The 70200-nt window shown below is 35.9% G+C and overlaps 7 protein-coding genes and 1 pseudogene across 17 annotated transcripts; 4 read left to right on the top strand and 4 right to left on the bottom strand.

Moving 5' to 3' along the window:
- Positions 1-515: 515 nt before the first annotated feature.
- LOC147568581 (phenylalanine N-monooxygenase-like) lies at positions 516-5011 on the bottom strand. 2 transcript variants are annotated; one of them, XM_086654988.1, is made up of 3 exons: positions 4853-5011; positions 2293-3673; positions 516-1360 (listed from the first exon to the last, which is right to left on the bottom strand). In XM_086654988.1, exons 2-3 carry the CDS (start codon positions 3319-3321, stop codon positions 728-730), a joined length of 1662 nt encoding a protein of 553 aa, XP_086511114.1. In that variant the 5' UTR covers positions 3322-3673; positions 4853-5011; the 3' UTR covers positions 516-727. The 2 variants fall into 2 exon arrangements, with proteins under 2 accessions (XP_086511114.1, XP_086511113.1); XM_086654987.1 differs by having other exon boundaries at positions 2293-5011.
- Positions 5012-18037: 13026 nt separating this feature from the next.
- LOC147568582 (WEB family protein At2g38370-like) lies at positions 18038-21627 on the top strand. The gene is made up of 2 exons (XM_086654989.1): positions 18038-19080; positions 19883-21627. Exons 1-2 carry the CDS (start codon positions 18505-18507, stop codon positions 21395-21397), a joined length of 2091 nt encoding a protein of 696 aa, XP_086511115.1. The 5' UTR covers positions 18038-18504; the 3' UTR covers positions 21398-21627.
- A 2849-nt stretch (positions 21628-24476) lies between these two features.
- LOC147568583 (uncharacterized) lies at positions 24477-37641 on the top strand. Of its 7 annotated transcripts, none has more exons than XM_086654991.1 (7): positions 24477-24654; positions 25038-25091; positions 25183-25281; positions 25630-25772; positions 25960-26136; positions 36628-36687; positions 37187-37641. In XM_086654991.1, the coding sequence occupies exons 3-7, from the start codon at positions 25188-25190 to the stop codon at positions 37376-37378; spliced, it is 666 nt and encodes a 221-aa protein (XP_086511117.1). In that variant the 5' UTR covers positions 24477-24654; positions 25038-25091; positions 25183-25187; the 3' UTR covers positions 37379-37641. The 7 variants fall into 7 exon arrangements, with proteins under 7 accessions (XP_086511117.1, XP_086511121.1, XP_086511120.1 ...); XM_086654994.1 differs by having other exon boundaries at positions 24557-24654; positions 25038-25095; XM_086654992.1 differs by lacking the exon at positions 24477-24654 and adding an exon at positions 24705-24877.
- A 2774-nt stretch (positions 37642-40415) lies between these two features.
- On the top strand, positions 40416-43432 carry LOC147568584 (uroporphyrinogen decarboxylase, chloroplastic-like; annotated as a pseudogene).
- Positions 43433-46134: 2702 nt separating this feature from the next.
- On the bottom strand, positions 46135-52983 carry LOC147568585 (uncharacterized). 2 transcript variants are annotated; one of them, XM_086655001.1, is made up of 10 exons: positions 52387-52983; positions 51888-51984; positions 50226-50407; positions 49316-49400; positions 48161-48222; positions 47400-48063; positions 47212-47331; positions 46759-46832; positions 46549-46604; positions 46135-46464 (listed from the first exon to the last, which is right to left on the bottom strand). In XM_086655001.1, exons 1-3 carry the CDS (start codon positions 52605-52607, stop codon positions 50258-50260), a joined length of 468 nt encoding a protein of 155 aa, XP_086511127.1. In that variant the 5' UTR covers positions 52608-52983; the 3' UTR covers positions 46135-46464; positions 46549-46604; positions 46759-46832; positions 47212-47331; positions 47400-48063; positions 48161-48222; positions 49316-49400; positions 50226-50257. The 2 variants fall into 2 exon arrangements, with proteins under 2 accessions (XP_086511127.1, XP_086511128.1); XM_086655002.1 differs by lacking the exon at positions 46135-46464 and having other exon boundaries at positions 46490-46832; positions 47212-47271; positions 47400-48330.
- A 2858-nt stretch (positions 52984-55841) lies between these two features.
- Positions 55842-59088, top strand: LOC147568586 (CBL-interacting protein kinase 2-like). 3 transcript variants are annotated; one of them, XM_086654997.1, is made up of 2 exons: positions 55842-56148; positions 57157-59088. In XM_086654997.1, the coding sequence occupies exon 2, from the start codon at positions 57500-57502 to the stop codon at positions 58901-58903; it is 1404 nt and encodes a 467-aa protein (XP_086511123.1). In that variant the 5' UTR covers positions 55842-56148; positions 57157-57499; the 3' UTR covers positions 58904-59088. The 3 variants fall into 3 exon arrangements, with proteins under 3 accessions (XP_086511123.1, XP_086511126.1, XP_086511124.1); XM_086655000.1 differs by having other exon boundaries at positions 56028-56906; positions 56993-59088; XM_086654998.1 differs by lacking the exon at positions 55842-56148 and adding an exon at positions 56195-56449.
- A 3134-nt stretch (positions 59089-62222) lies between these two features.
- Positions 62223-62948, bottom strand: LOC147568587 (Methyltransferase-related protein). The gene is made up of 2 exons (XM_086655003.1): positions 62653-62948; positions 62223-62533 (listed from the first exon to the last, which is right to left on the bottom strand). The coding sequence occupies exons 1-2, from the start codon at positions 62803-62805 to the stop codon at positions 62432-62434; spliced, it is 255 nt and encodes an 84-aa protein (XP_086511129.1). The 5' UTR covers positions 62806-62948; the 3' UTR covers positions 62223-62431.
- Positions 62949-63988: 1040 nt separating this feature from the next.
- On the bottom strand, positions 63989-69685 carry LOC147568588 (P-loop containing nucleoside triphosphate hydrolases superfamily protein). The gene is made up of 10 exons (XM_086655004.1): positions 68080-69685; positions 67577-67689; positions 67365-67484; positions 66599-66686; positions 65662-65753; positions 65471-65575; positions 65247-65356; positions 64708-64795; positions 64584-64619; positions 63989-64472 (listed from the first exon to the last, which is right to left on the bottom strand). The coding sequence occupies exons 1-10, from the start codon at positions 69311-69313 to the stop codon at positions 64389-64391; spliced, it is 2070 nt and encodes a 689-aa protein (XP_086511130.1). The 5' UTR covers positions 69314-69685; the 3' UTR covers positions 63989-64388.
- Between the last annotated feature and the right edge of the window lie 515 nt (positions 69686-70200).

Genomic DNA, 70200 nt, shown 5'->3' on the forward strand with positions numbered 1-70200 from the left:
TTCAAGATTTTTGGGTTTTGGTTTAGAGAGAGTTTGAAGAGATAGATTTTTCAGATTTTAGGGTTTGGTTTGGAGAGAGGTTGAAAAGATAAATTTTTTTATCTAATGTTTGTTTTGGGTTTGGGTTTAATATTGAATAAGTTATATAGGAGAAGAGAGAGAGAGAGAGAGGGAGGGAGGGAGGGAGGGAGGGAGGGAGGGAGGGAGGGAGAGAGAGAGAGAGAGAGAGAGAGAGAGAGAGAGAGAGAGAGAGAGAGGGTGTCCAGACAATTTTATTTAGTCCATTATATAGATAAGGGTATAAATGTCAAAATTTTATTTCAAACTAAATATTTCAGATTGAAGAACTAACATAATACTTTGTAGAAACTATTCAACCAATTTAGGTTCAACTAATTCAATTCAACAAATTGAGATTCAGTCAATTCAAATTCAGACAAAAAACAAACAAACAAAACCTTAGTAATTTAGGCTCAATAAGCTCTACCACATGCAAACCTCGTTTCTAGAGGGAATTAAATGAAACTGATATTTGTTAAAATCACAAACTTTACTCTATCAATAGTTCTAAATTAAATGACAAACACTTATTTGCATGAACTAGATAAGAACACCACTCGAGCATTAATGAGAATGTGAATACTGAAAAAAGTTCCCGGCAGATACTAATATTAATACGAGGAACCATAATTATTTGAAGCATTGTTGAACTTGATCGAGAGAAAATTCAACAGGGAGGGTAGAGATGAGGAGCTAGTCGTGGCTCAGCGTGTGCATGTAGTGGCTTAGCCAAAGAGAGATCATTAGATGATTCAGAGAGGTCAATAGAATTTTCTCCACGAGGGACACGCCAAGTGAACCCTTGAAGAAGCCTCGCCAACAACATGACAGTAATGGCCGATCCAAGTTGGACACCGATGCAACCACGTCGTCCTGTACCAAAAGATATGAACCGTAAATCTGGCTCAGTAAGTTCAACTCGAGTGGATCCAATATCATTCACCAAATGGCGCTCGGGAATGTATTTGAGTGGGTCATCCCAAACTTTAGGGTTAAGGCCTCCTCGAGTCAACAATATATGGCTGCCTTTAGGGATAAAATAACCAGCCACTGTGGTATCAGACATGGACATATGTGGAACCGTAAAGGGAACTACTGGATGAAGTCTAAATGCTTCTCTAATACAAGCTTTTACATAATTTAGCTTTGGAAAATCAGATTCTTGTACCAAACGATCTTTCCCGACTACCATATCGATTTCTTCGACCGCTTTTAGAAGGATATTAGGTTGATTTATCATCTCTGCCATTGCCCATTCCACTCCATTCGCAGGATTATCTATGGTTGCATAGAACAACTCCTACATATTATCATATTAATCATCATTATATATAATTGTAAAACAATATTTCAGACTAATAAAGTGGCATTTTATTTTGGGGAAATGATAGAGTGACTTAGAATATGGTATTTAGAGGGTGACATGTTTCCTCATTTGGAAACAAAAGCGGTCCCCACCGTAGTCAAACTTTGAAAAAACCTTGTCTTTTAGTGAATTCCACGTCATTATGTCATCCTCCAAGTCATCCTCTAAGTAACTCTAACATCTCCCTTTTTTTTTATCGTCTGAACTGATTCCGTTGTGTGGATCTAAATCGTTGAGTCAAATAAATGGGCCAATTAGTTTGAGTCAGTTATTCACATAAGTTAGAGATGAAAAATCAAATAAAAACAACATGGGTTATTTCATTTTTGACCCCGTGGTTTCTTACTAGCTTTATCTTTCGTCATCTAATTTTCATAAATTAGGAAATGATCCTCTCTTTTAAATCGTCAGTTTAATTTAACAGTGATTTTTTTTGTTTCTTTAATTACTTTTCCTTTAAAAAAAATTAATTTTCATATGTCTTTTCTCTCTTCTCTGACGTTTGAAGTGATTATTGGCGGTTGGTCGGTCATTTTTAGAGGAAGGATGATTAGGGAAGCAAAAAAAAAGGTCAATCTTTAAAGTTAACTAATAGTTTTAAAACACAGGGGGGTCATTTTTTTAATTTATAAAGATTAGGGGGCGCAAAGGAAGTAATCACAAGCTAGTGGGCCGAAAAGAAAATAACCAAACAACATTATGGAATCTAAATCAAGTCCGTTTAGAGCTGGAAACAAATTTGACTCGGAAAAAAATACATACGGAGTTTGATATGACATTCTAAAATCTTACTCGAGTCAATTTAGACCCCGAATCATATTTGACTTAGAAAAAATATTGACACCAAGAGTTGATACCAATCTTACCGCGGTTTGAGCTTTGATCTCTTCTATTGATAGCAACGGCTTCCCATCTTTGTCCTCCAGCGTGATCATTACATCAAGAAGATCCTGGGGTAGTTCATCGTTGCATCGATCTCTTGATCTCCATTCTCCAATTCTTTCCTCGATTATAGGATCGTGATACTTGTTCACAATATTAGTTGCTTCCTTGATAATCTTTTCATGGCCATCCAAGTCTAACCATCTCAACCAAGGCAAATAATCTGATACACAAAATGCATAGACATATGATAAAACCCTAAAGAGTGCATCGACATGCTCTTCTTCTTGAAAACTAGATCCTCCATCTTTTCTTCCTTCCCCAAAGTACCTCTTATTGAACATTATCTTTCTTGTAACATTTCCAGTATACTGTCTCGAAGCAAGTCTAATGTCGATTACTGCACCAACACCACCACCACCTTCATAAGATAACCCTAATATGTTGCTTTGGTTATTTATGTAGAAAAGTAGGTTATTAGCTTCCTCACTTATCTTCTCAAGTAACCACTTTACCCTTGACGGATTAATCACTTCAGAAGCTATGCATTTTCTCATCTTCTTCCATTGATCTCCCACTGGTGAAAACACAGTGGTGACATACCCACGACTGGCTATTTCACTAGCCATTGTTACAGGCCTTGAAGCAAATGTAGCGTCTTGTTTCTTCAAGAATTCTTTGGCAATATCGGGTGAGTTTACCGTAATTACATGGATGTTGCCAAGACGAATACATGCAATATCAGTGTTCAACTCCTTCATAACTTTAAATATCCATCGAAATGCTGGTTTGTTTCGACGTAATTCAAGAAGACTTCCGATATTCGGCCATGGCGTAGGACCCGGAGGGAGTGGAGCCCTCGACGGGTTGGACGAAGCTGGACTTTTACTTATGAAAATTCTTGCAAATATGATTAGTGAAGTGGTGATTATTAAGGCAATTATTGCGAGTTTAGCTCTAGATTCCGGCATGAGCGGAAGGAGTGAGAAGAATGTAGAGGTGTTGTAGGCCATGTGGTAGGTGTGTAATATTAGATTAGGGTTTATGCACAGACTTTGAATGAGAGTTGATGGATGGTCAAAATTTGCTAGAGAAATGCTCAACTTAAAAGAGTGTGTCGGGATTTAGGAATTTAGGATTTAGAGTGAGTGTACATTCTATGTTTGTCATATTTTGCTATGAAATAGGAATTGACATTTGACATGACAACAGTACGAACGTCTGGTAGAAAACATATTTTGCTATGACATTTCTTGTGAAAGAAATAATAATGTAAAAATGAGTGTAAAAGTAGATTTTATGTGTAGCATAATTTAAATCTGGGTCCTGACATGTGCGAATGGTTAATTTGACACAGAGTAATTCCTGCAAAGTAAAACTGTACTTCAGTAAATTATAGAAATATTTGAATAAAGACTTGTTTCTTGATTATCTTCGTTAGGCCCCCCAATAACTAATTTTATGTTTGTGAACATTCCCTTTTTTGGTTTAAGGCAAAAATAAATAAATAAATTAAGGTTCGACTAGATATAGATCATTCTTTTAGCTGGGTAAGCCATCATGTTGCAAATTAAGTCAAGAACTTTTGTATACTTATCATTTCCGGAAGGAGAATCAAGGTAGCTCCTAACCCATTTGTTTTTTCGTATTGCACCTGGTTCTCCATATCACCTTTTTTTTGGAGGTTGAGTACGATAGTCATTACAGGTTTAAAGTTCATCTAACTACTTTATTTGTACCCAAATCCAACAATCATGGATTTGCACTTTTATGAGATCGAACCGAAGGCCTTCATATTGCGAAGTAGATGCACCACCAATTGGAATATCAGTTGTTGGCCATTTCACCACTTTTATTCTCATAGAAATCTTTCCATTTTTGTTAATGGCGTAATAAACAAATATATAGTTACTTAAAAGTTGAATAGACAGATATACATATTACTACTCCATCAAAGTGAGTTTAATATATTGATTTTTTCATCGTTTAACCTAAATGGTGGTAGAAGAAGAAATCATGTAGAATATGTAACTGACCTGAAAATGTGTTTCAAGCCATCACAATGATCGAAGTTATAATGCTCAATAGTTTATGACCAGTTTTAGAAATATTGGAAGGGAGATGCTAGAGTGCCCAGCTCGGTGCCCAAAAGGGTGACCAGCTGACGTGGAATTCACTAAAAGACAAAGTTTGGCTACGGTGGCGACCGCTTTTGTTTCTAAATGAGGAAATTTTGACATTTTACTTGGCATTCTAACTTGACACTCTATCATTTCCCATATTAGAATTCTCCCGCCCAAAAAAAATACTAAGATTAGCTAGTGTATCCATGCTAGCTAGTAATAGAATTGGCTACTGTAATTTTTTGTTGCAAATTTGCTACCTTATTGTAGTTTTTTTTTTTTTGATGAAAGGGCTACCTTATTGTAGTTGTTGCCAAAAATTCTAGGGTTGATATTAACGTTATAATAAATTTATAGCATCTTAATATTGTTCGTAACAAATGAAAGAATGCAATTATCATTACAAAAAAGATTATTATACCTTAATTTCTTCCTTGTTTTTGAGGAATTCAGGTCTGTATTGGCTGATTTAAAGATCTAGAGTTGATTGCTTGCTTGAGGTTCTTCAACAAAAAAAAAAAAAAAAAAAAAAAAAAAAGATTGCTTGCTTGAGGTAAAGATCACCTATGGGAATTTGTCCAAATTTGGATAGAACGGAAGGCCTTTTAATAGTGGATGATGCAATAATTATCATAATAAAAATGGTAGTACGTCCAAGTTATGTGGTTTAGGTTTTCATACGTGTTCGTTTGCGGGCAAGACATGCATATTACATGTGTAAATTGCAATTAGTGTAGATAGTGAGAAAAAAGAGGTGTACAAGCAGATAGATCACGTTTTTTTGTAAAATAACATGAGTACATTACTTTCACCCAGGCGGAGCCCAATATTAATGGGTTATTATTCAAATGACCTCCTAATTTATGACGAGTTTTTTGTCTAACCTCCTGACTTATCAAATATCTAGATGGTCTCTTTTTCGCCGTTAACGTCAAAAGACCTTCAACTTTAAATTTTCTCATTCAAATTTATCCTTCCTTTAAATTCTTTCACATCAATTCTTTTTCTCTCTCTAAAAGCTTTCTTTCTCATCGCATCTTTTTCAGGTATCATAGAATTCCTTCATCAGGTATTTAAGACCAGATGAGCGGCTCATTAGGAGCTCAAAGAAATTACATAATTGACTAAAAGAAGAAAATATCCAAAAAGGAGCAGAAGCAGTATTACTAAGGATGCTGAAATGGATCGAAGTCTTCTTTTAGACACTGATCTAGCTTAGAACTTAATAGTAATTATTATGTTCTCCTAGAAAAATCGTATATTTTAAACCAGTGGCAAATTAACAGAAGGTTCTTGAAGAACCGAAATTGTTAACATCGATAATGGCTAAAATAAAAAGATTCAAACTCGTTAACTTCAGCATTCTTAAGGACCAAATTGACAAAGTCACCCTTTTCAGAAAGGCATAGAGACTAGTAAACTATTGAGACTCATACTTGGTTATGCAGACTTATAAGTTTACTTGCAGAAGCTAACGAAAGCTACTTCAACACACACCCTGACAACTTCATGAAGTACGGAAACGTACAAGTGATAAAGTATAAAATCGGGATGTTTGAAAGGTTCAAACAAAGTACAAATCGAAGTAAAGAATCACCTCGGCAAGAAAGTCAAGCACTTGATAACCATAAAAGGAGTTGAGAAATGGCTTCCTAACTCGCTCCATGGAACACATTCGCGGGATGGTGAATCCAGTGGGAAAAATCGAACACTACTAGGCATGATTCGATCAATGATCGATTTAAGTCAGTCTTCTGAATGTTGGGATATATTCTAGAAATGGTTGTTTTATCACTTAACCGAAATCCGTCTAAAAGCTAAAAGGGTTATGTAACAGGATTACAAGGCATAAATTAGCAAAATCTGACGCAATTTCTTTAGAAGAAATTTGGGCTTAACACAACCGATCAAGAGAACAAAGTGTTTGTTGCTCATGATGTTATCCTCCTAATAATTAGTTCCGGAAGGATAAATGGGAGAAAGAGTCGAATGCTTCTTCGACCAAGAGCAACAAAACTGTTAAAGAAACAGTGGGAGGAAAAGGTCTAAATACCTACCTCACTAAGCGAATGAGATTCGCGGGAGAACTCTCAAGTAGTTGAAAGTTGCTCAAAACGTCAATGTCTGAAGTAGTTGGGAGTATTCCAAATTGTTGTTCTTAAGCCCTAAAGGCCTTCAAAGTTTATCTAAAGGTCAGAAGATTGAAATCTTACTGATAAAGAATGTAGACATGCTCAGAGACGGAAACCAACTCGATAATTGGATAGGAGTCAATGAATTATGAAATCCTTTCTTGTCAAGATCGGAAACTTGATAATTGGTCAATGGAGGAAAACCATTGGACGGAAATTAGTTTTTCAAGAAAGAAAATTGAGAAGGATGGAAGCATTGGTGTTTCCCAAAACTAGACAAAGAAGATTAAAATCGTGGATCCATACCAAGAGACTATGAATGAGATCCTATATCAGTCTATGTTTAGGTCCATAACTAAACACGAGGAAGTCAAAAACCGTAGCAGTCGCCGACTTTAGTGATTAGTAAACAAGCATGCCTCAGGAGATCTATCAAGGGATGAAGCAAGCTAGAGTTGGAATCTTCGATTTAAAAGAGGAAATCAAAGGCGTTTGATTCCTAAGGAATGAAGAAAACCTTGAATCTCAGTATTTCAAGAAGGTTAGTGGGAGAAACGTTTTTTAGGCAGGTGGCAGTGTACACACCAGAATTGTGAACAACATAGGGATGTTGGAATCAATTAAGAAAGGACCACAATGGATCAAATAATTTGGGCACCAATGGTCTATACGTATAGATCAAAAAATGATCTGACTAAAATAAGAAAACTTGGGATTCTTATAAGTCTAAAGACGAAAACTCTAAAAGAGATATTCGACCCAAATCTCATGACGCATAGCTACGCAAGACTCATAGTCGGGGGACTCTGATCAGTAAGCACGTATGAGAAAGATAATTATTTTATAGGCATAAAATCGGTCATGTAAGACATGATTTAGCATTTGCCCAAGACATCGTGAATACTTAGAATTTTAAGAGATGTTAACATCCGAACTCGGATAAGACAATCTGAAACCACGACTAACATCCTAAATAGCTTGTAAAATTGCTAGGATAAGTTAGAGTGGAGAATGTTGAACATGTCAATGCAAACTTCCAGACATGGAAGGAAAGTAGGCAGAAAGTGTTTCTAGTCGGGAACTGTTGCAGACTCTACAAAATAAAGAATAGGAAGCCTTAACACTAGTAAAGGGTTACTAGAAACTATCAATAGAAAATCAAAGGAATCAACCTTCGATTAGTTGATAATAAGCAAGGTTTAAATGGGCAACATCTGTAGTCAACTAAACTGTCACCTAAGACAAAAGTATGACAATCATATTAAATGTCAAAGGCATAAGGTAATTTCGGAAATAACCTTGACTAGTAAAATTGCGCATGTAAAAGGTGTTTTACGAAATAGGCTCAAATTACAAACTCTCGTAATCGAAAATAAGTTAGTTATTTCACAGTCGTCTAAATTTTGTTTAGTATTTAAATGACAATCCGCAGATAATAAAACATTCTAAATAGGTTTGTCAGATACGCGATCTGATGAATGAAACCATATTAAGTGAACTTGGAATATTTAATTATCATCTCCCTAGTCCAGGTCATTGCATGAACAACAATGACTTAGGAAGACTAGCACGTGAGCCGGAGAGATAGCAATGTTTCATGGGCTATAGGAATAGGAGTATCCAAATCGACTACGTGAGTGTACTATTAGAATATACACGGGATAACCCTCAAAATGAGAAGTACATCAATCGTGATGAACGTCAAAATGCTTCTAATTGACAAGATTGGAGAGATTCCTCAACACATGAAGCGGATACTGGGAAAGACAAGATATATAGACATGAAGCTGAGTGGGAGCACAAGAATGGATTGTGTCATCCTAATTACATTAAGAAAACGTGTCTCAAGGCCGCTTGATGATAGCAACTGAAAATGCGCGAACGCGCTCAAATGGATTAAAAGTTAATCATTTGTCTTTGACAGTTGTACTCAGGATCAAGAAAGTCTGAATGACGTGACGTATCAGATGAGATACAAATTGACACAGGAATCGAGCATTGCACTTGTTCAAAGTACAAGTGGGAGTCTGAATGACATGTCCTTTGACCAAAGATGCAATGCGAGCAATTTGTCGGCTAGGACAATTGCTGAAGAAGATCATCAAGTCCGGACGATTTAGGGGTCGTAGTGTTTAGCTAGAAACCAACTACGATCGTTAAATTACGAAGTAATTCGCGGCTAACTTCGACCGGATCCTACATCGGGTTACACATAAGAATGTCTATTAATGGGCCTAAAAAGTTTCCTAAATAGGTCTACACCCGCAAATGTACGGGTGTCAAGTTGTAATAAATTCCAGTAAGACCGATCGTTCCTCAGAGACTTAGTCAAACTCAAATTTTAACCTTAATTCTAACTTGGATTCTAACTTGGTTTTGATGATATAATTCAGATAAAGATAACAAATAAACTTAAATGATATAAAATTCAAGAGATGGAAGAACTTAGGGTTTTCGAATCCGTCCTCCTAACAATTCTAACGACGATTTATTATGATTTAATTAGCAAATTTCTCATATAACTCAGATTCCAGTCAATGAATGGTCTAAAAATCCGAAAGATTTGATCATGAAAAACAATAAAAATTATTAACAAATCATATCGATAAAATTAATTATGAAGAACTTCATCTAAAACCCTAGATAAAAGATTAGTTAATCATGCTGGAAGAGATAAACATTTAAATTTATATAAGTAAAAGAGTAAGAAAACTTAACTTTTTCGCTATTTCCAAACCAAACAGGGCCTTAGGGAAATGATTTTCTTCTGTTTTCCCAAAATTCTGCCAAACGCACCCTTAGAGAAAATGATTTTTTCGTCTTCCCGGAAATGGATTCCCTGTGGGAAAATTATTTTCTCACCTTCTCCAATTCTCTCTCTCTCTAACTTTCTGTTTTTATCTTTCTCTTCTCACTCTTTCTATTTTCTCTTAATAGCAACAGTAAATAAGAACAATGAACATGACCAAGTCGATACGAATTAAAGAAGAAGAAGAAGATTGAAACTTTAATTCTTTTAATCTTTTCAATCTCTATACAATCTCTCTCTCTACTGTAATCTCTCTCTCTCTCACAAAGAAGGAGATAACAAAAATAGAAAAATAAAAATGCAAAAGAAAACGAATGAGATGATGATGGCTCTTGGTTTCGGTTTTTGTTTCTCTCTCTCTTTAAACCGTGATCTTCCTCTCTCTCTCTAAACCGTGCTTTCTGTCTTTCTAGCCGTGGGAAGATAATCCCATTCTATAGCTCTCTGAATTTCTTTTATATGTAGAGAGAAACCGACTTGCAAGATTTCTTTCCTTATCTCTTTCGGCTCAACTTTCTTTCCATCTCTGTTATTTTATGCACTGTCTCTCTATAAAAATTAATCACCATTCAAGCAGCTTCCTTTTTCAGCTCTCGGTCAAATCTTTCAATCAAATGACTCTCTCTCTCTCTAATATTTCTTACCAATAACATCTTTAATCTCTTTCCTTCTTCAGCTCTCGGTCTATCTCAAATCTCTTTCCTTCTTCAGCTCTCGGTTCCTCTCTAAAGAAATAACTGAAGAATAATTCCTAATATATGGGCAGCAAATCACAGAGCCGTTAGTGATGGTGGAACTTTGCTGTTGAGCTGGGTGTTTCGAGAATAGATGAGATACACTTTCATCCGTCGAATTTCCGGAACTTATTTGAAGTTGTTAGATCATTTCATCGTACATTAATAACTTAGTTTGTGTTGCACCAAATCAGATTTCAAAAATAATATCCAGAGCGCCGTCCTGAGTATCCCGATGGTGTACCACACGCACATCTTTACCGTTCATCTTCTGTTCCGTGAACCACGTATCTCTGACCGTTGTATGTTGACATTTGGTCAACTGGGTTTGACCCAACTTTGACCTTCTTTATTTTGCTAATCTGGACTCCTATTCCACTTCCGCTTTCGCCGATAGATTCGTATTGGATTCTATTTTCACATGAGCACTAATATTCACCAGAACACCCTTGTCATTAAAACGACCAAAATGCCCCTCAAGTATGTCTTTATCACGATGTTTTCGCATCGAACTCCGTAAATGAGATCTGAGAAAGAAAATCAAACAAATCATCAGAGTAACCGCTCGAACTGGACTAACTAACCCGAGTTAAGAGATTCAGATGGGACATTTTCATGTCTCATCATCTATTTGATCGAATGATATGACTAGTGGAATGAGACATATAATCATTGGAGAGTCCCATGAATATGTCTCATAGGCTTAAAAGAAGTTTAGGCAAAGATAGCACAAAAGGCCCGAAAAGAGAGATTTTGGTTCGGGGCGAAAGGAGACCTTTTGGGCCCAATAGGTGGGCAGACGACCATGCTCATTAGGTAGCCCATAAGGGGACGGCTAGATTTGGAAAAGATCATATACATGGGGCGGCCACAACTTACGGAAATAGGAAAATAGAAACTAGTTTCTATTTTCGACTATTTCCTTAATCTTATTCAAAAGGGACTTTTAGGATACTCCTAATTAGGGTGGGACTCTAATTAGGGTTCTATATAAGGTCTCTTAGGGACTTGAATAAGGTGTGGAATTTTTCAATAAGCTTTCTTACTTTAACACATCAAGTAGAGAAGAGAAAGTGAGCTAATTCCCAAGCTATCTAATTAGTCAATAAAGAAGAAGGTGCTCTTCATATCAACCCACCATTGGAGTTATAGCTAGCTACAAGGTGGGAGATCAATTATATCATTCGGTGTCTTGAGTAGAGGAGCAACACGTGGAGCTCTTGGTCTTGGCATTCGATTGGAATGGTTCGAGGGAAATCTAGCGATTAAGGTAATCTCTAACTCTTAGTTAATTATTAGTTTATGCATGATGATCCTGGGAATGCTAGTGTTAGACATGAGATGTGTAAGATTCCGCTTACAACATTAGTATATATCATAACCCAACACCGGCGAAGGAAAGTGTTCCCTTCGCCAAAACCGAACCTCGAGGAGGGTTTTTGTCGAAATCCTTCGAGGATTTTATGGCCAATAAACATTTCGTGCTCACAAAGCATTTTGTGGCCCTGACCATTTCGTGATAACAAAACGTTTCGTGGCGTTTCGTGGCCACAAAATTCTTCGTCGACACGAACTTTGTGATCTCCACAACGAGGTCTATACACACCGCAAGAGAGAGAAAGCGAGATATAGAGTGCAAGAAAGAGATATAAGGACTGCGAGAGAAAAAAAGAAAAAGAGAAACTAATCTACAGAGATATATGTCTACAACGAGAGTGATGGGAGTGATTTATAATGAAAGGGAAGGAGATCTAGAATGAGAACGATAAAAAATAGTCAGTGACAACGAAAGAGATAGTGAGGGAGAGAGAGATAGAGATAAAGGGAGGGAGGGAGAGAGGGAGAGAGAGAGAGAGGGAGAAGATGGAGATTAGGGGACAATGTTCGATCAAGTCAATTTTTGGATTAAAAGAAGAATATACCCTCTAAATCAATTTTTAATCAACTACTTTTTATTCTCCGGAGATTTTTCTTTATTCCCCAAAGCCGCGGTACGTTATTTGTTTTGAGAAGAAAAAGAATATCTTAATAGGATACGTGATATAAGACGGATCGAGGTAAAGGGATCTGATGATCAACAAAAATGATACGGGTGTAACACGTGCGTGTACGTGACGGATCAAGAAGATGAGATCTGATGATCAAGAACAATTCAAGATATGAGAAGATATTTCAAGATATATATGAAGATCCATAATATTTACTTTCTTATATTCAGAATTACTCTTGTACCTATTTAATGGTAATATTAGATAGATTTTATATTAATTCCTAGTTTAGTTAAGAAAAACCAGGAAACCCTAAGTTATCTATAAATAAGAGGGGGTTCTAGAGATTAAATCATCGAGTTATGTCTGACTAATGTAAACGATCAAACCCGCGAGTCGTGGTGATTATTAATGAAACAGTTATTTCTCCGTGGATGTAGGTCGCGAGTATCCGACCGAACTACGTTATATTATCGTGTCACTATTTAAATTTATATCTCCGATTATTACATAATCGCGAATTTAACATACCTATTCAGGTTTCTTAATATGCATCTGAATCTAATTGAACATGGTTAGTAATTGGTTTACAAAAGATTTTGGATTGATTGGTTTGATTTATTTTTGCACACCCCTATTAGCTAGAAGCATCTGTACAATGTCATTGTTGTTTTTGTTGAATTTAAACTATCCATTCTACTGAATGAGAAAGTATGTAGACATCTTTTCAACTATTTGAGTACTAAATCCTGCCTTCTATCACTTGTCAAACATTTGAATGAGTCAGAGAATTTTTACTTACATTCTACATAAAAAAAAGTAGAGATATAATATAAATACTCAAGAAGCATATTTTGTTCAATATTTAAATTATCCAACTCGTTCAGATAAGATAATTTTGAAGTTATGGAAGAGAAGACATAATGCTTAAGAATTGGGATAAGAACGTAAAAAACTAGAAATTAGAATACACTCAAAGAGAAGATAAGAGAATTTAAAGTTGTTATAATGGTAGACTTAAGTGAAGGGAATGAGTAGTAATTATAAGAAAAACTACTCGTAATGTTTTCCCTGGTTTTCAAATTATTAGATAATTGTTAATATTTATGACCGTGACTTTGGGGAATAAAGAAAAACCTCTTGGCAATAATAATTTCTACAAAATTAGTCAACGAAGATTGACCTTTTTATTTCTATTTGTTGCTATAGGGCTTCCAATTTTGGGAGTTAAAAAAAAAAAAATTTAGAAGATCCCATAAAAGAATTTAGAAGGAACTTTTATAAACTTAAATAAAATCTTTCTAGGATCTAAACCCTAAACTCCTTCCAAGTCTTTCTTCTTTGCTTCATCTTCTTCTCCAAAGCTTTATTTTTTTTTCTAATCACTAAACTCAAAAACACGTAAAACAAACTTAATATGTTTAGAAGTGATGAAAATATGTTTGGGGTTCAAATTAACTGATTTCTAGGGTTTAGAACGCGTTTACCTCTCTTGGGGATGATTAATGGATGAATAAACTTGCTTTGGACGTTCCATGAAAAATGTATTAAGAGCTTTACAAGATTTTGTTTAATGATTTCTAAGGTTTAAAATTTTTTTTTCTTCTTCATCTCTCTAACTTTGTTTCTAATTTTAGAAAAGTAAGAGTAGTAGGGGGTTGGAGGTTTAGGGACGATAAGTAAGAGAAGTGATGGTAAAGGAAGAATAAAATGTTTGGCTAGAAATTATGGAGGAGATGAAATGGATGAGTTTTTCTCCAGAGAAAAAGAAATAGGAGAGGGAAAAAGAAAGAGGGTGAAAGAAATTAAAATAAAATTAAAAAAAAAAATTCTAAAAGTTATTTTTGTTAAATTGTGATTTTTTTTCTTGTGTTCTCCGTAGGAAAATATGCCCCGGAGATTTCACAAAGAACACATGGATTTCCAAAAAAAATTATTCTCCAGAGATTTTTTTTTTATTCCCCAAAACCACTGCATATTTATTTGAAGTATTTCGACCAAAAATCTCTAACAACCATAAAAGGGCTAGTTACCGTGGTAATTTGGTCGAAGTCACCCGACTACTACCAATGGCAATGAACAATTAACTCGCAGTTCAATTAGGTGATGCCCTATGTAAATCACAGGTCATGTCATGTCGACCAACACACAATGAGTCTAAGCTACATCCGTCTGGGACTCTGAAATCTCAAGCATAATTCATGTTTTGTTAAATTAAACAAAACTTTTACCGAGCAGTTCGGAACTGTGTTTTGTGTGACACGAATGACGACCACCTATGAAGTATGAACATCTACGAATTTCATGGACTTTGTGTGTTATTTGATCTAGTCATGTTTTCCTAATTTTGGGATCTTTTGTTGCAGTTGGACCAACTTACATACTTTTTATTTTTATTTTTGGAGATTGGATGTCATTACATTTCAATGGCATTGATATATCATGAATACAATTAAGGGTGGGAAAAGGGTCGGACTCTGGCGTCCATGGACACCAAAGTTCCGAGCTCCGGCATTTCGGGCTACTCTACTCTATGCCCACTTGACTAAACAGGTGGGTTCGGGTCGGGCAAAAACCTAACTCTCTTGCATAAAGCCCGCGCGTGTGCACTAGCCCGTAGCGGGTAGTTCGAGCTACTGGTCGATCGAAGTTTGGGTGCATGATGCGACACGAAAATGTCACATTTGGAGGGTCTAACTTAGACTAATTAGTTCTTTTCGAGTATTATAAATAATATTTTATGTGTTTTTCAGGTTAGGTACCTATTTTGGAGTTAAGCGTGTAAATCAGAATAAAGGGAACGAATTGTCACTATCATTTCATGTACCCAAAATGAGAGAAAAAGATTTCAAGCAAATCAAATTACAAGTGGAGGCAATGGCGAGTCCAACGGTGAAGACGGAAGTCAGTTCCGAGTTTGGACGAGGAAGTTGTGAAAGATAGAAGCCAAGGTCTTTTCTTGACCCCTTTGGTTCTAATTGTAGAGGCTAGATTAAGACACCTCCTTTGTCTTTAATTCAAAGCCCAACATCTAAGCCCAAGTTCAAGAATACCCAAAGAAGAAGGAAGGTGTAGAGATTTTATGAGCACCCACTTTTAGGCCCAAGTCAAAGTAGTCTAAAGACTTAGTCAAGTTGACTAAGTCTAGGGTTTGAATCAAGTGAGGTTACTATTCATCTTCTTCTTCATTCATTCATCAACCAAGTAACTTGGGAGAGAGGAAAGGAGGGTGTTCTTGGAGGCTAGGGTTGATTGTCCTTGAAAGCTTGAGAGAGAGTAAAAGAGACAAGGAAGGAGGAGGCCGACCAAGCTAGGCCGGCCAGCACTAAGGTCGGCCTAGTCTTGGCCGGCAGCAGCTCGGGATTTAGCAAGGAGCAGCTCGGGCTGAACCATCTTCACGGGAGGAGCAGCAGCAAGCACGGGATGCTCGGACAGTGCTCGACACAGCAGCAGCTGCAGACCGGCAGCAAGGCCGGAACACAGGATGCTCCAGCAGCACCAGCTTGCAGCAGCAAACAGCACGGGATGCTTGGACAGTGCTCGGACGTGCACGACTGCAGCTCGAACGTGCATGGGACGCGGGCACGGAGCTCGGAGCATGTGCATTTGGCCGGATCAAGGGTTAGCCGGAATCCTCACTTCTTTGGCCGGATTTTGCTAGGTGTTCCAGCCACTTTCTTGGCCGGAAATCTTAGGGCTTTTACTCCCCATCATCTTGGCTAGCTTCCCACATGGTTTGATTTGATTTTGGGTTACAAATTTCTAGAGAGAGAAAGCTAGGGTTAGCTTTAATATATGGAGGTTGTGTTGTAAATGGAGAAGATGATGGTGGTCGCTATGGGAAACCCAGAAGTTGCTAAGGGGAGATCGGCTGAACCTTACAGAGTCATATTTTCCGACGATCTTAGCCTCGAACCACATCGAAAAAGGGGGATTCTCTCATCATTTTCTTTCCATTTCTTATTCAATCACCATGTTAGCTAACTTTAGTGTGTCGATTATATGAGATGAATTCGTGATTATGTTTAATATGATTTGATGTTTTGATTACAAATTGATGTTCATTTATTTCGATTATCGTTTCGATCATATTTTCATGTGTCTTGTCAAGCACTTCGCATAGTTAATAGACGAAACAAAGTATTCGATTTCGATCATAGTCTAAGTCATAATTTCATGTGTCTTGTCATGCACTTCACATATTTAGGCGACTAGACAACACCCTCGATGACTCGGGTTTAACCGATTATGATGTTTGTTTGACTAAGTATGATCTCCGGATATACGTAGTACTTAGAGACATCTACTTTAGGAGTCGAACATCGATTATACTTCGACACATTAGATTGGATCATACGTAGTCGTGGGTTTATCATTATGGATTCCCGGACTTCGACACTTTGCTCACTTATTTGTCGCCCGAATCTTGTTCCTTCGACTCTTCTCTCGAATCTCTCTCGCCCGTTTTACTTATTTTGTTTAGTTAGTTTATTTGCTTTCTTTATTGCTTATTCAATCAAACCCCCTATTTATCTTCGTTTCCTTTTCTTTTTAGTCTAAGTTAGCATTTAGTATCTGGACGGAAGGATGAGACCCCTCGATATCCAAACTACCTTCCTATCCTTCGATCGATCCCGGCTTTGCCGGATTACTACTTGATACCTCCGCTTGGGTGTGCAACCTTTTCGGGTGCATCAAGTTTTTGGCGCCGCTGTCGGGGATAGATTTTGTAGTTAGGATATAGTTTGTTGTTTTGTTCATTAGTTTAGTGTTATTTGCTTCTTAGACGTCTTTATTTTATTTTGTATTTTCTTAATTTCATTTTTTTTTCAGGTACCCGTTTCAAGAAAAGAGCCAAAAGTGACATAAAGGCGAAAAAAATGAAGGAATCGAGAAACTAAAGAAGAAAGGCGAACGAAACGAGAGGAACACTCGATAGTATCGCATTCTATCTCATCCTTTTTACTTGTGTTATTGTTTAGTTTATAAGTGTTAGTTCCCATTTTGTGATTGTGTGTTAGTATCTTTGAACGTTGTGAGATCACGGCAAGTTGGTCATTTGATGAGAATGACCTTATGCGAACCCTTTCCAACACTAGTAGACCATCTGCAAGTCATCAGGACTACTCAAATTTATATAGGAATGTTCCGACTAGTGATAGGAATAGGCGAGTTGAGCCGGACCGACCTAGGATGGCCATGGGTGAATATCGAAAGATGTACTGTCAGACTCGTGATGAATATGGTCTTAGGGATTATGAGCAATGCAGAGGTCCCAGGTTCGATCTCAGGTTTGATCCACTGGAAATGTAAATTTGGGAAACATTAAACTTGGGTTATTAGTATAAATAATGTAATAAATTTGTCGAGTTTTAGGCCTCTTCCATCTTGTTGGAGTTTAGGCCTCTTTCATGGTTTAACTTATACGGTTACCGTACTTATTGCATCTTCGTGATATATCAATGCTTGTAACGACTGACGTAGAACGTAGTTGGATTTCTCAAAAAAAAACTCAAGGTCAAGGTCAATAATTATTTTTAAGAACGAGTTTTTTATGGTATCCAAATTTATGTCGGAGAAATATTACCTTTATTGAAAAATTCTGAAATTATGAACAAAAACAATATGTCTATGTATCAGTGCACGTGCACTGTGCACCTAGTTCAACAAAAAAAAATGTATCAGTGCACCTTTGTCGGTTGCTTGTTATACTTTTTGTAAAGGATTAAACATTTTTCTAACCGTTATTTAACCCAACGGATATAAAATCATCACGAATTAAAAAAGCTGATTAAAATCTAACGGTCATCCACCTCAGCATCGCATTGACCAACAACAATAAGAAATCTACGCCCATTACTACCGTTGTATTCGTCGATAATCCGTACTTGTTACCGTTGCATCACATCCCGTTTTATTAGCCGTTGATGGGCACTCGTTAATATCATAATCAGACCTAAACTTCTTATTTCGCTTCAATCTATGATTACCAACGTCTTTGATCACTGTAAGTAATTTAATAAGATATGACCGCGAGTACCAGAAAAAAAATGAAGTACTACAAATCCGCTGCTGATATATAATCCAATTCCCGAAAATGGAGTCAAAAGTAAAATATTTCCCGCAACTATTCACTTAAATTTTCTGTAATTACTTTCATTTATGAGGGGTTTTTGGGAACATCATCACTTTTATGTAATCAAAAAATCAGAACGTTTTTTTTCTACTTTCTCTCTCTAAAAGTTTCATACTGTATTTCTCACTCTCAAGTCTTCCTTTCATTTTCACGGTTTCACCACCAATATCATCATTCACGCTTGATCTCTATAAAAGTTCTAGGGTTCTGTTTTATAAACCCTAACTGGAACTTCATCTTTCATACTCTTTCTTTTTTTGAGCTTTTACTATCAATGGCTGATGAAACCCTTGAGAAACCAGTACTTCTTGATACAAATGCTAAAATGTGTGAAAGTGAAACCCTTGTTGACGACAGCAACACTGGTTTTGAAATGGATGAAACTGAAACCCTAGTTTCAGAAATTGCTGGAGAAGAAGAGAAGAAGAAAGAGAACAGCTTTAAAGTGGAGATTGATAGAATGTGTGAAACCCTTGTTGATGAAACTAAAACTGATTGTGAAATGGATGAAACTGAAACCCTATTTTCAGAAATTGCTGGAGAAGAAGAGAAGAAGAAAGAGAACAGCGTTAAAGTTGAGATTGATAGAATGTGTGAAACCCTTGTTGATGAAACTGAAACTGATTGTGAAATGGATGAAACTGAAACTGGTTGTGAAATGGATGAAACTGAAACCCTAGTTTCAGATATTGCTGAAGTGGAAGAAGAGAAGAAGAAGAAGAAGAAAGAGAATAGGTTTAGAGCAGAAATTGATACTTCATTACCTTTTGAATCAGTGAAAGAAGCAGTAACCCTTTTTGGGGGTAGTGGTGTTTGGAAACCCCAACCTTATAAGAACTTAGAAACTGAGGTAATTCAAATTTTTCAGTTTCTTATTTGAAATTTGTGTTTTTGTTCTCTTCTTTCATTGATTTTTGCAGTTCAATTACTTCACCTTGATTACTGGAATTGGGACTTCAGCCCTTCCCTTTAGCAGTTTTTGTTGTTATAGAAAGCTCTTTAGCTATAGAACATTAGGGTTTTGAAATGGTTAATGAACTTATAAAATAAGACTAGAAATCCTTACAGTATTTATGCCCCAATTTGCATTTTAATACAATGTGCTAGACTTGAAATTTTGTAGCCTATTCAGGATTAGATCTGATTGGTTTTGAGTTAGACCAACCCGTGACAGGTCCAACCGCCACACATGCTCCACATCGCCCATTAGAAAACACTTGTTAGGCGAAAAAACGGCCACACATACTCCACATCACCCATTGCAAACACTTGTTAGGCGAAAAAACGCCATAGCCTATGAGATAGTCCCACGTGGACAAAACGTCGAAACGTACTCTGATAACCAGGAATATGATATCTAGGTTCTCCCCTCTCGGCAATTGAATTGAGTTAGGTGACAACAAGCTTAACAGTCCCCAATTGGCAGACGATTTTTAGATTGACATATTTTGGCAGTGGAGCTATTTGAGTTACTATTTGATACCAAGTTACTTATACTTACCACTGACTTGAGAAGCTCGAACTATTAGACAGAGGTGCTACAATATATATTAGTAAACCAAATTCATATAAGAATGAGTACTTCGAAATTTCTCTTTCTTTAATTATGCTGTTCTAGTCGGGTTCTTACAGGATTTGTTTATTGCAAACAGAATGCAGTTGAGGAATTTGACATGTCCAATGTGGAAGAAGAAGCTGCAAAGTTGGAGAAGGATTTGATTATGAAAGAGAGGGAAACTCTCGAGGTTTTAAAAGAACTCGAAACTACAAAGAGGATTGTTCATGAGTTGAATCTGAAGCTACAGAGTGAGGTATCTGTAAACACAGCCATCCCAGATTCAGATATAGAAAGCACGAAAATAAATCATGTTACAGAAAAGGAAAACCAAAATCCTGAAGTTCTCGTAGAGATTCAACGAAATTTCAATGGAGGTTTGAGCCTTGTTCCGAGTTCTTCTCCAGGTCTCATTTTAATGGAATTGAAGCAGGCAAAGGTGAATCTTAGCAGAACAACCAGTGATCTTGCTGGAATTCGAGCTTCTGTTGATTCCCTAAACAAGAAACTAGAGAAGGAGAGAATTTCATTGAAGAAAACTCAAGAGAGGCTAAGTTTGAATTCTGCAAAGGTTTCTTCCTTGGAAGAGGAGCTGAATCAAACTAGAATGAAGATAAAATCGGCTAAAGATGGAGAGATCAAGGATACTTCTGAGAATCCTACAGATATTTCGAAGGAGCTCCAAAAATTAAGTGCTGAATCTGAGAAGTTTAAACAGATAGCGGAAACTGCAAAATCCGAGGTTCTGAGAGCAATGTCAGAAATCGAACAAACCAAGATAAGTACGAGAACAGCTGAAATTCGGTTGGTTGCAGCCATGAAAATGGTGGAAGCAGCTAGAGCAACAGAAGCTGCTGCTCTTGCAGAAATCAAAGCTTTATCAAATACCCAAAGTTTGTCAGAACATCTTGTGGAAAACCCAGATGGAGTAACTCTTTCTCTTGAGGAATACTCTTCTCTAACTCGGAAAGCTGAAGAATCGAAAGAGATCTCGAAGAAAAGAGTACTAGATGCAATGCTTCATATCGATGAAGCAAGTGAGTCTAAAATGGAGATTCTAAAGAAAGTAGAAGAAGCGGCTGAAGAAGTTAAAACCAGTAAAAAGCTCTTAAATGAGGCTTTAACAAGAGTAGATGCTGCAAACAAAGGAAAGCTTGCTGTTGAAGAAGCACTACGAAAATGGCGATCAGATCATGGTCAAAAGAGACGTTCCTTTCAGAACTCGAAAAAGTTCAAAAATTCTTACCCGTCTCATCATAGGAGAGGATCTCGACAGTTTGACTTGAACGAATCGAATCTGCTCAATAATGAGTCAAAACCTGGTTTGAACCAAACATTATCAATTGGAGAAATATTATGTAGAAAGTTGCTCTCGCCAGAAGAGATTCAAATGAGAATGGAAAAAGAGAATGTTATGGGGAAACCAAAAGTTTCGTTGGCTCAAATGCTCGGCAAACAAAGTGGGCCATTATCTCCTCCTCCGGAACTTGAGGAGGAAAAGGAAAGTACTCAAAAACAAGTTTCCTCGAAGAGAAAGAAGTTTGGGTTTGCCCGATTTTCACTTCTATTGACAAAAGAAAGCAAGAAGCATAAGAAGCATGCCCCAAGGTAACATAGCTCGTAAGGAAAGCTGCATTCTCTCCCCTGACCCTTTTCACTGTTTTTCTTCCACATTTAGATTATTTCTGATTCACTTACTATTTATTGTTATTTTCCAGTATCGACGACTTTGAAATCATGTTTATTATGATGTCCTGTTTGTATAGAACCTATATATGTGTTTGGTATTGCTACTGTATTCTGTTGTTTCGACGATCAGCTTAATCTTACTTAGCTTTATTATATCTTAACATTCTGAACCTATGGCACGAGTATTTGATTATCTTCAGTTACAAAATTAGAACTGCCACGTCGGACTTTTTACTAGTTCCCGGATAGGACTGTATAACCGAAGACATATGCATAATAAGGTACCAGAACACTAACTCATCAGCTGGAACTTTGGACATCTTATGTCGTTAACTGAGAGAATAATCTTATGTGGCAGAAAAATTTCCACAAGCAAATAAGTAATATTTGGGATATTATAACTTTTCAATTAGTTTTGAGTTAGAATGTTTACAAATTTATGCAAAAAATGTCGCTGCTAACATTTGGGACTTCTGCGCTCTTGATTTGTCAATCATGTTCTCCAACTTTCATATGAAAAATTGATTTTACCCATTCTATGCTTCGAACGGGCTACAATCCCCCCTTTCAAGTTTAACTTAGGCGTTTATCGTGCTTATCACATCTTCATGATGTATCAATGTCTTAACGACTAACGTGAATCGTAGTCGATTTCTCAAAAAAAAAAAAAACTATGGATTCCACCTCGAAATTGAACATGAGACCTCTAGAATTTTGGAGTTCATGTCAATACTATCAACTGCTTGATTTTTTCTTAAAAAGCATTAACCTAATTCCGTTGATTTTCTAAAATTTAAAATTTCTTTTTTGTCCTAAACCCTAACCATCCCAAATTTACACATCTTGCAAAAGTGAATATAAGGTTGCGTATTTGTCTGATTTATGACAAAAAGTGATCGATGCCCACAAAAAATGTTTTGGGACCTTAGCTGTAACTTCAATATATGGTTGGATAATAGATCGAAACAACCAACTGAGCTACTCTAACGTTGTTGTTAAAGGAACTGCAAGAAAACATCCCGAAAGAGAAAAGGCTTATGAGCAACAAATAATGTTAAACGGGCTCTTTAACCCGTCTACCATTGCAAAAGAAGAAATAAATTTCTCTTCCTTCTAAAAAATACCAATAGGAAATAATTTCTCTTCCTTCTAAGAATACCAGAGGTTTATCAGACTGGATATATAGAAACTCACAAAACCACACCCACATTCTTCAGCGGACATTGCACATTACTCGAAGAAGTATGCGTAACCTGAACTGGGTGGTTTGCATGCAATTATGATTTAACCCTCCTTTTGCCTTCACCTACAAAACACGCTACCCCCTGCATGACACTTATTGGAAGAATTTGTAGCCATCATTTCATCCCCTTGTACAAGGTTCAAAACCAGCTTCAACGTAAGTGGGAAGTTTCTTTTCTTTATTCAGTCGAACCTATTTCTAACCGGCTAAACTATTTTATTTTCACTTTCCAAGTTGAGGAAAATAAAGATAGAGTTCTCATTAACAAACCATACATCATCCTAGAGTACTTGTTGGTTCTCCACAATATGAATCGACATTAATCCGAAAACCATCTCTTTAAACTATGATATCTTCATAGTGGTAATGTCCTTCATCCTTCCTTGCCTTCAACTCGAGTCTGATCTCAAAATCGTAGCCAGTCGTCATCTTGGTCGTGTACTCCGTTTCAACCCATCTCAGTAGACATCTCTACCTCAAAACAAGATCAAAGTTGATATTGTTTGAATGTTACTAAACCATGTCTCACTAGTACCACAGTACAGCTGGAAGGAGATGCCTTCCGGATCGAATAAAGATTCTTCCCCTTCCCAAAATCCACCTGCTTGTACTGACGTATAACAAATCATTCCACTCACCCATGTCAAATTCCAACTGAGGATCCTTCAACTTTCACCCTTGCTCCCTCTCATTTAACCCAAAAAACAACGGATACCCACTCAATTAGCACTATCGGCACCCCCACTCCCATAACTGCCCATAGTCCATACTCTTCCCTCCTTGACCCAAACCTCCCAATCTCAATCGGGTCTTTCCTCTTGGACTAAAAGATTTTTGAAGCCTGCACCTCCACTTCTAGCACAAAGGAAACCAACATGTGAATCAGGAATCCACATACAGGAACCCCTACGCCCCATCACACTAAGGAACCCACCAATGCTTGATCAAATGGGTAAAGGAAAAGCCATCCTAGAAGAAGGCAAAAGAAATACTAAGGACGACAACAGTGATACTCATCCTCCCCGTCAAGGCCCGTCATTTCTGACACAAGTACCAATGATTCCCTTCAAAACGAGCATTCTGGGATTCATGACAAGAGAAAACATATCAGAGATGAAGGAATGGTAAGAGCGACAAACTTTGATGACACAGACTCATTCATTGAAGGTTTAGAACACTTCTGGAAGAAGTATAAGCAGGATAAACACATCAAAGGAGCAGAGGAAACATAAGAATCACAGACTACTAACCCACTTGCATCCACCACCCACGAACCCAAATCGCAAGGGAATTATTCGTCCTCCGATCCAGATCAGTAGATGAAGACGAAGGTCAGGCAACCCTTCAGTGTATTTTGTGGGCTCATCGCCATGGCTTTCGGTTCTTAATTTTGAAAGGTGACTCCTTGAACATGTGCAACTTTTTTAATGGCACCAAGAACTCGGTCCACTCGACAACAAAGCACGTACTATAGGAAATCAAGAACCTAACATCAACTTTCAGCTCTCTCCCTTGCTTTTGTTAATAGATAGAAAGTTCAATAGCAATACATATAATCTTGCTATTAATTCTAGGAAATCAGGTTTATGTTTTATATCATGTTTTCCAAACTGTAATTCTCCTCACCCTAACACTACTGTACCTCAAACTGATTCTACCTAATAGATGTAATGGTTTTTTTTTTTTTTTTTTTGAAAAATAGATGTTGTGGTTGCATTAAAAAAATTTAGCAATTTGTATTATTTTGATAATTTTAAATGGGGCAAATTGCTTTTTACTCCTACGTGGCGATGACCCGGAAGAGTTTTCTTTGGCTTAAAGATATTGAAATATTGTGGTATTTGGTTTTCATAAGAAACTTTGTAAAAAAAAACATACCTAGTTATTTATATCGACCTTCTCTCAATCGAACAAAATCATAACCCTAACTTTTGCTGGTAAGTTATCTCTTCTTGTCAATTTTAAGCTTTTCTTCTTGTTCAATCTCGATTTTAATTTACATGAAAGGATATTTCAATTTCAATTTTAGGTTTTTGTGTAGCCTACTTATGATCATTCAATCTTGACAAAACTGAAACTTCGTGAGCTGGAATTTGGTTAGGTTAAAATCATGTGAATGTTTCTAGCAAACTGAATTAGGGTTTCTTTTACTTGTTTCAAGTACGATCCTTTTTTTGGAGTAATTGCTTTAACAATAATATGCGTCTTAATCTTTTTATGGTTTTTAGATTTTGAGGGTTTTTATTTTCAGATTTGAGTTATGTGAATTTGAGGAAGAATAAAGCTTCAAAATTGAAATTAGGTTTTTCTTGTCTTTCAGTTTGTGTGTGAAATAAGAGGAATAGAAGCAATACATCTTTGAAAATCAGGCAGAGTGGGTGATTATCTCAGTATTTTTTTTCCTTGACATAATCATATGTTTAGAACATGAAATTACCTGATTTTCGACCTTTTTCTGATATCAGGAAATATGGGTGTGAGAAGAGGGATCCTGTTTCTTCTTGTGTTGGGAATTAGTTGGATCTTTGTGGATTCCAGGAACTTGTCCACTCTTAATGTTCCAAGTAAGTTCTTGTGTTTGCTTTCTTTGTTTCCTATCTTTCTCAGTGGTTTCGATTTTGTAATATCTAACTTCGGTCGTTCACGTTGAGTGCCTTAATATATACTGTTTAGTGTTTACTATAACTCCACTAATTATCCAGTTTGAAACGTTCATATAAATATAAAGTTTTCCCACTCCTAGTTTCCATTATCATGCTCGGAATGTCAAAACTTATCCTGCATATGAAGTTCTTTGTGTATGTGAACTCTATGATGGCAAAACTTCAAAAGACAATTATGAAATTATGTCATACTTTTAGTTGTGCCGATATAACTAGGTGAAAGCCAATTGCTTGATTCGTTTGTTACAGACGTGAAAAGTGAGAAGGTTTGCACGATGTGTGAGAAGTTTGCTACCAGAGCAATAAGTCACCTCCGAGAAAACAAGACCCAGACAGAGATGATTAACACACTCCATCAAACTTGTTCTAGGATGCTCTCTTCCAAACAGGAGGTAATTCGCTAATCATATTCGCTCACAATATACTATCAGAAATATTCTTTCTCTCACTTCCGCCCACGTGGGTCACGTGCTTACATACCCGACTTTACATGCATAGATGTGTGATTTCCAGTGTTTTCTGGGAGACACTTATACACACCTTATATTTGTTTCTGATCTTTCCTTGACCTCTTGACAGTGCTTGGTATTGGTGGATCATTATGCATCTCTAATCTTCTTAGAGATTGAGACAACACAACCTAGGGACTTCTGTCAGAAGATTGATCTCTGTGACGATGAACTTCTAAATGGATGCAAGGTCTGTCACAGGGCCATAGAAAAAGTCATGGATAAATTGGATGATCCTGATGCACAGGTTTCTTTATCTGCATTATCAAGTTCCTTTAACTCTTCAAACATATTTTCTTTGTTTGAAAAAAGTTTCTTACATTTTCTATCCTTCCATGTTTAAAGTTTCAGGTTGTAATGATTCTTAGGACTTTTTCCATTTTAATTCAAATTATGTACATAATTACTTATTTTCTTTTTGAAACCATTGAAACCTTTTTTCATTCACAAGTGATTAAATCACAAGTTACATGGATGATCATAATTATTTCTCTCATCTGAAAACTTCACGAGAGTTACATACCTTTAAATGCAAAGTGTCTCATGAAGTGAAATAAATGGGACTAGACACCGACTCGATAAAATGAAAGAATCCTAAAGATCACGGATGAAAGGACCCTAAAGGTCAACAGAATAAGAAGAAAAAACTAAAATAACCACTGTTGATGTCACCGGAAAACCGTTGTCGTCACCAGAAAACTGTCACCGGAAAACTACCGCCATTGAATCTCAGAGCCCACCATCACCATGATCACAACCATTTGCTAATTAATTCGACGCCATCGCACCACCACTGAATCCCAGAGCCAGAGCCCACCGTCACCACCACCTCACGACCACCATCGCCACTAACCCTCCACCAGATCCGATCTCCAACATTTTCTTGTACCCTTGCAAGATCCGAACACCCCAATCCACCACTACTCACACCACTGCAACCAGATTCAATCATAAAATCAAATCTTTCCATACCAGATTTGTACTCTTCCACCACGACTAAAACCACCACCATGAGCAAATCAGTCACCACCGTACATCATAACTCACTATTGACGATATAATTATTATTTTTTTGGTCTACTTGAAAATTTCTGAATTACCAAAATATATGTCGATAATTTGACGTAAAATATTTATAGAAAACTTCGTGCCCTACAGGCACGGGCTATACACTAGTTGTACTATAATTTTGCAGATCTACGTGATTTTTGAAAAAAAGTGATCCGATAGCTACAAAAACATGTTTTGCAAATGAAGGTTAACAATTTATCTTTCATTTCTACCACTTTTTATTAACCAAATTTCATTTTATTAACTTTTATCTCACTCATTGTGACGCCCCGTGTTCCGAATCACGGTTTGCCAGGCAGTTCATAAAAGAAACTCGGTCTCAGACTCACTAAAACCAGTTTCAAATATAAACCCAAGCCAAAACTCTCATCACGGGTTACAAATCAAGAACAAACACAGCGGAAAATCAAATATAGTTTAAACCTTTTGAAAATATGTTCGGAAAATATATGTAACCCCAAAAATAGTTTTTCATACAGATAAAAACAATTTGAATTCATTTATATGAAAAGTTCACAGAATAGACTGAATTTGGACAGAGTCTCCTCTATAAATTGAACATATCAAACCTGAAAAACCTGTCAAACATTCATACATATCTCACAAACTTCTAAATAACATTAACATCAAATAAAGAGTAATAATGTGCATACTATTTACATGTGTACAATCGCAAACGAGTGAGAGAACGATCCTAACTATTCTAGATGATACATATATAATATTAACGTTGTGATTATGTTGAAAATATAATAGAAATTATAATCTTACATAATGTGAGCCGTCGAAGTAAACTATGTCACTCCGGGTCACCAATACCTGCAACTGAACAACAACAAATAGGAATGAGATAACCCGAAGGTCAGCTCAGTAGGATACCTAGACATCCTACCCGCACCACACACATCAACATTTTAATACATTAATAGTTATAAGTGTTACATATATACAGATATATATACAGAGATATCAATTTGCACACGAAGCAAAGCAATATAGCAAGATAATTCTTCTAGCTTACCAAGATCACGACTGAATACGCCCTCAGTCGGGGTCACCTACTATTCGGCTAGGAAGAACCGTTCGGCCTTTGTTAGTATGTAGGCAGGCGGCGCCTTATCGAACGTTTGACTACTGCAGTGTACACATGGATCCACGTAATACCCCGGTAAAAGCTTCCGTAACTCTCCCTTTGTCATCATCGCCCATCGGGCTGGCTTGTGATCTCAATACGCATCGAATAGTAAATCTCACCCAAACAATGATACGCTTAGAATATGTCATGACTTACCCAGACGACTATAAGAGCATCGTCGTGTAGCAGAGTCATATACCCACGGCGATACAATTATCTCATCTTGAGGCGCGTCCTATCTCCGGCCAGATCTGACGCTTCCTCGCAAGGTAACTCATTGACCATTCGAAGAATACCCAAACATATGCATGAACCTATAATAGTATTAAATGATCTGATAGGCTCCCAAAGCTACAAGAACAGAGCCCTCCTAAAGGTCCCATCAACCCAAAGGAGAAGAGCGTTCTCATGTCTCAAGGTAGGGTAAACCCTGTTTAAAGCCAAACTTTTACTAGTGTCCACTTTCAGGGAATTAGTATTTTCTTATTAAGAAAACTTGGGTAAACACACTATCTTATTTCGGTGAAAACATTGTAAGTATCAATCACAACAGAATTCAAACCACACACACCAGTGGTTTAGCAGAATAAATAAACAAGCATGACATTGGGTCAGTCCCCTAATCACTCCAAGGGTCGGAATACCCCAACTCCCATCCTCTCCGGACCCCATTCTGGGTAAACTAGAATGGTCGTTACCAAACGGCTGGCCACGAACCGAGTGTAACCCTTGACATAATTCATGGCTAATCCATAACATAAAATAAACAAGGGGACCAACCAATGCCCGTGGTAAAACAACCATTACACGTAACACAGATCAAGCGATTCCGCCTCCATGTTATACACGCAGCTCAAGCGATTCCGCCGCCACGTGTTTACAATTCACACAAAACGATCACATAGATCAAGCGATTCCGGCTCCATGTGATTATTTTTCAGAAAAACCAATTTGTTTTGAAAAGAGAAACATCCATAAAATAGAGCACACCACATACATACATATCATACCTTATCGTATCATAAATTGAACTAGAGAACTATAAAAAGAAGAAAATGACTATATATATAATGGTGAAACGGGGAATACCCGTGCTCCAAGTAAGATTCATAGGATCCTACCTCTTCTTCGCTTCCAATGATGCTCCTGACTAAGCTCCACTTCTCCTCAAGCTCCCTATTGCAGTTTATTAGTCCTACTGAAATATGAAAGGGCAAAAAGGTCATTTGACAGTTACATAACTGTCAAGAGTCCTCTTGCAGAACAAGAATGCATAAAATGAATGAAACTATACTAGAAATGTCCTATCGGCAGTAATGAGATCATTGAGACGTCTCATCGAATAACTGAAATACAAACAAATCAACCAACCAACTTCCCACAAACTCTATTTTACATTTCCGATATCCCATAAGCTGGCAAATTATATAATGAACCAAATACTATGAATCTTGAACTATCAAATCATGAAATGAACCTAGTGTTACGAATCCATAACTCAACCTATCCATTTATGTTAAATACGGCAAGGTTCGGGTAACCATCTCTATTCCAATTCATTATAAAACTGATCCAAATATCAAATTTGAGCCATAAAATAATTCGGCAGCAACCCGTCTATATATGAACACCCCCAAAACAGTCTATAATATCCTAAACATCATCCTGAACATAAATCATTCGAAGAAATTGAATAAGAATCGTATAAATAGCTCCAAATTCTGATCCCAATTGAAATTAGTATAACTATATAGTTATCAATATAACCATCATAAATCCACCAAATACTGACGAAATTGAAAATTCTGAATGGATAGATATGTAGAACAAGTCGAATACAATTACCTGGAAGAAGTTTCATCGAATTCCGACCACCGAACGCGAAAAAACCGACGAAGGAAATCAAACCACCAACCCACGGACAAAAACCCTTTTTATTTCTCACGGCTAACACTTGCTGTCTGTTTAGAAATCACTTTGGTAAAGGATGGAGATGGATATACAAGGATGGAGATGGATATACAAGGATGGGGATGACATGGGACCATTTAAAACGCCCCCTTACATGCAAGAAAACATAAATTGGTTTTCTTTTAAACCAACAAAAATGGGACGTTATTGGGACAGAACTGGTCAACTATATCCAACAGATTTTCGTGACAGGGAATTTTGATCCCACCATCAATCAAACCACTATAGCTTTGATCCCTAAAATCAGAACTCCGAGTATGGCCTCAGATTTCCGTCCGATTGCTCTGTGTAACTCTGTTTATAAATTCATCTCGAAGATCATAGCCAACCGAATTAGACCGTATCTCGAGGAATGCATCTCTTGGAACCAGAGCGCATTTGTTCCGGAACGACAAATTTTGGATAATATAATTATTACTCAAGAATTGCTTCATTCCATGAATAAATCGCGAGCGCGCAAGGGAGGTTTTGTCCTTAAAATGGACATGGCAAAAGCATATGATCGGGTTAACTGGACTTTTCTCAAAGAAGTCCTATCGGCTACGGGTATTAAGGGTCATTTGCTTCACCTCATCATGCAGTGTGTAACTACAACTAAGTTCAATATTCTCATCAACGGGAGTCTTTCTGGGGAATTTACTACTTCCCGTGGTCTTAGGCAAGGGTGTCCTTTGTCACCCTACCTATTTATCCTCATGGCTCAGTCACTATCTTTTTTAATATCGAGTTTTGAGTTACAAGGAAAATATAAAGGCTACAAAGCAAACACAAATTGCCCTCCTGTTTCTCACTTGCTATTTGCGGACGACCTGGTTCTCTTTGGCTATTCAACATCGGAAGCTCTTTCTTCAATCAAAAATATACTGGCAACATACTCATCCTTCTCAGGTCAGGCTATCAATTTCAATAAATCTGCTATCTATTTTGGTCCTTATGTTTCCCAATAAATGAAGGACTACTTCACTACAGAGCTCCAAACACCTATCATGTCAGATCAATCAAAGTATTTAGGAGCACTCATATTGAAACCAGGTAACAGAATCAATACTTACGATTGGCTTATAGAAAAATTTAATAAAACTCTAGCAGGATGGAAACAGAAGTTAGTTTCCCAATCAGGTCGAACTGTACTAATCAAATCGGTCTTAAACTCTTACTGTATTTATCCCTTTCACATTCAGAAGATCCCTAAACTTGTTCTTAATCAGTTAGAAAAACTGGAAAGAAATTTCTGGTGGGGTCATATTTCTAATGAGCATAAAATCCACTTTCTTAACTGGCACATTATAAGTAGTTCTAAAGATTCTGGTGGGCTGGGAATTAGAAGCCTAGAACATGTCAATGATTCTCTCCTAGCCAAAACAGTATGGAGACTACTGAATCATCCTGAGGCCACTTGGGTCAAAATAATCAAAGGTAAGTATTACTTTAATAGTGATTTCTGGTCTACTAATACAACCACTTCTTGTACTCCTTTTTGGAAGTCGATTTCATATGTTAAACAGATAATTCATCAGAACAGTTTATGGCTAGTTGGCAATGGATCGAAGATCAATATACTATCAGACCCATGGATTCCAAACACAACAAATCAGACTCCAACAACAATCAGGGATCTTCCTAACAATATACACAAAGTCTGCCATCTGATAAATCAAGATTCAAAAGCATGGGAGGTGAACATTCTTAATCAATACTTTGATCAGAACTCGGTCCAAGATATTATCAACATCAAAATACCTGATTCCAGGGATCAAGATAAACTAATCTGGAAGCCAACTCCGACAGGAAAGTTCACTACTAAGTCTTACTACACAACAGTGAGACCCTTAGTCTCCATAAGTGATAACTTAAGCAACTTTCCTTGGACCAAACTATGGAAGAAAACAACAATGGAACCAAAAATACAACTATTTATTTGGAATCTAGTGCATAATAGTTTGGCTGTTCTCAGTAATATAAAAAAGAGGGTTCACTCAATAGATCAAACATGCAAATTATGCTTAAGAGATACTGAAACCACAAATCATTTGTTTGGAGAATGCCAAAGATTCAAAGATTTAATCAACCAATCAAACTCAGAGATCAGGATACATGCTACTGATAACCCTATCGACACAATAACGAATATTTTGAATCTAGGGGATAAGAAAAACGATCTTTGGGTTGAATATACTTATCTGATTTGGTATTGGTGGAAGGCAAGGAACGAGAATCATTTTAAGAACAAAGTGGTTGATAGCCGATCGGTACTTCATCAAACATCCATTGCAGTAAGGTTAGTAACTCTTAACACATCTAATAATACTGGTTTAGCTGATATTATGCAGGTCCAATCATGGATTCCTCCACCTCCAGGAAGAATAAAAGTTAATGTTGATGGTTCTTATACCCAAACAAGAGCAACAGCAGGAGTGGTTGTTAAAAATTTTAAGGGTGAAGAGATTGAACAAAGAACATCATGTTTCGCCCCTCTCTCTCCCATCCAGAGCGAAATTGCAGCCTTCAAATTAGGGCTGGAGACAGCTGAGAACTTAGGGTTTACAAATTATATATTGGAAGGAGATTCGTTACTTACCGTCAGATATCTCACTAACGGCGTGGATCAGATCCCATGGCGACTGTTGGATGATATACTAGAGCTACGTGCTATAATCTCCCGAAGCCACGTACAAGTTGCCTTTTGCCAAAGATGTTGCAATTCACGTGCTCATGAGCTGGCGACAGCCTTTAATCCAGATAACTAGCAAGAAGCAGTTATAGCCTTTGGTTAATGTATTTACTTTTGGATCCGTATTTTTTGGAATATGGAACTGTATTGTATACGATTATTTTTATAAAGGTTTTACTTCAAAAAAAAAAATGATTTTGGGTGCCACATGTCCCGGTTTGAAGTGCCCATGCCATTTAATTTTCTTTTGAGTCCTTAATTTCTATATACCTCTTAAACCCGTCCCTCCAATCTTATAGCCAACTAATTCGACTCCTATCAATTACTTAATAACCCTTGCATTAACTTTTTCTTCCCTTTTTCACCCCACAACTAACCATGAAGAAACTATATGGTCCCGTTAATTTCGATACCAAAGAAAATTATCGAACACGAAACGATAGTCAAACCATGTTCGGTCTTTACATGTGACTAGTCAAAATCTATTATTTCTCGAGATATATCAAATAAGCTGTCTGAATCAACTGAAATAAATACTCGAAACCAACTATTGAAAATTGCTAGCTTTGTTCGACGATCCAATTCGTCCGATTCTCCGACTCGAAGGTCAGGGCGCTACACTCATGGTGTGTTTGGTTGCAGGATTCCTATCTAAAGAGGGATTTAGTAGGAATCATGAATCCTTGGCCTATTTGGCTACCAAAAAACCTAGGACTCTTGAATCCTAAGGATTACTAATTCCAAAATTTGTATTGGACAAAAATCCCACCCTACCCTCTAGGATTTGGTAGGATTTTGGATTAAAATCAACAAAAAGAATATTTCCTTCTACAAAATAATTATTTTAAAAATATTTTTTCAAAAATCATTATTTTTTTAAAAAATCATTTTTTTCCCAAAAATCATTTTTTCCTTAAAATCATTTTTTTTTCTTCAAAAAATCATTTTTTCTTCAAAATCCTAATTTTTCGACAACTGTTTTTTCTAAAGAAGTGTTTAAAATTACTCAAATAATAATAAATCATAAGATTCTTATGAGTTGTCAAACAAACCAAAAAATATTACTTGAATTTATGAATCTGTGGACTCATGAATCTCCATATTTATGATTCCGTCATCCAAGCACACCATCAATGAAGTCCTCCGTGGCCATGACTAGAAAGTATTTTCTTTTTGGGGCTTAAAGATTTAAATATGAGTTAATTCCTATTTGGCCCCCTACTTTGTGACCAGCTTCAAATATGACCCTCAAATTTCTGTAAATTCGAATATGGCCCCCTATTTTCACACAAATGGCATAAGTACCCCTCCTATTAATGTATTTTCAAAATAAAATAAAAAAAGAAAACCTAAATTCCACCTCACTTCCCTCTCCACCACTCATCTCTCTCCACGTCACCTCTCTCTTCCAAGTCACCACTCTTTTCTCTGATGAAGGTCGCCGGCCAGAAAATTTTCTGGCGACCTTCAAACTTAAAAAAAAAAAAAAAATTCACTCTTCTCTCTCTCTCTCTAAAAATTCTGGTGAAAGGGGTTTCCCTTCGCCGGAATCTGGTCTGTTGAAGAACAGACCAGATCTGGTTTGTTCTTCAACAGACCAGATTCCGGCGAAGGAAAACCCCCTTCGCCGGAATTTTTAGAGAGAGAGAGAGAGATGAGTGGAAAAAAAAATTAAGTTTGAAAGTCGCCGGCCGAAAATTTTTTCGGCCGGCGACCTTCATCGGAGAAGAGAGTGGTGACATAGAGGGAGAGAGAGAGAGAGGTGAGTTGGAGAGAGGTGACGTGGAAAGAGATGAGTGGTGAAGAGGGAAGTGAGGTGGAATTTAGGTTTTTTATTTTATTTTGAAAATACATTAAGAGGAGGGGTAGTTATGACATTTGTCTAAAAATAAAGAGCCATATTTGAATTTACAGAAATTTAAGAGCCATATTTTAATTTGGTCACAAAATAGGAGGTCAAATACAAATTAACTCTGTAAATATTGTGGTAGTTGGTTTTCATAAGAAACTTCGTAAAAAAAAATACAAATATCTCTTCCCGTGATTGTAAGGTGCACCGATTGTAATTGAAAGAGTGGGTCAATACTTTCAACAACAAAAAAAAAATTGAGAGGGCGAATAAATATAGTCCACCTTTCATCCAATATACTCCACCTCGTTCAATCTCTCTCAATTGAACAAAAATCACAACCCTAATTTTTGCTGGTAAGTTATCCCTTCTTTAACAATTTTAAGTTTTTCTTCTTGTTCAATCTCGATTTATTTGACATAAAAGGATATCTCGATTTTAGGTTTTTGTGTAGCCCACTTATGATCATTCAATCTTGACAAAACTGAAACCCATGAGCTGGAATTGCGTTGGGTAATTCATGTGAATGTTTCTAGCAAACTGAATTAGGGTTTCTTTTACTTGTTTCAAATACGATCCTTTTGTTAGGGTAATTGCTTCAATAATAATTTGTGTCTTAAATTTTTTTTATGATTTTTTAGATTTTGAGGGGGTTTTTAAATTTTGGATTTGAGTTATGTGAATTTGGGGAAGAATAAAGCTTCAAAATTGAAATTAGGTTTTTCTTGTCTTTGGGTCTGTGTGTGAAATAAGAGGAATAGAATCAATAATTCTCTGAAAATCAGGCAGAGTGGGTGATTATTTCAGTATTTTTTTTATTGACATGATCATATGTTTAGAACATGAAATTACCTGATTATTTGACCTTTTTCTGATATCAGGAACTATGGGTGTGAGACGAGGGATCCTGTTTCTTCTTGTGCTGGGAATTAGTTGGATCTGCGTGGATTCAAGGAACTTGCCCACTTTTAATGTTTCAAGTAAGTTCTTGTATTTTCTTTAATTGCTTCCTATCTTTCTGAGTGCTTTCGATGTTGTAATATCCAACTTCGGTTGTTCACGTTGAATACCTCAATATATACTGTTTAGTGTTTACCGTAACTCGACTAATTATCCAGTTTGAAACGTTCACATAAATATAAAGTTTTTTTAGTCTTAGTTTCCATTATGATGCTCGGAATGTCAAAAACTGTCTAGCTTATCCTGCATATGAAGTTCTTCGTGTATGTGAACTCTATGATGGCAAAAGACAGTTATGAAATTATGTCTTACTTTTAGTTGTGCCGATATAACTAGGTGAAAGCCAATTGCTTGGTTCCTTTGTTACAGATGTGAAAAATGAGAAGGTTTGCACGATGTGTGAGCAGTTTGCTACCGGAGCAATAAGTCACCTCCGAGAAAACAAGACCCAGACAGAGATGATTAACACACTCCATCAAACTTGTTCTAGGATGCTCTCTTTCAAACAGGAGGTAATTCGCTAATCATATTCGCTCGCAATATACTATCAGAAATCTTCTTTCTCTCACTTCCGCCCACGTGGGTCACGTGCTTACATACCCGACTTTACATGCATAGACGTATTTGGATTTTGGAGACACTTATACACACCTTATATTCGTTTCTGATCTCTCCTTGACCTCTTGACAGTGCTTGGTATTGGTGGATCATTATGCACCTCTTTTCTTCTTAGAGATGGAGACAATACAACCTGTAGACTTCTGTCAGAAGATGGATCTCTGTGACGATGAACTTCCAAATGGATGCAAGATCTGTCACAGGGCCATAGAAAAAGTGATGGATAAATTGGATGATCCTGATACTCAGGTTTCTTTATCTGCATAATCAAGTTCCTTTAACTCTTCAAACATATTTTCTTTGTTTGAAAAAAGTTCCTTACATTTTCAATCCTTCCTGTTTTAAAGTGTCTGTTGTAATGATTCTTAGGACTTTTTCCATTTTACTACAAGTTATGTATTCATGTCTGCCTAAACTCACTATTGACGATATAATTTTTTTTTTTGTGTGGTAATCAACTCAGTTGGAGGTAATCGAGATTCTGCTGAAGGCGTGCAATGCGGAGAAGAAATACAGCAGGAGGGTAAGGACATTCTCAGCCTCGGGGACCCTTATCTTCGATGTTCCTAGTTTACGTAAATTAGATATCTTTCGTGTTATTTAGGTCGGCTCGAATAATGACATGTCATCCACAAAAGTCACTTGGATTTTCTGGTAATGTTGTTTAACTTCCGAGCTACGAGCGATCTCCTTAGTGTTTGGACTGAGATGGATCGATAGGCCGTTAAAAATGATCGGCCAAATCCCTAAATGAAATCAGTCAGAGGGTCCCAACCGTCGTGTTGATTCATCATGTTCATTTGATTTATACCTTAATTCGTAAAGCTATAACCTTCCATCCTGTGTAAACTTAAATCAGGGAAGTTCAGATACTATATAGGAGAACCCTAGTTCATATCTTGAAGATAAGAAGATATGTACTGGGTCTATGAATTGTTAATTTTGTTTCGTAGTTTTAGTAACATGGGCTTGTTATGTCTCTCTGATCTCTCTTTTCATCTATATTTTTTTCGTAATTGTAGTGCAAGAAGCTGGTTTTCGAGTATGGGCCTCTAATCATGGTGAACGCTGAGCATTTTCTTGCATCAAGAGATCTCTGCACTTCTTTGCAGATCTGCAAGCCCTCCAATGATAGAATCGAAGAAGCATTGTCATCGTCATCATCATCATCATTGTCGTCCATGGAGAAAACGCCGTTGGTGTCCGCATCTTAGAGCTGGATGACCTAGTGTGCCACGACGTCAGATTACTACTTGCAGGTTTCAAGTTTGAGTACATAAGTGTTTGTTTATTTGCGTGTTTGAATCTGACTCATCTGAGTCTAACTCGTCTGTGTCTAAATATTGTCTAATAAGTCTGATTCATCTAAATTGTGTACAGGGAACTCTTTATTATGATTAGTATTTGTTGAAACCCGAACAAACTGTATCTTAATTGATTCAGCTTCATAATGTGATTTCCATTTTATGATTTTGAATTTTTGTGCTATAGTGCGAGCCCATCGATCACTACACTGACCTAATTTAATCGTTCGAACCCCTCAGGCTCTAGCCAACTGATAGAACTAAGCACTTATAAAGTGGATAAAAATCTAAAATTATTATAGCCAAGGGATTATAAGCTGTTTGAAAAGACATTCAAAATCACTTTCATAACTTCACTCAACCATAAACCAAAAGTGGCACTTATTTTACCTAGGTAAGTTTCTTGTAATGGACAAGAACCCTAGGTTACCTCCAACATTTCAGAATCACTACTGACAACTTCTGGTTTTCTGTATATTCTTCCATTATAATGACTAAAATACCCCTAATTATGATTAAGTATTAAACACACAACCTCCTTTGGTACTGCAGTCCACATGTCGAAGTGCTATTGGGTATTGGTTAGTCTTAGTAAAAAAATCCTAGTATGTGATTTGATTTGGTGTACTGCTCGAAACACTTGAGAAAAAGTAATAGTAATAGTTTCTCACTTCTCAATGCTTTGACTGTCTCCATTTCTTAGTGGTTAGGTCTTCCCTTCTCCTCCTATTTAAAGGGAAAGTAGGAGAATGTATAGAGCCAAGGAAGGATCTCTAGATAGAGAGAAAACTATGAGACTTGATTTTCCAGAGCTCCATTTAGAACCATCAATGGTCTACTTCCCCATGGTTCAAAACTACGAGATCATGCCTTCCATCTCTAATTATGGATATGCATCTAGCTACCATGTACTACTAAAACATATCGAGTATAAAACACCTTAGACTAGTTGAGTATGATCCATCTCAATCTTTCGTCACGGAGAATGAAGGAATACCCATCTTTGTGTTAAAGACAACCTATGATCGATATGCTTTGAATAGGCGTTTCGTCGTGTGTGTTTTTAGAAGGGAAGGGAAGGCAAGTCACTTAATTGGCTAATGTAGATTAATTAGGAATGTTACAATTAATATACTACTACTAGTATTTTATTCCTTGTTGTAGTTTCACATGAGATGGGTTTAGGCATTCATCATATACACATATATTGTTTTTCAGTTTTGCTCTTTTGGTTTCATTATTTCTACCCTTAACTACTTCATCCTCTTTTGATTCTTCGAGTTCTTATGAATTAATATATTTATCTACCTTTTTTTTTTTCTTCCCGTTCTTGGATCTTTAATAAATTTACCCCCATTCGGTGTAAACTTTACAAAATACCTAAGGCGACTCAGTGGTTTAGTTTTGACTGTTTATTGTTGGATGTGATGTCTTGTTCATTATCAAACATTTGAAATATAAAAACTACCTCTTTGCTTTTGAAAAGCCAACTCATTCTTCTACCAACCTTGGGATTTGTTTATGCAAGAGTAAGATGAACAAATACGACTGATGAAAGATTATATCTTACTTGGGATGTAATACAAGCCAACTCATATCGTAATTTTCTCCTTGGAATCAATATATTTCTCTGGAAAGTTAGAGAGAAAATTTACAAAATATAGCCGTATTAGAAGAACATTAATGTCTTTTCTCTTCTGACCACCACTCCCACCTCCAGAGTTTCTCTTTCCACTCTCGTCTTCTTCCTCTCTTCTCATCTCTACAACTCTACCCACAACCATCTCTATCATCTTTTTTTCCTCTCTCTTACTCTCTTTATCTGTTCCAACGAAAGGGGAGGAAGAGGATGCAGAGAGGAGAAAGAAGAAGAAAAAGAAAAGGAGGAGAGAGACATGATAGTGGTCAAAGGTGGTAGACGAAGATGCGTAGCAAGAGATAGGAGGAGATGGGGATGAAAACAAATTTTGTTACTCCGAAAAATTTGACAAAATCAGGAATTCGGGGGACCAACTTTTTTAGTGACCTTAGAAGACCGAGTAACCTACAAATTTACATCATAGAAGGCGTTCGAGTTGGTTAATAATAGTATAGTCTATGGTTGTTTTCGAAAAAGTAAAATTGTATAGGAATATCCTACCATCGCTCTTCTTCTACTTTTACTCTCCCCAGTCCCCACCCACCATAAGACCAAAACCGTAGACATTATTTGAAATTCCGTAGACATTATTTACCCCAAGTCCATATTCACTTCTTCTCGATGAAGAAACAACCTCAAAATTAACTGCTCAATTATTGAAGGTAACTTCTACTTCAAATTAGTCCCAATTTTCAGTTCTAAATGATCTATTCACTCCAATCCCATCAAAATTTTAATGAAGTTTTCAACCATCAATAAATTGTCTTCATTTTTTTTTCTCTGGGGTGGAGAAAATTTTGTAATTTGAATTGATTGATTGGAGGATACCTGTATTATAATCACATTGAATATCTCATTTTGGTAACACTCTTTTGAGGGTAGACAGTAAAACTGCCCAAAATTGAACTTTAAGTGAAAAATGATGTCTAAATCATCAAGAAAGGAGTAAAAAAAAACCCTATTGATCTTGCAAGTGTGGTTTTTGTTTCTTTCAGATTTCTCTAATCCCTTCAAATTTAACACTATATGGTCTAGCTAGGTTGAAAGTTGTAGTAAGTAGTAACTTTTAAGCTATTACAATGATATATATGATAAATAGAAGAATAGGGTTCAAATTTGTTACAAATATGTTCCTTATGTAGGTGAAAATGGTAAGTTAATGAGTTAATGAAGAAAGTAAACCCCAAAGAGGTGAAAAGTTTACCACCATTTACTCATTATATGACAATGAAAGAACAAATTGCCCCATTGAAATTGAACCAGCCATGAGTCATATTAGATTTGTTGGCATAAAACTTCCTATCGAGGATGGCGGATCGCAAGCAAAATAGATCGAAAATGGGTCTCACTTTCTTTGCTATTAGTAGTTGGTTTATCTGGACGTAGATGAACATGAGAATTTTTAGGAGCGGGTGGACACGATCATATCCGATATTTGTCAGGCCCCGTAGATATAAAGAACTTTAGGAGCTGTGATTTCCATGTGTTCACGTCGAATTGGAATCCTTTCCCTTTTTGAGGAGTTGTATGTTACTCTCTTTCTAATTAGGGAAGGACTTTTTCTTGTTTTTTGGGGGTTTTGTAATCATTCTTTTCCTCCATCCCTAATAATTGAATCTTATTTGTTCTCATAATAGATATTTTTGTGGAGTTATAAAATATTAGTGGATTATGTTTCTACTACCAATATCTATCATTGACATGTCCCAGTTCTTCAGGAGCACTATTTCACTATATAGTAGCAAACCGCCGAACAGACAATGTCTATATATATATATATATATATATATATAGACACACACAAATATGTACACACATGTATATAGATTTATGTACATATATGTATGCGCCTATTTATAGTTATACATTCGAATGTTAGAACTTAGAACATCCTATATAATTATATTTAGCTATGAGATTCTTCTTTAAGCTATTATATCCTATTCACAAGTTTTTGGTTCTGTTAGTGTAAAATGATAATAAATCAATCTCCTACGAACTTCTTATCGCTACTTGAGGTGAGCTCTACCAAGCAACACGAACCCAAAAACTCCTAAATTTACCTATTTTCTTTCATTAATTTACTTTTCATGTATTGTTTTGTAATGCCTAAAATAGTATAATTAGATGTTATTAGCCCCATATGAGTTGTAGTAGCGAACCACTATTTTTCTTGAGAATCATATTTGATATTGTATAGCTTGAAGTTTAGAATCTTCTCGGACCCCAATTTTTCTGGTTAGTTGATAAGCCAAGATATTGACTTGAACATGCTAATGCATTTGAAGTTTCGAGTTCTTATTGACAAACTGCACAAACTAAGAAGTTCTGCTCCATTATTTGAAATTAATGAAAATGAGAAGATTATAAAGATCGATTTTCATGTATTTGAAAGACTGGAAAATGTTGACCTAATCGATGAAATCTCTCTCTGGCATGAATATACCCTTTGACATCGTAAAAGGAAAGGGTTCACTCATATTCGATCCTATGAGAAAATTTTCTGATGTTGATCAAGTCACGGAGTTTGTTCCTGAGGAGTCAGTTCCCTACGTTGGGGAAGCCTTGACAATCTTAAGGAAAGAGATTCGGTATAAGATAATCTAAACCCACTGATCCGCTAATGTTAGTTTTGATTCTTTCCTCGACATTTCAAAGCCAATGCGCTTCAAACTAGTCATGGAATTTGAAACGAAAATCAGTTTTTTTCCCGCTTCATTATCTTAGCCTAACTTAGTCCAGGCTCTTTGGACAACAGCATCTTGTAGCTGGTTTCGGGACTAGGGTTTTCCTTAGATTTACAGACATTTAACTTGTTCATATTTTAATTTTATCAAGTAAACAATGAAGCAGCAGTTCTTGGTTTTGTTGGTGCTCCTTTCACCCTGGCATCTTACATGGATCGTGGTTGAGGTGGTTCATCAAAGCATTCTTCTCAACCCAAGGTACATCTCTCGCTCATTATTATATTGGACACTAGAAACAAATATAACATAGGAATTTGATTGTCAGATGGGAACTAGGAATTAGCAAGATAGTTTTCGAAGTCCTGCGTGATTGCAACATTTTGTCTATGGGTAGTTTAGACTTCCTAGTTCCTATGATGCTGCCCATGTACAGGTCTAGAGAACTCGATAGCCGAAGCTTCAACGGATGTTTACTTTGACTGGATAGCAGTTTCATCTGAAAGTTGTTGAGCATAAATGATTTCGCAACTAGAAATTGTATTAAGATTAGACACCCAAAGCTCTAATCGAAAACTAAATTATGAAGCACATTTATGAAATTGAAATTAAATAGTTTAGAAGGCCAAATAAAACGAACGAAAATAAAAATATGGAACCCATTAATATTATTGTCGTTGGTTGCGAACGTGCAAGTATGGAGCCCAGATGAGCTCCTCCGATTAGTTTCAATATATTAGGTGAGCATGGAGTGATAATGAAAAATGACAAAATTCATACAACAACCCCTAGTTGATGATCCAAGCATCTCCTTGTGCATCTTTTATATATGGTTTTGGTTGAAACTACCAAACCTCAAGCTACCCATCTTACCCCACCTTACCAATAGCTTAACATAAACACTCGAGGCAAAAACATTTTTCTTTGGGTTAAGAAATAATGCAGGTAAACATCAAAACATGAATTTGCAGTTTAACCACTCATTTCTCGTATACCACATATATCGTCTACAAGTGTCTGGTTTCTCTAGATTGATTGGGACCATAGAACATGTTTCTTGGTATGAATATTTTCTCGTGGCAATGAGCGGTTGAAAGTTGACGTTTCTCTTTCTATGATAGGTCCTCCATGCACTCCTTCAGAAATTGACTAATTCTATGGCCCATTACATCAAATACCAAGCGAATAATGGAGCACAAGCCGCCCAAATATTTGACTCGTGGGCTACAGAGCTTAGCCCGACGAACTTTGAGGAGTTTAGTTTACCTTATCTGAAGCAAATCGTGGATTCTATGAAGAAGACCCATCCCAACCTGCCTCTTATCCTATACGCAAGCGGGTCAGGAGGTTTGTTAGAAACATTATCTTCGACAGGTATTGATGTTGTTAGCTTGGACTGGACTGTCCATATGGCAAAAGGTAGAAGACGGTTGGGGCCCAATATAGCGGTCCAAGGTAACGTGGACCCGGGAGTTCTCTTCGGGTCCAAAGAATTTATTACGGGCCGGATCAAGGATACTGTTCGAAAAGCAGGTAGAAGTAAACATATATTGAATCTTGGTCATTGAATTGTTTTAGGTACTCACTCCTGAGGAAAATGTTGCTCACTTCTTCAAGGTTGCCAAAAACATCAGATACTAGACACTAGTGAAACCAAATTCATATATATGTTTGATTCTTCTTCTATCCTTATTATTAAATTTATCAATAATAGTAAGTCCCTGTCTAAATAAAGATATTCATCAGGAGCCCTCTTTTTGTGTGGTGTGACTTGTGAGTGCCCCATTGTGAATGAAAAGGCAGCCCCATTATCTGTACTTGACCCTAGTGAGAATATGGGCACAATAGCAAAATATTAGTAAACAAAGAAGACAATGTTAAATGGATTCTTGTTGTATTTGGGTAATCAACATTGACCCTCTTTTGGCTTTGATGGATGCTGGGAGAGAATTCCTCTTTTTCTATTGTTCTTTTGTTTTCTTCTTTTTTTCATTTATATTTTATTTTATGGGCCAAATGATTTGTACCACGTAATATTCGTGTCGGAATAAAATCAAGATTTGAGGATATGACCAACTTCAAAGACGATATCACACCAATGAGCTATACCAGGGAAATCTTACATGTGGTGACGACGATACAAGGAGCTCAACTGTGATTGCACACCCAAAATTGTATGAAGAAGTAACTTGGTAAATAATCTTCCAAAAATTATCATAAAGTTTGAATTTGTTCCGTTTCCATATGATAGCCATGAAACTTCAAACTTTTTCCCGATAGGACACCATTAATTGAACATAAACCAATAATGTGAAGTCTATTAGTGCTTAGACTTTAAATTTCACACATAAGAGCCCATTCCATAAAAAGTTTGTAGTATGAAAATGTATTTTAGACCTGAAATTTGAGATGACTGAATTTTTGTTGGAAAAGAACACCTCCACAATTGTTGTTACGACTCGCACCTTGCTAAAAAAACCACAAAAATTCGTGAGATTGAGTACGCATGGTAAACTTTTGAATTCGTCAGCGTCCCTCAAATTCTTGACCTCTAAAGTGGAAGACTAAATATCTTACCACTCTAACCAAAAGTTGTTGACACTCGTTGTAAGCTTAACTATATTAATTAGATTATAGTGTTTTAAACTTGAAACAATGCGACATAAATTTGTTAGACTTTGGTGAGATCAAAATAGTGACATTTGAAGAGTAAATCAATAGTCCAACTAGTTGAATTATTTATATCTAAATAGTGTTAGGTCGATAAGGACTGAGATGGAAAAAGATGACAATAGTACCCACCTCTAACGTCTAGCTATGACATATTTTATCTCAATGATTTTTTTTTAAAGAAAGGTTAGTAAACCACAAACTTCCAAATAAAATATTATTGAGGCTGCATGTTATTTACATAAAAACAGGGGGTAAAATGTAATAAAAGTTAATATCTATTATATAAAACGGAAGGGAAAACGATGACTGGGACAAACATCCTTATTTAATTATGCATATTGCCTAGAAGTCCTTCTCAAAATTTAAAATATAGTCCTTCGTAGAAATAAAGTTACCTATTTAAAAAACAATAATCCTTTCCTTCTTAGAAATAAAATAACTAATTTAAGAAAAAAATAAACAAAATAAATTTCAAGGGTTAAAGAAAGAAATTAAAATCTCTCTCAATAAAATAATAACTAATTTAAGAGAAAATAAATAAAAAAATAATACAAAAAAAATAATAACTAACAAAAATTTCCTTCTCTCAATAAAATATAAAATAAAATTTGTAACATTTGATTGATATAAGTGACCGTGCCCTAGGGCACGGGATATACCCTAGTAATAACAATAATCCTTTCCTTCCTAATTTAAGAGATAAAGTTACCTATTTAGAAAACAATAATCCTTTCCTTCTTAGAAATAAAATAACTAATTTACGAAAAAAAGAAACAAAATAAATTTCAAATGTTAAAAAAAGAAATTAAAATCTCTCTCTCTCTCTCTCTCAATAAAATAATAACTAATTTAAGAAAAAAGAAACAAAAAAATAATACAAAAAAGTAATAACTAATAAAAATCTCTCTCTCGATGAAATCTATTATATAAAACAGAAGGGAAAACGATGACTGGGACAAACATCCTTATTTAATTATGCATATTGTCTAGGAGTCCTTCTCAAAATTTAAAATATAGTCCTTCGTAGAGATAAAGTTACCTATTTAGAAAACAATAATCCTTTCCTTCTTAGAAATAAAATAACTAATTTAAGAAAAAAAGAAACAAAATAAATTTCAAGGGTTAAAAAAAGAAATTAAAATCTCTCTCTCTTTCTCTCTTAATAAAATAATAACTAATTTAAGAAAAAAGAAACAAAAAAATAATACAAAAAAGTAATAACTAATAAAAATCTCTCTCTCGATGAAATATAACAATAAATTTCGTAACATTTGATCGATACAAGTGTCCGTGCCCTAGGGCACGGGATATACCCTAGTCTGGAACTAAAAGACAAAGACAAACGATACGCAGGGCTCAAAGAAGATCCTGGGCTTATTCAAGCGGGTATATCGTATAACTAAAGAATTTATTATTTCATCCTCCGTTTCTACTTTAATTAAAAAGACAAACATATATTATTAGTTAACTAGGCATAACCCCCGCCCTACGGGCGGGGGAATGCCCTTTACCCTATTGGATTTATAAATAATTCATATCAAAGAGTAGATGAAGAATGGTCATCCTATTATTGTCAAAAAGAGCTATTTCCTTTATTTTGTCTAGTTTCATTATTGTTTATAACTAAATCTCAAAATAGAAGTAACAACAAACATAAAAGCGTAGCTGACATTTTAATCAAATATGAGCAAAAGTTGACGTGAGTAGAGCTTGCTATTAACATGTCAACATCTTCTTCATAAGCAACTCCACTGCCAGATGTCATAGCATTTCTAGCGTGGCTCTTATCTACCTCTGCTTCGAAAGAGGTTGTTCTTGAAACACTTATAACACACAAATTCTAACTAATTATGTTTCCCAGTACTTTCTAATCTATGTATAAATAGTACATTTTGATCATAGATTACTATGGGTTGGTTAGTGTTTATGAGGATGATTGTGGAAATGATTTTGTTGTAGAAAACTTTGTAGTCGTTTAAAACTCCGATTCCCAAACCAAACTGCAAAATATCAAATGCTCAAACAAAACTAAGAATATGTTCTTAATACTCCCATGAAACAAAAACAAATATTCATTGACATACCAATACAAACTCCAGGTTCAATGAGTTTTACTCTTTGAAGCTCCAAACCTCGATCTCTAAAAATCAATCAAAATCGATATTTACATAGAAAATCTAGAACATAAATATATAGCATGTTAACATTATGAATACTTTCACTTATTGTATGATAACGCAATCCCAATGACTCGTGATGATTACGTGTGATGGTTTTGCACTCAAATTTTTTACCTTTTCACTTTTGAAAGTTTGTGCAGCAACAAAGATGAGCTTGTTTCGAGAAGGACCGGCTTTGCTGCCAACTGCTGCAATATCAATTTCCAACATAAAGTAAGTATTTTGACAAAAAGTAAGTATTTTGACAAAAAGTAATACATTTAATAATATAAAAGAACCAGACTGCACTTCTTACTGTCCAGTCGTAAGACGATCATGTCCAAGTTCATTCAAGTTATAGACTCAAACTTTCGCATTATACACACCAAAGAGACTCGTGTTTGACTACAATAGTTTGGATGTCTGCTACAAGTATCCAATACGACAAAAACATACTATGGGCGACATGCGACACGAGACTGTAGTAAAATGCACTCTATCTAGCGTCTTAAAAAATGCAGTGTACTTAGTCCGATGCGGTTTATGTTCTGTATTCAAGTACGTTTCCGCCATTAGATAAGAACTTACACACAAATGGGGTAACAAAAACGCAGCTCACTGAATTAAAGTGTTGTTTTAGCTGTGAACCTTGAAGCAAGTAAGATGTGGGAAAAGTTGAATCAGTTCGTTACGGCTTCGACTGTAGACCTAAAGAACATTAAGAACTTTGCTGGAGGAGGTTGTTATATATATATATGTGGGGCTTAGTACCATACCTTTATTCAAATACATTTGTTGACGTCAAGGGTCGTAAGCGTGGTTGAGCAGAAGCTTGACATGACCTCTAGGCAAACATCAGTTACAGTAACAATTCCAAAGAAAATGTTTCCGGCAAAATAAAGAAAATGTTTCCGGCAAAATAAAGAAAATGTTCATATTTCTAGTCATATAACTCAAATAATGAAAGTATATATATACGATGTCACCTTTTCCAAACGTCAGACGTAGCTTCTAATGTTGCTAATATAACACTCTCACAAAGTTCAAACAACTCTGCAAAAGCTTCATATAAGTTCAAGAAATTAACTTATTGACATACATCTCCGTTATTTTTTACCGACAACTCTATTTATAGATACAAGTAATTAGATGAGATTATATTCTTGCCCGAGTGTGAACCCTCAACATGCATCTTTTTGAAATATTAAATATTATATAAATTAATCAACAAAATATATTCCATTCATGAACTTCTTATTGTCGTTTTAGAGCATAACTACTAAATTCATGTAGAAAAATATAGAATCGTCACCATCTAAAAAAATATATAAATAAGGATGACAAAGTCAAACAAATTAGTATCCCTTATCAGAACCTACAAGACAAATATACTTTGATGCGAGTATACCTTGGGTTGGTGCACAAAGCTTTCAAAATAACCTGTCTCCAAGGAAAATAAGAATATGTAGCATCAATCTCTACTACTTTTAGATTTGATGTGTTTTGTAAAATGTAAAGTAAAAATGCAAGTTAATACCTCACTGAACAAACTAACAAAAAAAAGTTAGTGAACGAGCTCACCACCTTAGGAGCATCAACCTGAACAAGTAAGATTTTAGAACTTTTGTTTCTTCCCTTTTTACCGCTTTCTTGAATAATAGAGTTCAGAACCTTTGTGCAAGAAGATGATGGTCCCTCTGTTCTGAACTTTAGAAATAAGTAACAGTTTAGTTTAAAACGTTTGCAACATTAATGTTGTTGAAGTCTTATCACGGTTTCATCAAACCCTTCAATTTTACATAGTGGAATCATTGAATAAAATGTTTTCTAAATAATTAGCCTGTAAATTCAAAAAAAATAGTTTTCAGTACACCAAAAAAACTACTTAATTTTGGTTCTCTTTAATGGAACAACATTGCTAGACTTGAATACCAAAGACAACAACCCAAAAAGGTTTATACTTGAAATAAACATTAACTAAGAAATATACCTAATAGAGAAATGTTTATTTTCTCCCTACAGTCAACACCAAGATTTGTCATGTAGAACTGAATACCATACAAGGTGTATATCTAACATCCAACAACCCATGGTACTCATGTACCAAAGCTCCTAAATTTGAAAATGTTTGGCCTTCAAGATACATTTTAAAGATAAAATCCAAGGCTAAATACATTCAAACTTGCATAACATGTAGATCTCGATACTATGCTTTAAAATGGGTTTTATGCACTATCTGTCCAATTATCAGCAAACATACTGAACAAAGTCAATAAGTTCAAGGAAAAACAAACTTTAGTACTCAATCATCATAAAGCAAGTAAAGCATAAGCAAAATGGATTAAGATTTCATTAAATTTGAAGAAATCTGAAGATAACTAAGACACTAATGTTTCAACAAATTTGAACATTTAGAAAGAGCTTCACGTCCAGCACATTACAAAGGTAACTAAATGTATACTTAAGTAACATTGATAAATAAGGTCAGTCATTTAAACACTTGGACAAATCAATTTTTCAAAATATAGCAAAATCTTCATACACTTGAACCATCATTTTCACCCAAAATTAGGACCATATATGTCCCATCCCTTTTTTTTTATGAGATATATGTCCCATCCTGTGAAGGTTCAAAACAATGAATACGTCTAATTTTATGTTGAGTTAGTAGAGATAAAGATACATGACTTACAGAGTTATAGGAGTTCAAAAATTGCAAGTCAACATCTCTAGTTTAAGTCAACATCTCTAACTGAAGCTTCCCAACACGGTAACACCTTTCAAGAAGAGAATTTTCGGAGTCATGTCACATTACAACAAATGCGAAAAGTATAAAAAACGCGACTTGTATCTTATACTAAATAGAGTTGGCCATATCTATTTCAATTAGTTTTTGAGAAAAGGAAACGCATGAGCAATTGAGCATATAAAATATAGATAAGAAGCCGAAATGCATAAGAAGCATAGAGAATAGCAAACTGGGCTACACTAATATATATATATCTACCAAGATACAATCAATAAAGTACTCTAAATACAATCGATAAAAACATTCATAATAACAATAAACCTTGATAACACCAAAATGTCCTTCTTTTTTCACTTTGTTGCCTCTTTATTATTGATATAAAAAACATATACGTCACATTATAAAAATTAACGGAAACAAACAAAGCACTAAGATGTAACTTAAAAACATGTACAGACGAAAAGTAAACAGCTGTAGGTGATGCATCTTTCCCGTAGGAAATTCTTTCAAGTTCAATAAATATGAGCTTAAATATTTTGGGCGGACAATTTATCCGGTGCACCAAAAATACAATTTGATAAATTTTTAGAGTCCTAAGTAACCACTTTAAAGAATTTTTTGATAAAAGAACAGGTGTATAACTTTGGAACCTTAAGGTATACAACAAATTATATAAGAAGCCTTCAACTGATCCGTATTGTCAAGCCATTGAACTAAAGTTTGTCACGAATTCTAGTTGCATTAGGGTTAAAAAAAAACATCATGATCAAGAGTGAGAGAAGCAACAACTTTGAGTAGTCACTACCAAACATCATGAACAGGAAACTGAGATTAATTAAAGTAATAACAATACCTTCGTGGACAAATTCTCCGCATTCTTGTCACTTAAATTTTAATATCTTTAGACCAACTTTTGCAGACCAGTTGTGTCCCATCGCTGGTCCGCATCTCTACTGCAATGTTCATTCGACCACATAAATGATGCAGCTTTTCAATGTGATTGCTGAACAAACATACTTGCTTTACCACTTGTATCTGGATAAATAAGAAGTTTGTCTTATTAATTCACCCTATACAGGAAAATCAAAAAATTTGGTCAAACATACGAAGAAACAACGAACAATGAAAGTCAAAGTAAACAAAACTATTTTGCAGACAGTCTATCTTGTTTGACATAAACTGATATAGCCATTTTAGGATTTTGATTGAAAATATGAAGATCAAAATACCCGAAATCAAATAACTCTCATTGAATTGTTACCAGTGCAGCAATTTTTGACCAAAAGAGGAAGATAAAATAAGTCCTTTTAAACATAAAGGATTGAGTTACCGCAAGATGCTAATTAAATAAAAGTTCTTAGGCCGACAGTTGCAGTTGCGAGTCCTATTTCTCTACCCTATAGATGAAAATCACAAATCGTGATCAAAGATACACAAACAAACATGAAGCACCATGAAGATCAAAGTAACCAAAACTATCTATTGTGGTGAGATTATCTCGATAAGGTTGAACTTTTGAAAGTGCCGTATCTATCAACAACAAACAAAGCACCATATGTTTCAACAGAAAATTTTCCATGATTCAACATCTCTTTTCGGCGAACACCTTTTGACATTTACCCATTTCATGGGTTTCACGACAAGATGGGTAAGATTAATGTTGAATACGAATATCATTAAAAAGAGCCAATTTGCTAAAATTGGTATGAATAGATTGCTCTTGTTTAATACATCTAAAATAGCAAAACTGTATGTATAATTATTAGGAGAATTTGCATTTTTAAGCATATGGGTGTAAATGAAAAATGACGCTGGAAGAGGATTAGAGTGACAGGAAAATCAAATGAGAGAGTTATAAATATAAACAAGGATAGAAAGTGGGGAAGATATAAACTACAAATGGAATTTATGTACGTTACCCGAAAAGCTTTATCTAGTTGTAAACTGGCCTAACATGAATAGATTCTCCACAAACCAAAAATATAGTATATTCCTGCCTCTTCTACTTCCTAATCTTAGGTAAGATGTCATCAAAAACATTATTAATTAACAAAGAATGAACAAAATAATTATTGTATAACATTTAATGAAGGACATTCATATACAAATAACAGAAAGTTGTAGAGAAACATTTACTTGGCTTATTTTAGAGCAACTTCAGAGCTTAATTGGCTAGATTCCTAGGATTTTGATGAGAATGAATATGGGTGTTATAGAAAAAGAAAGGTAATGAATAAGCTAGGTAGGAGAGAAGGAGGCTGAGGAAGGGGATGAATTGAGCATATGTGTGAACTAAGTCATCAATTTTTTGAAGAAAAATCCATTTCTCCAAGAATCAGATAGAACAATCTTGAGACTAATATACAGGTAGAAAAATCAAAGATCAAAGCCATGAAACAAAAAAGTATCATATATTGTAAGAAAAATAAATGTATTGATTTTTTTAATTAAAAACTATTCAGATTCAATGAAATTGGGAGAACAAAGAAAAAGATATTCAATGATAAAAATATACCTTTGCTCCTTCTCTGCCGAATTGGAAAAGATGAATGTTCTTAGATTGCAGAAATTTTAAATTTTTAGTCCATGTATTGTTTTGGACACGCAAGCATCTGTTGACATTCAATTGCAAATTATAAACATCAGTAACCAAGAAGAAGAGAGAAGCTTCCATGATTTATTGATCGAAGGTAGTGGGTTTCATTTGAGGACAAATTAGACAAAACAAATCTATAAATTCTTTTTCCTGCCATCTTCGACTTCAACTAACATCCTATGGTAATGATAATAATAAACCTCTCTCTAATTCTAACAAGCAGAAATTTGAAACAAAAAACTACCAGAGAATTACAACACTTTTAGAGATTGAATGACAACTAATGCATATAAAGATAGGATTAGGGTTTTCGCTGAATGAACAATTTTCGTGAGGGTAATTGTTAATCAAATTATATAAACGACAGACTTCTTGCTCAAGGTCAAACGTAATTAAGAAAATGTCAACCATTTTAGACCTTACTGTTACGTTTAGGAATCTGACTCCGTATCTGATTTCATCTTCACTAGCTTCTAGAGGGGGAAGCCCGTCATCTTCTTCATAACTTGAATTCATCGATTTCCCTGCAGTTTTAGAGGTTGATGCTAGTGGCTGACCATTTGAAACATCATCAGAGATTGATTTTCTGAATATTTCAGGCCATACAGGTGACCTTCCTACCTTATTCAAGTGCACCATCCCGTCCTCTTTAATCAACTACGACAAAGCTTCCTCAATGAGATTCTTCCTCACCTGCTCTCTTTTCTTTCTTCCTCTTCTCATTGCTTGATTTCTTAAACTCTTGAAGTTCGATTAAGGCATCAAATGGAAGAAAGAAGATTATTGAAGTGTTCTTCCTCTCTCTCAATTATTTTGATCGATTAGGGCTTTTTCATCAATGTTACCTATGTAACTATGTTGGCAATCGAAGGAGGAAGTAGAATGAAGCTTAATTTGGACGAAAGAGAGGAATGTTTGATTGAAGAGAGAGAGAGAGAGAGAGAGAGAGAGAGAGAGTGGAAGAGCAAGGGATGTTCGATTGAAGAGAGGAGAATGGAAGAGCAAGGGAGTATTCTTACCGTCATTTGGGATTAAAACCGACATGCTTTTACAGGTTGTAGTTTTTGTGGAAGTCCAAGTATTTGTCCTAGTAAGCAGTCCAAGTATTTGTCCTAGTCATATTTTTTTGCAATTATTGTGTCCTAGTCATAAGGATGTGTTTTGTATAATAGATTGTTCTCTATTACTATTTTGAATATGTTAAGTTCTTTGAGCATTAATTACAAACACGAGGTGTTTAGTGGTATATATATATCTAACATGGAAAATGCTTTATATATGGGAATTGTAATGCCTATCTATTGCCTTGGTTAGGATGACATGGTTCTCTATCTAAAATGATCATACTCATCTAAGTGGTGTTTATCTTTTATTTCAAAAGTTGTCTCCTTTTAGTTTGATTCTTTCCATGCGAGTCTTATGAACATGGAACATGCTTTATATATCATACTATATGGGAATTGTGATGCCTATCTATTTTCTTGTCTAGGATGACATGGTTGTCTATCTAAAATGGCCGTACTCATCCAACATCTTGGGTGATGTTTATTTTTTATTTCTAAAACTTGTCTAGGTTTAGTTCGATTATTTGAATATGAGTCTCATGAATCTGATTTATTCAAGTAAAATCGTACGATAATCGTTTTGAATTATTTCGGATAGTGAATTATTGATCCAGATTTATTTTGTGCCTGATTCAAATAGATTTAAAATTAGTCAAAATCAATCATTTACACATGAAAAATATTATCATTTCGACATTTGATCTCAGTCAATACAGATCTCGATTTAAATCTATATTAAAAAAAACATCACCTTAGTTCAATATTTTATGGTGTTTACAGTTAAGAGGTTTATTAAACGAAAATTCAAGTTTACGAACCATGTAATTAGCAATTACATCTCAATATAATAATATGGGGTGTGCATTTTAGCATTTGTGGTCGATATTCAAATGATACACATCATCTACATGATGTTTTGCAAATTGTATTGGCAAAAAATAGCATTGGGCCTTCCTTATGCGCCCACCCTCGTGTAACATATAAGGGGTGCCTTCAGTAGCCTCTACGGTCTAGCAAGGAAGCCCACCGAAAGCCCAACACGCCTCGCAAGCCCGGAAATTCTAAGCAGGCCTACCTAAGCCCACGCTCCTGGCATGCCGAGATAAAGTCTGCCATGACGATCCACCCACACTCCAGCTAGTTGTGCGTACACGTGGCCAAGTTGTTAGAGATTGGGTCAGTCCAATCCTAGCATTCTGCTACACGTTGGGGTCATGGTAGAAGACCGAGTCTTGCGCTACTTTAAAGGAGTGGTGGACTATTTCTACTGGCAACGAACAGGCTAGGGCAACGGGTATCCTAAGGCTACCCTTCTCTCTCAAGAGATCAACGGCCACGGAAGCAGTCTAGTGTAATCCTACTATTGCGGATCCAACAACCCTGCGCCCCCAAGAGCGGTTACTATCCTCTACACCCTATAAATAGAGGAAGTCTCACTCTTGGAAGGGGATCAGACTCTCACTCGAAACTACTTACTTATTCTCTACTTAACACTCTAGAAGCTCTACTCCGATCACTTCAATCATTCTATACTAAGCTCCGGCTACAAATCACCTACCTCGACGATCTCTGGTCTAAGCTAGCCTAAGGCAGAGATTCCGGCTAGAAGCTTCCACGAAACCACATCGAAACTTGCTGGAGGCTTCTCGTTTATCTCACTCTTCGTTGGTCTATCCTTCTGTGAGCAGAGATCTACCCTTCTGCAAGCAGAGATCTACCCTTCCGCAAGCAGAATTCTACTCTTCCATAACTAGAAGTCTACTCTGCTGACCAAGTACTCCAGAAGCTACCACAACTCATCATTCCGTAGAACCGAGCTCCGGCCACTCTACGAGTCGTGCCACCCCAACGCTACAACGATTCTACCATCATTAGTAACTCTACCTTCGGTTTATTCACTTTATTACATCGAACTAAGTTACTGACTTGACCGTCGGAGGGTCCTTGGCCGACACCATCTCCGGTGCCCCCTTGGACTTCACGGTTGTGTTCCCTTGTGCAGGTTTACAAGCTACTGGTACCCGTTTTCTACCCTGACGTTAGCCCGACAGTAGCTGTTTCCTCCTCTGACGTTTGCCTACCCATCTACCCGACTACCAGAACCGACCTGTCTGCCCGTCAACCCGTCTATTTGAAGGCCCGAAGCCTAATTTCTGGTGCCCACCCGACGATCCTTCTAACCGTGTGACTTTCTACCCGTCCACACAAATCAACTGATGTTGAATTATATTTCAACAAAAAAAAAGTTAAATAGATACTACAGGGGCATTTGCTTTTTATCAAAATATCTTGGCATTATAATAGCTCAATAAAAAAATGTTGATATGTCCCATATTGCCATCTAGAAATTAAGCCTTTAGGCAATATAGAGTTTAATAATTTTTATTGGAGAATATGTAGTTGAATTGGTGAACAAGACATTCTACTTTACAACCACATTGCCACCATTTCATCAAAAAAGTCCTTTTTCAAACCATCTTTAGCAAATTCAGGAGCATTATCAAGTACCACATTATTTTATGTCAATTTAATAACTTAATTCAATATCACTTTCTAATCGAATATATAGTTGAAATACAGACTTTGATCTTAGTGAACCTGTCCTAGTTGGTTCACAATTTTAAATAAATAAATCTCTATTAACCTCGACAGAATTTGGGGTCTACTGTTTATGGATAAAATAAATTAAGGACCGTTTGGAAATTAACATTTTTTCAATAATTTGGTCCTCCACCACTTCAAAATTTGAAAGCTAATTATATTCCTCAACAAACATTTCATAATACTAACCTAACAAACATTTCATAATAGAAGACCCAATTAGATTTTGTTTGAGTACTAATTATATTCCTTACCAATTACTCCATTATTAAAAAAAAAGATCAGGTATTAATAAGTAAGTTTTACAAGGATTTCAAATTAAATTACCATATTATTAGTAGGGTAACAAATTGTTCCTTTAAAAAGGGGTTTTAGAGGTTGGCAATTTGCCTGCCTGCCGCTCTCTGTTTACTCAGCCACTAGTTTTCTCTCTCTATATCACAATATTGTTAGGTTTCCTTTCCTTCTCTCGTGCTTCAGATTTTGCCCCTCTCTCTCTCTCTCTCTCTAGAAAGGTATTCTTTGAGAATGAATCTCAATTCCTTTATCTGTTTTTGTTTTTCTAGGGCAAAATATAGATCGTGATTGATTGATTTGTTGGATGAGAATATCTTCCTCTTTTATGCCGATTCTTGAATGATTATCTCGATCCTTCAATTTCGCATGAAACGTTTTTATTTTCTATAATTGGTTTAGGTTTATTTGTTTCTATGTTTTAAGTACGATTTGATTCTGTTTTTCCATTGATATATAGATAGATCTCTGTTAAACTTTCTTCTGAGTTGTGTCTGTTCTTTTTGTTGATTCTGTGTTTAGGTATCTCTCTCTCTCTTTCTCTTTTACTTTCTCTCTCTAGATTGTGTGGTTTGATTGTTTATAATCTCCGATTGCATGTAAGTTTATGCATTATATCGTCTAGATCTATAGAGTTTGTTTTGAAAGAGAGAACAAGGTTGATCTAACTTGGAAATTGAATCATGCATATTCAAAGTTAATTAGAGATCTTATTGGAAATAAAACTTCTTTCATCTTCCTGTTTTCTGCTTTAATGAAAGATTGAAAGGGTGAATTTGATGAATGTTGTTAATAGATGAAGGGTTTTCTTTCTTATCTTCATCTCTTCATCTGAACTAATATGGTAGATTGTTTAAAATATGAGAATTGAGGGAATATTTTCGTTTCTTCCCCTTTCCCATTTTCTTTGCAATTATCATATTTTCTAGGTCATCCAGAAGACCCAAGGATAATATCCTCGAGTCGTTTATCTCTCTTCGTAGAAAGTAAATTTAGCGGATACGCTGATGTAAACTTCACGCGGTCCTTCACTTGCATATAAGATTCATCTGCCTCAAAATTGAGCTAAATACAAATTACTAGTCTGTGGCAATATCTGCCGAACCTATAATTGAATTACGTTTATTTGTTCATTTTAAGTTTCTTCCTAGCTGCATGTTCAGATTTGATGGCTTATTTAGTTAATAGAGCTACTGCTGATCTTCTCCCATTTTGTTTAAATCCCACAGGTGCAATTTCTCTATTTACTTAAGCATTGTTAAAGCTAAAAGCTAGGGAATGCGGAAAGATGTGCTTCTTTTGTGCCAATAAATCCGTGTCTGAGGTAAATAGGGTTGTCGCTACATTCGAGCTTCACCCACTCATCATTGACTTCATTGCAGATCCTTGCACCCCATTCCCTCGTTTTGCCCTAGTGCACCATGGGGCTACTTATCATGGAAACACTGTCGTGTTAAAACACGACCTCTGCGAAGATGGTTGAGTTCTTATACTATTAATACTCCTGCACTGTAAATTGCATATAAAGCAGGAGAGTTTTATTAGTATTTCGTATTTTTAAATTTCTTTAAGATGGAGAATAAAGCGAGTGTTTTGATGCAAAAGTATGAATTAGGGAGATTATTAGGGCAAGGCACCTTCGCCAAGGTTTACTATGCTAGGAACCTTAAATCTGGTGAAGGTGTAGCCATTAAGGTTATTGACAAGGAGAAGATTCTGAAGACTGGGTTGATTGAGCAGATAAAGCGAGAAATTTCTGGGATGAAATCGGTTAGACACCCAAATATCGTGCAGCTTTACGAAGTTATGGCTACTAAAAACAAGATCTACTTTGTGATGGAATATGTTAAAGGTGGTGACCTCTTTAACAAAGTAGTGAAGGGTAAGCTCAAGGAGAGTGTCGCACGAAAATATTTTCAACAGCTAATCAGTGCCATCGATTTCTGCCATAGTAGAGGGGTTTATCACCGAGATCTGAAACTTGAGAACATTATGTTAGATGATAATGGAAATATAAAGGTCTCGGATTTTGGATTGAGTGCTCTAACTGAATCAAAACATCAAGACGGGTTGCTCCATACAACTTGTGGAACACCTACTTATGTTGCCCCTGAAGTGATCAGTAGGAAAGGATATGAGGGATCTACAGCTGATGTTTGGTCTTGTGGGGTAATCTTATTTGTTATGATGGCAGGTCATCTCCCATTTCACGATTCAAATCTGATGGAGATGTATAAGAAAATATCGAAAGGAGACTTCAAATGCCCAAAGTCTTTCCCAAGGGAAGTTCGCAAGCTTCTGTTGAGAATACTGGACACAAACCCTAATTCGAGAATTTCAATTGCAAGAATCATGGAAAATTCTTGGTTCAAAAAGGGTTTCAGCAACTCTTCCATGGAAGTAAAGACTGAATTAGACAACAGCGAATCGACTCCTTTAGATACTGATGTAGTTTTCGGTAGCTCTGACCGTGGCATTACTATCCCCGAGCCCGAGCCTGAGCCAAAGAAAGAAGCAAAACCAACTAACTGGAATGCATTTGATATAATCTCTTTATCTGCAGGATTAGATCTATCTGGTTTATTTGACGAAACTCGTAACAAAAGAGAAGAACGATTCACATCACTGCAACCTGCTTCTACTATTATATCTAAACTGGAAGATATTGCTAAGAATCTGAAACTAACAGTGAGGAAGAAGGTTGGAGGATTATTGAAACTTGAAGGAGAAAATGTGGGAAGGAAAGGAGCATTGTCGATTGAAGCTGAGATCTTTGAGGTAACCCCATTTTTTCATTTGGTAGAGGTGAAGAAGTCTAGCGGTGATACTTTAGAGTATCGAGATATACTGAAACAGGAAATTCGACCTGCCCTAAAAGACATTGTTTGGGCATGGGAAGGAGCTCAACAACTACAGCAAGAAGAACAGACGCCCCTGATGTTAGTAGAGTGTCAGAATCCGACTATGGTTTATTAAGTTTATCTATCTAGTTCCAAAATTTCATTGTTAGTAGTAACTGCTTTAACTCTCTTTTGCTTTTTAATGTGTTTTTTCTCCTATGTACTTCATTCGAAATCATTGAATTTCGAATAAATTTGATCTCCCATTTTGCTTTTGTTACAATCTATATTTTTTCTTATGTAGCCTGATATTTCTTTTCATTGTTCTATGTCTTCTTAGTAAAACTGGAAAGAATTTATACCTACTTTATAAAGACATGAATTGGAGACGATCAAAGCAAATTACAGGTTGTTACATTTCATGTCTACTTGCATATTATCTTCATATTTTGAGGGAACCCTTAAAACGACAATGCCTAGTTCTATTAGGGGCCACAATGTGTTTATGACTACTGAAGGGACGGTATTTCAAATTAGTTTTCGAAAATAATCATGACTAGAATCATATTTGTTCCCGATCAACCCCTCCTTGGGCGACCAAAAGTACAAAGAGAGGGAGATCAAGTTGCGAATAAGAGTCTCACTCAAGCGGAGAGGGAGGATCGGATAAGGGAGGGAGTGACGCCTTTCTTTTTTGTTTCTTAAAGTTTCTTTGCTTAAAAAAAGGCCTGCCAAGATGACTGTCTCTTCTATCTGCTAATAAGACAGGGGTGAAATCGTCACTTCAGCCTATGAAACGACAATTTTGTTTTTTTGTTTTATATGAGACGGACATGTAAGCGGTCAGTTTGGAAGGTCGATGTATCATCTAAAAGAATTTAGTGTTTGATTTATTGTGATTGAGTGCACTAAGTTAAGATGCCATATAAGCTTTTGTTTCTGGGATTTGGTTAATCTTTATAGGTTTATCTGTTGGAGATTGGTGAAACCAATAAACCGTGTGGAAACCAAGTACGTGCGAATTTGTCTAAACTTTGCATGAGAGCTGTTCTATATTTTACTTCAAAAGGGCCATCGTTTTTTGGGAAAGCAGAAAGGTTTTCGGGGAAGACGGTGCAACCAAAAAAACTCGAAACAAACGCACCTCATAAATCGTCGGCAGAAAGTCGTTGGCCGGATGTTGTCGGGGATGGTCGGCGACTTCATCATCTTCTATCTCTCTCTCTCTCTCTCTCTCCTGCATCTCTCTCTCTCTCTTTCTCTCTCTCCTGCATCTCTCTCTCTCTCTCTCTTTTGTTCCTCGTTCTTCACTTTTTCTTTCTGTCTTCAGCGAAGGAGTTCGTTTGGTTGCAAGCTAGATCTCGTCTGATCTAGTTTCCAGACGAAATCAGATCTGGTTTCGTTTGGAAACCAGACCTTCCTCCCCTTCGGCGGAAATGGAGAGGAGAAAAAAAAGAAGAAAAAAAAAACGTCGTCGAAAATAGTGGAAGTCGCCGGAGATGGTGGTAGGTGAAAGGAAGAAGAAGCTGAAAAGTATAAGGATTTGGTTGTTTGCGGGAAACAAAAAGTTCTAATTCTTTTTGTTTCCACCCAAAACTTCACACCCCAGAAAGTTTCTTTATTTCCCCCTACACACCGACCTTCAAAATTGATGTTTCCAAGTGTAACCAATTTGAAATGACCTCTTGATACATGTTGTTCTTTCTATTGATTGTAAGTTTGTAACTCGCATACATTCATAAAATACAAATGCGAAATGAAATTATGCATTTGACGAAAACATAAAATACAAATGCGAAATGAAATTATGCACGAAAAAGTAAGAAGAGAAATTATTAATTACACTTGCAAATTAGATAGAAAAATTCATAGAATTACCAAAGTTAGAGTATTATGTCAGTCGTGAACTTAAAATTAGATAGAAAGTTTCATAGAACGACTGAAGTTAGAGTGCTATGTCGACCGTAGTGATATGAGAAGAAAAAAATAATAAGTATAAGACTATTTTCGTATTTTTAAGTGGAAAAAAAAAAACGGTTTTCACTAGAATTCAATTAAAAAAATAAGGTATGGCTAATTGACAGTGGCGAGGTCCCCTAAAGAAAAAAAAAAAAAGCACTCCTTGAATTTCTTTTCTTGTTCTATATAAAATTCCCCCCTTGTTTTTTACTTCTTTTTTATCCAAATAATGGAAGCCACCACCAATCATGCCTTCATCCTCAGCCGCCCAGCACTATTGACTGGTTGTTGTTTAACAATAATTTTTAGATTTTATTGATGCAACAAAATGCATGCACTCTCTGTATTTGGTGATGCTAAAGTCAACCCTTGGATTGGGATGGTTTGAGAGAGAGAGAAGTTCTAAGCTGATTTTCTAACAAGTCATCTTCTCAAACTCCCACGTCTTTATTGAGCTGAAAACTCATACTTTTCCAAAGAAGAATTCTCAACTAAAATCTACTACAAACTTTAATACAACCTAAACAGCTATCAATGAAAACTACTCATTTAACTCCAGAATTTAGACTCAATCCTCTCCCCTCTGCCACTGTAAGATGAGCTTGAAAAACCCTAACCTTAAATCAGATATCTGCCATTACTTAGACCTTGCTGGTCTCCTCCTCCGGAGGTTCTCTCACTCGAATAATGGGGTATAACGAAGAAAGTGTAAAAAATCCATACTGAAAAATATTCACTTTTTACAGTGAGCAACAAATTTAGTATGTTAACATGAAGTTTCGACTTTAGGTTCACCGAAACTCGAGTCTTTCCACTGGCAAATGAAACTGAGGAAGTACTGGAGCCTTCTAATATAATACAGAGTCGATATAGATGATCCATTTTACATAAACTTTCATCAGAAATGTTTAATGAGCCAAACTACAAGGGTTATATGAATTCGGCGTGGTTTTTGACGAGGAGAACCGATGTTTTGCCTTACTCAAATCCTTGACTTCTCTTATTTCCGCAATGACAATATACCATATACTAATACTCCATATCTAGACACAACAATAAACAATGGGTTCTGTTTACTCGATCAGTTCACCAACTAAAACATGGTGTATAATGACATTAATGAATAAACTTCAAAACAACATGAATCACAAGAAGATGATAGTGATTGAAAAGAGATAAAAGACACAATCAAGAACATAATCTTCTATGGATTTAGAAGAAACTCAAGATATTATAAAGTTAAAGACAAACATTAAAAGCATAGTAGCAAACTCACATAATTGTCTACCACAAAACCCTAATTATCTATCTACATTTCCCATATCATTCACAAAGGGAAATAATCATAAACCTAATTGACATTTTTAACTTGAAGAATTCGAAACATTACAAGAATCGACGATTGAAATTTTCCACTCTAAGTTATTTATTCAAGGATTAAGATAAAGATGGGACCTTTTTAAGAACCATTAGACAAGTGATGGAAAGATAGAAACTTTCATGTAAATTTAAGATATCGTATTAAGTCTGGTGATATAGTTCAGACAATCACCATTAAAGCATAGTACAATAATATCTTCTTGATTCCACCATTAACATACATACCCACTTTTACCCCATCAATTGGAAATCATAATTTTCATCACAATACACACGAAAATTGAAAATCCAGAATCAAACCTAATAAACTTCTTCTTCTTCTTCTTCATGATTCTTTCTTTGATGAAGATGATAAATGCCTCCACAAATACCTTCCACTCGCCATATCAACACAAGTCCAAAATCCAGAACCAATTGCAGATAATACCTAAATTCAAGAACAAAAAAACCCAGAACTTGAATTAGTACTTACCCATATAAAAAAAACCCCAAAAAAACAAAACCCTAAGAAAATTAATTGAAAAGGGGAAATTTATATTATTATACCTTTGTTGATCGAGGTACCAAGGGTTCTGATTCATCAAAAGAATCACTGGGTTCTTCAGAAACGAAATCGTCTTTATTTTTGAGATTCTTTAAGACGAAGAATCCAGCAAGAGTAGCAGAAAGGAAAATCAAAATCAGCCTAAGAGGGCACATTGTCGTTCGGAATAGTTTCTGATAGAGAAAGAGAGAGAGAAAGAAAGGGAATAGATAGAGAGAGAAAGAAAAATGGGGATAATGATGGTGGTGGTGGTGGTGGTGGTTGGGTTTTGTAGGCTAGGTTTTGTCTCTCCTCCTAACCCAAAAACAAATCGGACTAGAGAGAGAGAGAGAGAGAAAGAAAGAGGAGAAATAAAAACTAGAGAGAGAGAGAGAGAGAGGGGGGGAGTGGGTGGGGGGAGAGACGCCAGTTCTTTTTGACTTTAAGAAGGATTCGGGAAGAATAGGTCTTTGGCGTGTTTCAACCACACTTAGTAGATCCAGACCGTCGCTTTAATACCTCGAAATTCACATTTAAAGATCTTAAGAGTAATTCAACGGTGGATGATGTAAACGTGATTTTCAAATATAGTAGCTGGCCCCCTTTTGTTGGGGATTAATTGCAATTGTATTAGCAAGAAATAATATATATAAGTAGAAGACTTTCTTAAAATTGAATAAAGTATTCCAAATAGGAGACTACTTTCTAACAATTAAAATTGGAAACTTTAGGAGTAGTGGTTAAGGATTAGACTTAGATTGAAGAGTTGTGCAAATTCTTGGAAGAATAGACGACTTCCATTAATTTTTTCAACGGAAGGATATATATCACTCACGCATTTATTTTTTACAAATTTTTAACTTCTACTGCAAATAAAAACTGAAATGATGTTTATTTGTTTGTCGTTGTCTAAATTAACTTGTCTGAAATTGTTCTTTTTTTTTACATCAAATATATCAAAACTATCTAAGAGTGTTTTACTTGGTAATTGAGTTTACCTACTTCAATATTTGGTAATTGAACTTACCCCATTTAGATTAATTATTTTTGTCCGAAACACAAAGTTTATGTTTAAATGCAGGAATGAAGGTTATGAGCAAGAACAACAACCCATTAATGTCATTCCTAACAATCGTACATACTTTATTGTTCGGTACCCGCATAAATTGAAAGACTAAAGTTTAGCTACCAACTAACGAAACGAGGAAACTCAATTACCAACTAGTGTTAAAATGATAGTCAAGACGTGCAAGAATCAAACCAAAGTCCTCTTTCAGACAAAAACAACCATCTAAATACTGTTCTGAGCCAATTTAGACTGCAAATCCATTTCAAATTTGACTTGGAAACAAAAACATGTAATTTAGAATTCACCTTTCATTTCCAATTTTGCTTTACCTAATACAAAACCATTAGTGGATAGACCACATGGACATCATCCCCACATCAAGTGAATTTAAATTGTTTATTTTTGTGGTAGGCACAAATACAAAGACTACTCTAGATAGAGTGAAAAGAGTGGACTAATGAAATAAAACAAGGTGGATTCTGAGTCATGAAATTGAAGAGGCGGTATAAAAAAAGTAATAAAACGACATCGTTTTCTCTATCAAAATTCGTCAATCCCATTATTCTCAATGTGAGCCATCAGCATGTTCTTCACATACTTCAACTTTCTTCCCGAAAAGTATACACTTGGAATTCGACAGGCAATGGTGAGATATTTGTTTGGTGACCCAAAAACACAAGTTGATACAGTTCAAATCTTGGCAAACCGAGAGATTTTGGACAGAACCGTTCTCATGCACCGAATGCCAGCTCCAGTTTTGGAGCTTACCATCATCTTCAATAGAAAGAAGTAGATAAAAACGAATTAGAATGTGATAATATACAAAAGAAAAATCAAGTGTTAAGTAACGAATCAAATCGGTAAAAGAAAAATAAGAACTCATACCACAGGTTCAACCAATGACTTGTTTGCCTTGAGAGTCTGCAAATAACATTTTAGGAGGATTCAATTTTCATAATTAAAGTAGTGTGAATTTCGGAATTAGATTAAAAGGATTTTGTATGCTAACCTCTTCAATTTGCACTGCTCGTCGTGCCACATCTATCGGGAACACGGCATCCGTCTTGGTCAATACAATTTGGTAATTTGTTTGTGATCTGCAAAATCAATGCATAATTTCATTAGACTAAGGAAAGTAAAAAATTGTATAAAAATGTTATCTTAGAATTCTAGTATTTGAACTGTTTGTTCACATACAGAAAATGTTGGATAACTGAATTTTTTTTTTGAAATATAAATGAAACTCTTCTGTTTTTTACTTAACAAAATTGCCATCGAACAATACGGATTAGGGATGACTCTGCAAGAATGAAGAAACCCTCACTCTGTATAATATGCAATATTTTCATGATTTATGAATAACAGAAAAATCAAAGTAAATATTCTGATATTGGTAGTTACTACAAAGGTAGTTTTTTCATTCTGGCTTATAATGAAAAAAATTAAGTAAAAAAGATATGATCTTGTTTTGCGTCAATTAGAATCGCATATATAAATATCAGACATGAGAATAGCTAAATCTCAATTGTGGGTGTATATATAATATACCTCTCCATCAAGTGGATGAGCTCGTGATCCCGTGGTTTCATACCCCATTTGGTATCAATAAGAAGGCAAACTCGTTTCAGACTAACTCGTGTCGAGACGTACTCCTTCACCTACAAAGCAAGAAGTTCCAAATTAACCAAAGAAGTTCTCACTTCTAGACATACTAATCTAAAGAATTTTGCGTGAAGGTAACAAAAAGTGACAATAGATGGTTGAATACTTACAAGCTCCTCCCAAGCATCCTTCACTTCTTCTTTTGCATAAGCAAAACCATATCCAGGCAAATCAACTAAGGAGAGTTTTGGTCCAAGTGTGAAGAAATTTATGGTCTATGAACACGATTAGTAATTAAAATGCAGGCAAATAGCATTTGAAATTCGATGTTTAACTTGCTTCTGAAATATTAAAAGTTTACCTGTGTAAGCCCGGGCTTATCAGATGTCCTCACCACTCCCCACTGTCTAGTGAGTGCGTTTAGTAGAGATGATTTCCCAACATTCGATCTTCCTAAGAGAGGCCAACTAAATCATTATCATCTCAAAGGATAGGTTAAGATCAGGAAACTATAGATGCCAAAGATGAAAGGCTTCATCATTCACAAATCCAACAAAAAATAAATTAAGAATGCAAACCTATGATCAAATCGTCAAATAAAAAACGTAAGTGTATTGCGCTCTTAGCTCGTCTGATGTGTTACAAGTCAAAAGTGAAGTATAACACCGCCCACTAATATCAGACCAATGATAAGAGTAGAATCCCACACAACCCAATATTACGCCTCTTCTGAACAATTAATCAAAATATATAGTCTAGTTGATTCCTGGTTAGGGCTATTAAATAAAATGACAGCCATGAAACTATTGGTTCAGCTTATCTTTGTTTTCAATGATCAACAAAGATGCCTTCTAGTATTTCAGAACTCGGACAAAATGCATCACTGACAATGTGAGACTCGGGTATCTTTATAATCACAAAGAAGGTTGGGAGGGAAATTTGCAGTCTACTAGTGCAGTTTAGGGAGAGAATTACATAAGTATCAGAAGAACTGGAAAAATAAAAACTGAAACTCTAAATTCCAGCAAACATGTGACAATTGTGCAAAAAATACTTTTACTGGTTTGTTATAAAGACACAAGATGATACTCAAATATTTGAGGATTACAATAATATGAGAAACTTCTTTTGAGAGATGCTTGTAAGATGTTGATGTTGAAAAACATATCAGATTGAGTATATTACTGAAGGTATCCTTTTGTGGAGCAGAATGTCAAGACAATTACCGTAAATGGGCCAGCGGTAACGAAATAAATGGACAAGATAAAAATGGAATAATGAAGAGTTAATAAGCTTACCTGCAAATGCGATTTCTGGAAGCTCGGGTTCTGGAAATGATGAAGAAACCTTTGCGGCAGCAAAGAATGTCAATTTATTCCTAAATACCTGTGAGAAAGTTAGAAATCTGGCAAATCTACAGGACAATAGAAAAACAATGTAAGTGCAGCATAAAGCTGCCTACTTAACTTCCCTAAAAGCAAGGACATTGCAACTCGTATCCAAGAACCAAATACTGAGTATTCATCACCAGACATAACAAAATGATAGAAAGGAGTTTCAATGTTACATTGTGATTAGCAGAGAATAGTATTACTATATCATAAGCAAATTTACAAGCATCTGAATTATCAGGTTTATTGTGATAAGGAGGCAGCCTGATCGGTGGAATAAATTAGGTTTTCAAATTAATTAGTCAAGGCTCCACACCTATAGCAGTTCAATTGACCTTTTTGATTTCTATTCACAATTCACCAGAGGCCTTTGTATCCAACTTTAGTCCATGAAAACCTGACAAAAGGATCAACATCTAGTATATTTCTTTTGAATTTGTACGATATTAATTTGTGCTACAAACAAACTTTTTCTTGAGCAACTCAATCACATTAGTCGAAGAAGTTTCCAGCCTCTAATCCTTGAAAAAGAAGAAATTCAAAACAATAAAAGGAACAAAAGAAGTAGCATATGATGTGTAGTGCTTAAACTAAAACAGCAGTTCGACTAGCACCAACAAATCCATGAAATGGAAAAATAAAAAAGTCAGCATGTATAAGACTGAAAACTTACAGGATCTTCAACTCTTTCTCTTTCGGTATTCGTAGAGAAGGGGACATTATCTAAAGGAACGGGAAAGTCAATGTTATAGCCCGACCTCCGAAATTCAATCAACCGTCTACGGCCCAATAGCTGTCAACAGTTTCAAGAATGAACAACAATGATCAATGATATGATAAGAAAAATATAAGGAGATTATAAAGGTCTCAGTAAGTTAAACTTACATTATCTTCCACAAAGGATAGGATGTTTGGGCTGGGTTGTATTGCACGAAACTGTGCATTCTTTGAAATTTCAATTTCTTTTTCTTCATCTACTTTCTTCTCGGCAATATTACCTAAATGCATGCAAACAAGGAAAGACAATTAGCAAAAGGAATGAAAGATGTTTTGTTCGTCTCATGGAGTAGAGCAATCACTCCTAAAATCGATAAAACTAAATGAATTTGAAAGGTACATTTAGTGAGACTTTTGTAATCACTTCAAGCAATACACGGAACATAATTTAATTTACATAAACAGGGTTTAAACTAGAACATTGTGTTCAAACCAAGCTATAGCTAGCTCAATCCCACAACGAAAGATTAAAACAGACATGTCCATATCCCCCACAAGGCCACAATAGAATCACATATCAAATTCTAGGAAATGAAGCACCGCAAAATTTGAAATCCTAATCAAGAGATGACAAACAAATGAGAAAGAACTTATGAAGATAAAAAATTTACCATCCACAGAGATACTGTCGTCAATCCTCTTATTTGAGATATCATTTGGGTCTATCCGAATTACTCGCTTTTTCTTTTTCCTTACTCCAATTTTTGCCTCAGACCTTTCATCTCGATCTTTTTTAAAACGTAACAATTTCTTAGCAGCTCTTTCGAGAGATCCAACTTGATCCCCATCCTTATTATCTTTCTCCTCAACTTGCTTGGTAGTTGATTCAGGTTTGTTCTTTGAAGTTTTCCTCTGTAATAACCCGTCTTCACCGCCACCACGTTTATCCGATACTCTTTTAAATGCAACCTTCTCTTTTGATCTCAACTTATCATCAGAAAAAACCTTCTCAGTTCTTAAATTACCTTCAACTCTACTAGAAGAAGGTTTAGCACCAAAACTAGACTCCTCATTTCCCATACTCTTTCTGTTTCTTCCCATTTCATATCCATCTCTATCATTACTTCTTCCTCTTCCAGCAAAGAATTTTTTAGGGTCATATAGTTCATTACCATCTGATTTAACTTTCCCATTTGCTCTCTCTCTAAAAGAATCATCTCTTCCATACCCTCCCTCTCTTTTTCTCTCTCTAAAAGAATCATCTCTTCCATACCCTCCTAGTTCTCTCTCTCTAAAAGAATCATCTCTACCATACCCTCCTCTTTTTCTCTCTCTAAAAGGATCATCTCTGTAATACCCTCCCTCTCGTTTTCTCTCTCCAAAAGAACCATCTTTTGTATACCCTCCTCCTCCTCCCTCTTTTCTTCTCTCTCTAAAAGAATCATCTCTGGTATACCCTCCTCCCTCGCTCTTTCTCTCTCTAAAAGAATTATCTTTAGAATACCCACCACCCTCTCTAGAAAACTTCCTGTTAAATCCGGCATTGTTAAACTTACCTCCCTCGCCGGTACCTCGATCCCCATAAACCCTCTTCCTCTGAAAACCAGAATTTTCAGTTCTGAATCGTTTCTCTTGGTTACCCTCTTCTCCAAATCTTTCTTTACTAAACCTAGGTCTTCTATCTTCAGAATCTAACTTAAAACCCCTCTTTTCACCATTATTTTCTCTTCTGTTTAGCTTAAAATCACCATCTCCTCCTTCATACTTACTGTTGTTGTTCTTCCCTTTTCTTGTATTCCTTTCATCTTCATTTCCTCTCTTGAATGAGACTTTTGCTCGTCCAACTGCAACTTTCAGTTTTTTATCGAACTGTCTATTGTGCTTCAAACCAGTTGTCTCAGACATCACTAAAAACTTAAACCCCCCTTAAACCCTAAACCCAAAAATAAAAATCCCAAAACCAAAACTCTGAATACAATCAATAACAGAAACCCTAGATATTTGATGGGTTAGAATTAATTGAATGAAACCCTAGATTTTTCACTTCATAATTTTAGGCGCCTGAGCAGATTGCAAATGAAAACCAGTTTTTGTGTCTGTCTCTTGGCACTGGTTCTGTATTCGTTTGCCTTAGACAATTGAGAGACGAAGATTATGGTTTTCTGATCGTTGGATGGTTCCTCGAGATAGACTTTGATGACTCGCTAAAGGCGATCCAGTGAGTTTGCTGACCGCGCCAGTTTTCATAGTCAGCCCTAATTTTGATAATGTGGAACCGTCGTTAGCCTTGGGTTGTTTAGACAAGTAGACCAAGTTAGGGGGCCTTTACCAACGAATAATTATGTACTATTATTTTAGAAAAATCTATCATTTCATGTCTGTTTTTTTTATATATGGACTCCAAGAGTCATCACTTCATCTGTCTTGGATGATAGATTGTGGATATATAACATGAAATTCATCTCCGTTGTTCAAAAGAAAATGAATAGTTGCGTTCTGAATTGAATAACCCTATAACTCTCATTGTCAAAGACATTTTGAGTTACAAGGAGCACGTTCATCTTATAGGGTCTAAAATATATTTATTCCTAACTTTTACTTTACTTCGTATACATGTTCAATAATTTAAAGATTTTTTGCTTTTACTGAGGATCGAATCTAAGGTCTTCAGATTTAGGAATATCTGTCTAACCACTACACCAGAAGGAATCCGCCTTTTAATGTTTATAAAGCATAAAAATATATTTTTAATGCCTCCTCACTCAGGTTCATTCGTGTATAAATCTCATTAA

This window comes from Eschscholzia californica, unplaced genomic scaffold, assembly GCF_041429995.1.
Source record: "Eschscholzia californica isolate CP2 unplaced genomic scaffold, dmEscCali1.0.p SCAF_1, whole genome shotgun sequence".
NCBI lineage: Eukaryota > Viridiplantae > Streptophyta > Magnoliopsida > Ranunculales > Papaveraceae > Eschscholzia > Eschscholzia californica.

Bases quoted from the DNA above. Each gene is read 5' to 3' on its own strand.
- LOC147568581 (XM_086654988.1), bottom strand. From the start codon at position 3,321: ATGGCCTACAACACCTCTACATTCTTCTCACTCCTTCCGCTCATGCCG. The intron at 1,361-2,292 runs GTAAGATTGGTA...GATAATATGTAG, and splicing joins AGATCAAAGCTCAAACCGCG to GAGTTGTTCTATGCAACCAT.
- LOC147568586 (XM_086654997.1), top strand. From the start codon at position 57,500: ATGGAGAATAAAGCGAGTGTTTTGATGCAAAAGTATGAATTAGGGAGA.
- LOC147568585 (XM_086655001.1), bottom strand. From the start codon at position 52,607: ATGGTGCACTTGAATAAGGTAGGAAGGTCACCTGTATGGCCTGAAATA. The intron at 51,985-52,386 runs GTCTAAAATGGT...GAATGTCAACAG, and splicing joins TTCCTAAACGTAACAGTAAG to ATGCTTGCGTGTCCAAAACA. The intron at 50,408-51,887 runs GTATATTTTTAT...TTATTTATCCAG, and splicing joins TCGGCAGAGAAGGAGCAAAG to ATACAAGTGGTAAAGCAAGT.
- LOC147568588 (XM_086655004.1), bottom strand. From the start codon at position 69,313: ATGTCTGAGACAACTGGTTTGAAGCACAATAGACAGTTCGATAAAAAA. The intron at 64,620-64,707 runs GTTAGCATACAA...TGTTATTTGCAG, and splicing joins GAGCAGTGCAAATTGAAGAG to ACTCTCAAGGCAAACAAGTC. The intron at 64,473-64,583 runs GTATGAGTTCTT...TTTCTATTGAAG, and splicing joins AGTCATTGGTTGAACCTGTG to ATGATGGTAAGCTCCAAAAC.
- LOC147568582 (XM_086654989.1), top strand. From the start codon at position 18,505: ATGGCTGATGAAACCCTTGAGAAACCAGTACTTCTTGATACAAATGCT. The intron at 19,081-19,882 runs GTAATTCAAATT...TATTGCAAACAG, and splicing joins ATAAGAACTTAGAAACTGAG to AATGCAGTTGAGGAATTTGA.
- LOC147568583 (XM_086654991.1), top strand. From the start codon at position 25,188: ATGGGTGTGAGAAGAGGGATCCTGTTTCTTCTTGTGTTGGGAATTAGT. The intron at 25,282-25,629 runs GTAAGTTCTTGT...CGTTTGTTACAG, and splicing joins GTCCACTCTTAATGTTCCAA to ACGTGAAAAGTGAGAAGGTT. The intron at 25,773-25,959 runs GTAATTCGCTAA...ACCTCTTGACAG, and splicing joins TGCTCTCTTCCAAACAGGAG to TGCTTGGTATTGGTGGATCA.
- LOC147568587 (XM_086655003.1), bottom strand. From the start codon at position 62,805: ATGTGCCCTCTTAGGCTGATTTTGATTTTCCTTTCTGCTACTCTTGCT. The intron at 62,534-62,652 runs GTATAATAATAT...TCTTGAATTTAG, and splicing joins TGGTACCTCGATCAACAAAG to GTATTATCTGCAATTGGTTC.